The sequence below is a fragment of the Oncorhynchus kisutch genome, linkage group LG30 (genome assembly GCF_002021735.2).
Source record: "Oncorhynchus kisutch isolate 150728-3 linkage group LG30, Okis_V2, whole genome shotgun sequence".
NCBI classification, from domain to species: domain Eukaryota; kingdom Metazoa; phylum Chordata; class Actinopteri; order Salmoniformes; family Salmonidae; genus Oncorhynchus; species Oncorhynchus kisutch.
The window spans coordinates 42,536,832-42,608,266 of record NC_034203.2 but is presented as its reverse complement, the minus strand read 5'-3'; the positions used below and the strand labels follow the sequence as shown (position 1 = coordinate 42,608,266).

At 41.4% G+C, this 71,435-nt stretch overlaps 3 protein-coding genes across 3 annotated transcripts; all 3 read left to right on the top strand.

Moving 5' to 3' along the window:
• The first annotated feature begins 12,832 nt into the window (after positions 1 to 12,832).
• Positions 12,833 to 36,080, top strand: LOC109875278 (serine/threonine-protein kinase OSR1-like). The gene is made up of 17 exons (XM_020467568.2): positions 12,833 to 13,138; positions 14,200 to 14,312; positions 15,120 to 15,228; positions 16,217 to 16,358; positions 17,147 to 17,202; positions 17,546 to 17,655; positions 17,741 to 17,842; positions 18,415 to 18,548; positions 26,723 to 26,771; positions 26,905 to 26,970; positions 29,455 to 29,577; positions 30,110 to 30,139; positions 30,658 to 30,824; positions 31,387 to 31,439; positions 31,869 to 31,937; positions 32,072 to 32,136; positions 32,261 to 36,080. The coding sequence occupies exons 1-17, from the start codon at positions 13,069 to 13,071 to the stop codon at positions 32,333 to 32,335; spliced, it is 1,533 nt and encodes a 510-aa protein (XP_020323157.2). The 5' UTR covers positions 12,833 to 13,068; the 3' UTR covers positions 32,336 to 36,080.
• Positions 36,081 to 42,763: 6,683 nt separating this feature from the next.
• Positions 42,764 to 56,235, top strand: LOC109874796 (solute carrier family 22 member 13-like). Its single transcript, XM_031809875.1, has 10 exons — positions 42,764 to 43,178; positions 43,269 to 43,372; positions 43,551 to 43,705; positions 43,844 to 44,012; positions 44,207 to 44,327; positions 49,434 to 49,528; positions 49,652 to 49,866; positions 52,800 to 52,908; positions 54,542 to 54,748; positions 54,969 to 56,235. Exons 1-10 carry the CDS (start codon positions 42,804 to 42,806, stop codon positions 55,024 to 55,026), a joined length of 1,608 nt encoding a protein of 535 aa, XP_031665735.1. The 5' UTR covers positions 42,764 to 42,803; the 3' UTR covers positions 55,027 to 56,235.
• A 2,876-nt stretch (positions 56,236 to 59,111) lies between these two features.
• Positions 59,112 to 68,558, top strand: LOC116358570 (solute carrier family 22 member 13-like). Its single transcript, XM_031809874.1, has 10 exons — positions 59,112 to 59,537; positions 59,628 to 59,731; positions 59,910 to 60,064; positions 60,208 to 60,376; positions 60,576 to 60,696; positions 61,940 to 62,034; positions 62,158 to 62,372; positions 64,329 to 64,437; positions 66,755 to 66,961; positions 67,182 to 68,558. The coding sequence occupies exons 1-10, from the start codon at positions 59,163 to 59,165 to the stop codon at positions 67,258 to 67,260; spliced, it is 1,629 nt and encodes a 542-aa protein (XP_031665734.1). The 5' UTR covers positions 59,112 to 59,162; the 3' UTR covers positions 67,261 to 68,558.
• Positions 68,559 to 71,435: the final 2,877 nt, after the last annotated feature.

The following is a 71,435-nucleotide window of genomic DNA, read 5'->3' as shown; positions in this document are numbered from 1 at the left end:
CTGGTGGTGCTCCTAACTAAAGGTTAGAGTACTGGTGGTGCTCCTAACTAAAGGTTAGAGTACTGGTGGTGCTCCTAACTAAAGGTTAGAGTACTGGTGGTGCTCCTAACTAAAGGTTAGAGTACTGGTGGTGCTCCTAACTAAAGGTTAGAGTACTGATGGTGCTCCTAACTAAAGGTTCGAGTACTGGTGGTGCTCCTAACTAAAGGTTAGAGTACTGGTGGTGCTCCTAACTAAAGGTTAGAGTACTGGTGGTGCTCCTAACTAAAGGTTAGAGTACTGGTGGTGCTCCTAACTAAAGGTTATAGCACTGGTGGTGCTCCTAACTAAAGGTTAGAGTACTGGTGGTGCTCCTAACTAAAGGTTAGAGTACTGGTGGTGCTCCTAACTAAAGGTTATAGCACTGGTGGTGCTCCTAACTAAAGGTTAGAGTACTGGTGGTGCTCCTAACTAAAGGTTAGAGTACTGGTGGTGCTCCTAACTAAAGGTTAGAGTACTGGTGGTGCTCCTAACTAAAGGTTAGAGTACTGGTGGTGCTCCTAACTAAAGGTTAGAGTACTGGTGGTGCTCCTAACTAAAGGTTAGAGTACTGGTGGTGCTCCTAACTAAAGGTTAGAGTACTGGTGGTGCTCCTAACTAAAGGTTAGAGTACTGGTGGTGCTCCTAACTAAAGGTTAGAGTACTGGTGGTGCTCCTAACTAAAGGTTAGAGTACTGGTGGTGCTCCTAACTAAAGGTTATAGCACTGGTGGTGCTTCTAACTAAAGGTTAGAGTACTGGTGGAGCACCATGCACTGCTACCAATGAAAAAGTTATTTTAGAGCCGGGCCCTGCCCCCAACCCAGTTTCCCCCGACAATAGTGATGGAGAGGCAAGTTGCCGGCTGGATGCCGGGGGAGCTTGTGGCCCTCAGCACTTCCCTTTCAGGCCAGGCTTACCTCTGGGCGGCGCTCAGTCAGCACAGCAGGGCACAGGGATCATTAACATACAGGGATTAGTGTGCTTTTACACAGGGACAGGGCCTCACTTCTGGGAAGAGGGAAGAGGCATCCCCATACAAATGTAGGATCTTAATTTGATCACCCTGTTGCAGGAGTATATTTGAGGTTTAAAAAGGCTTCTGAAGTTTGTCATTTTGATGTAGAAATTCAGACTTGATTTTTCCTTTTTAAAAATTATCAAAAATGTAAATGAATTAAAATCCACATAATAATTCACATTTCCTGTTGCTACAGGGCTATTTTCCTGCTGTAGCAAACTGGCTCAAATTAAGATCCCACATCTGTAGATTTGGAACCCTAGAATTCCCATCTTCTGATGAATGGTCTGTGGGCATCCCTCTCTCCCAAGCTATAGAGGTCGATGGAAAGGCATGCTCAACCCTCTCCCAAGCTATAGAGGTCGATGGAAAGGCATGCTCAACCCTCTCCCAAGCTATAGAGGTCGATGGAAAGGCATGCTCAACCCTCTCCAAAGCCATCACATTATTAGAAAAACTGGGGGAGACAAATCCAACATCCAGGAAGAGAACCAGAGAATGAATGTGTTGCATTGGATTTGAGCTTGCACGTAATTGGTTAGACTCATTTCGAGGCACGACAGGGTTCACAATTGCCCGATGTTTGTTCATCCCTTTAAGCCCTGAGATTAATGTAGTGCTACACAGTAAACTATTGGTACAGCATCAATACAGCTCTCTGACCTGAACAACTGGTCTTTATGCAAACGAGACTAATTGTTTGTGATACAACAAAGTTCTTCGAAGGTGCATGAAAAGGGTTGTCTGACTTCCCTGTGATGTGTATCAATAACAACATACCACCTACCATTAAATGAACGGACTATTCAATAAATGACAAGTGTATATTTGATACACGGTGCCTTCAGAAAGTATTCACACCCCTTGACTTTTCCCACATTTTGTTGTGTTACAAAGTGGGATTAAACTGGATTTAATTGTCATTTTGGTCAGTGATCTACACACAATACTCACTGTCAAAGTGGAAGAAAAATTCAAACATTTGTATAAAAAACACACACATATATATATATTGTAACGCTCAATGAGTGAATGGGTGTGGAGTCAGGTGCAGAGAGCAAAGGATGTGGGAAAAAACACGCTTTCATGTCCAAAATCAAAGGAACAAAATAGTTATACCCAACACAGGTGTAACTATAAAACAAAATAGTTATACCCAACACAGGAGTAACTATAAAACAAAATAGTTATACCCAACACAGGTGTAACTATAAAACAAAATAGTTATACCCAACACAGGTGTAACTATAAAACAAAATAGTTATACCCAACACAGGTGTAACTATAAAACAAAATAGTTATACCCAACACAGGTGTAACTATAAAACAAAATAGTTATACCCAACACAGGTGTAACTATAAAACAAAATAGTTATACCCAACACAGGTGTAACTATAAAACAAAATAGTTATACCCAACACAGGTGTAACTATAAAACAAAATAGTACCCTATTGTGAAATACTAGGACGGCGAGAAAACCCAACAAAACACTAACCACTCTCACAAATACAGAAGCGGGCTAAACGAACTTAAATAACCCCACCCTAACAACCAAACAATGAACAGGTGAAACCAATTAGACAAAACCAAACGAACACAGAACAAAGGATCGGTGGCAGCTAGTAGACCGGCGACGACGACGACCGCCGAGCGCCACCCGAACAAGAAGGGGAGCCACCTTCGGTAATATTCGTGACATATATATATATATAAATAAATAAATAAAACACAAACGTATCTTGATTAGATAATTATTCAATCTCCTGAGTCAATACATGTTAGAATCACCACCCTGATGTCTCTTTTGATGAACATATCAATAATATTTCAAGGACAGCTTTTTTTTCTCTTCGTAACATTGCAAAAAATCTGAAACTTTCTGTCCAAAAATTATATCAGAAAAATGTATCCATGCTTTTGTCACTTCTAGATTAGACTACTGCAATGCTCTACTTTCCATCTACCAGGATAAAGCACTAAATCAACTTCAGTTAGTGATAAACACGGCTGCTAGAATCTTGACTAGAACCAATTTTTTTTAATCATAATTACTCCAGTGCTAGCCTCTCTACATTGGCTTCCTGTTAAGGTTAGGGCTGATTTCAAGGTTTTACTGCTAACCTACAAAGCATAACATGGGCTTGCTCCTACCTATCTCTCTGATTTGGTCCTGCTGTACATACCTACACGTACGCTACGGTCACAAGACGCAGGTCTCCTTACTGTCCCTTGAATTTCTAAGCAAACAGCTGGAGGCAGGGCTTTCTCCTGTAGAGCTCCATTTTTATGGAATGGTCTGCCTATCTATGTGAGAGACACAGACTCGATCTCAACCTTTAAGTCTTCGTTGAAGACTCATCTCTTCAGTAGGTCCTATGATTGAGTGTAGTCTGGCCCAGGGGTGTGAAGGTGAACGGAAAGGTACTGTAGCAACTAACCCCCCTTGTTGTCTCTGCGTGACCTGTTCCCCTCTCTGCATTGGGATTCTCTGCTTCTAAACCTATTACGGTGCTGAGTCACTGGCTTACTGGTGCTCTTCCATGCCGTCCCCAGGAGGGGTGCGTCACTTGAGTGGGTTGAGTCACTGACATGATCTTACTGTATGGGTTGGCGCTACCCTCGGGTTTGTGCAGTGGGGGAGAACTTCGTGGGCTATACTCAGCCTTGTCTCAGGGTGGTAGGTTGGTGGTCTGTTGATATCCCTCTAGTGGTGTGGGGGCTGTGCTTTGACAAAGTGGGTGGGGTTATATCCTGCCTGTTTGGCCCTGTCCGGAGGTATCGTCGGACAGGGCCACAGTGTCTCCCGATCCCTCTTCTCTCAGCCTCCGGTATTTATGCTGCAATAGTTTATGTGTCGGGGGGCTAGGGTCAGTCTGTTATATCTGGAGTACTTCTCCTGTCTTATCCGGTGTCCTGTGTGAATTTAAGTATGCTCCCTCTAATTCTCTCTCTCTTTTTCCTTCTCGCTCTCTTTCTCTCTTCTCTCAGAGGACCTGAGCCCTAAGACCATGCCTCAGGATTACCTGGCCTGATGACACCTTGCTGTCCTCAGTCCACCTGGTCGTGCTGCTGCTCCAGTTTCAACTGTTCTGCCTGCGGCTATGGAACACTGACCTGCTCACTGGACGTGCTTCCTTGTCCCGGACCTGCTGTTTTGGACTCTCTCTCTACCGCACCTGCTGTCTCTAACTCTGAATGATCAGCTATGAAAAGCCAACTGACATTTACTCCTGAGGTACTGACTTGTTGCACCCTCTACAACCACTGTGATTATTATTATCTGACCCTGCTGGTCATCTATGAATGTTTGAACATCTTGGCCATGTTCTGTTATAATCTCCACCCAGAAGAGGACTGGCCACCCCACATAGCCTGGTTCCTCTCTAGGTTTCTTCCTAGATTCCAGCCTTTCTATGGAGTTTTTCCTAGCCACCGTGCTTCTACATCTGCATTGCTTGCTGTTGGGGTTTTAGGCTGGGTTTCTGTACAGCACTTTGTGACATCGGCTGATGTCAAAAGGGCTTTATAAATACATTTGATTGAATGACTAGGCAACTCAGGAAAATTTGATGTCATCTCGGTAAGCAACTCCATATTTGGCCTTGTGATTTAGGTTATTGTCCTGCTGAATGAATTTGTCTCATCACAGTGTCTGTTGGAAATCAGACTGAACCAGGGTTTCCTCTAGGAGTTTGCCTGTGCTTACCTCTATTCCATTTATTTTATCATAAAACAAATCCCAAGTCCTTAACAATGACAAGCATACTGATAACATGATGCAGCTACCACCATGCTTAAAAATATGAAGACTGGTACTCAGTGATGTATTGTGTTGAATTTGCCCCAAACATAACGTTCATTTCTTTGCCACGTTTTTTTGCAGTTTTACTTTAGTGTGACTTATTGCAAACAGGATGCATGTTTTAGAATATTTTTATTCTGTACAGGCTTCCTTCTTTTCACTCTGTCAATTAGGTTAGTATTGTGGAGTAACTACAATGTTGTTGATCCATCCTCAGTTTTCTCCAATCACAGCCATTAAACTCTGTAACTGTTTTAAAGTCACCATTGACCTCATGGTGAAATCCATGAGCGGTTTCTTTCCTCTCTGGCAACTGAGTTAGGAAGGAAACCAGTATCTTTGTAGTGAGTGTGTGTATTGATACACCATCCAAAGTGTAATTAATAACTTCCCCATCTACCAATATGTGCCATTCTTTACAAGGCATTGGAAAACCTCCCTGGTCTCTGTGGTTGAATCTGTGTTTGAAATCCACTACTCGACTTAGGGACCTTACAGATAATTGTATGTGTGGGATACAGAGACTAGTTCAACATCATTATTGCACACAGAGTGAGTCCATGCAACTTATTGTGTGATGTGTTAAGCACAGTTTTACTCCCAAACTTATTTAGGCTTGCCATAACCAAAGGGGTTGAATACTTATACTTTGGAACAAAAATGTCAACAAACATAATTCCACTTTGACATGATGGGGTATTGTGATGTCACGATGGGGTATTGTGATGTCACGATGGGGTATTGTGTGTAGGCCAGTGACACAAAATCTCAATTTAATACATTTTAAATTCCGGCTGTAACACAACAAAATGTGCAAAAAAGTGAAGGGGTATGAATACTTTCTGAAGGCTCTGTAGCATTATTGTTGTACCGTATTGCTTAAGTTTGCCATGTCAAATTGTATTTCGTTAAAAGTCTGTGCTTTTCAAGACCGCCTTATGGCAAGATGAAACGATAACAACCGCATTCATACCATTCATAGTACATCTCTCAACCAATCATCTCCAGACATGGCCTTCTATTAGCTCTCATGTTTATCAGAGTTGGGTTTCATCTCCTCTGGTGTTTCCTCTGTCTACAGTAGGTCATAGTCAGGTTAGGATTTAGGCCGAGGTAGTTAATAAAGGTTAATAAATAAAAGGTGAAATAAAATGTTTTATACTCAGTTAAACTATATCAGCGGAATACGTACAATGCATTAATGAAATACTTATCGACTGCTTATGAATGGGTTACATATGGGTTACGTATGGTTTATGTATGGTTAGGTATTGGTTATGAATGTGTTATGTGTGAGTTACGAATGTGTTATGTATGGGTTATGTATGGTTACGTATTGGTTACGTATTGGTTATGAATGTGTTATGTGTGGGTAATGAATGTGTTATGTGTGGGTAATGAATGTGTTATGTGTGGGTTACATATGGGTTATGAATGTGTTATGTATGGGTTATGTATGGGTTACGTATGGGTTATGTATGGGTTATGTATGGGTTACGTATGGGTTATGTATGGGTTATGTATGGGTTACGTATGGGTTATGTATGGGTTATGTATGGGTTACGTATGGGTTATGTATGGGTTATGTATGGGTTACGTATGGGTTATGTATGGGTTATGAATGTGGTATGTATGGGTTATGTATGGGTTATGGGTTATGTATGGGTTACGTATGGGTTATGTATGGGTTATGTATGGGTTATGTATGGGTTATGTACGGGTTATGTATGGGTTACGTATGGGTTATGTATGGGTTATGTATGGGTTATGTATGGGTTACGTATGGGTTATGAATGTGGTATGTATGGGTTATGTATGGGTTATGGGTTATGTATGGGTTATGGGTTATGTATGGGTTATGAATGTGGTATGTATGGGTTATGTATGGGTTATGAACTCCTTATGTAGCCTAGATACCCTTCAAGTTAAGGGTTACCACATGTTTAACATTGTTCAGAAAGCAGTGCTACAGCAATATACTGTCTGTCTTCTTTGTTATGCATCTAACTGAATCGTTCATATGAAAAACATCCAAGATACTCATCCCACAACCGTGAAGATACCATTTCCTTAAAACATTTGTTATATAGAAAATTAGATCAAATAGGGGAGAGTGGGATAAATTGAGGTGTTTTTGCATTCAGCCTACACCCCGGTATGGGGTAAGTTGAGGGGTTTATGCATTCAGCCTACCCCCCAGATATGTGATAAGTTAAGCAGCCTTGAGGTAAGTGGGTGATGCTGTCTTGTGACAGTGGGCGTTGGTGCTTGTAGGCCAAAGATTCATTCATGGAATGGGGATGTGGTACATTGTATAACTTCAATGTATGCCTACGTTCAGATATAAATCACTCTGTTCATTATCACTTACCCTTCCATTTCTTGATCAGCTGTCTGGGACGGGGATGTCAAGTTCTCTGGGTTTGAGGCTACTAAGCCTATGAAACTGAGATTATTGATATGTTTAGCAAGCTCAGACTCCATGTCTTAGTAAAAAATGGTGCTATCTAGAACCTAAAAGGGTTCTTCGGCTGTCCCAAAAACGAGATCCCTTGATCTCTTTCCCTTTCCACAGAGGGTTTTACATCGAACCCAAAAGGGCTCTACCTGGAACCAAAAAAGGGTTCTCCTTTGGGGACAGCCAAAGAATGCTTTTGGAAGCCTTTTTTTCTAAGAGTGTATCTATAGCCTTTCTTCACACAGGCACATGTTAGTTGTCTTATGAGTCATTGTACCAGTTCAGTGTCATTCAGTCGTTCGGTGTCATTCAGTCGTTCAGTGTCATTCAAGTCGTTCGGTGTCATTCAGTCGTTCAGTGTCATTCAAGTCGTTCGGTGTCATTCAGTCGTTCGGTGTCATTCAGTCGTTCAGTGTCATTCAAGTCGTTCGGTGTCATTCAGTCGTTCGGTGTCATTCAGTCGTTCGGTGTCATTCAGTCGTTCGGTGTCATTCAGTCGTTCGGTGTCATTCAGTCGTACGGTGTCATTCAGTCGTTCGGTGTCATTCGGTCGTTCAGTGTCGTTCAGTCGTTCAGTGTCGTTCAGTCGTTCAGTGTCGTTCAGTCGTACGGTGTCATTCAGTCGTTCGGTGTCATTCAGTCGTTCGGTGTCATTCAGTCGTACGGTGTCATTCAGTCGTTCAGTGTCATTCGGTCGTTCAGTGTCGTTCAGTCGTTCAGTGTCGTTCAGTCGTTCAGTGTCATTCAGTCGTTCAGTGTCATTCGGTCGTTCAGTGTCGTTCAGTCGTTCAGTGTCATTCGGTCGTTCAGTCGTTCAGTCTATTTTTCATCCATTGCTGCTGCTCAAATGGACTTCTTCCCTTCTGTCACTTCCTTGGCTGCTCTGTCACTTCCTTGGCTGCTCTGTCACTTCCTTGGCTGCTCTGTCACTTCCTTGGCTGCTCTGTCACTTCCTTGGCTGCTCTGTCACTTCCTTGGCTGCTCTGTCACTTCATTGGCTGCTCTGTCACTTCCTTGGCTGCTCTGTCACTTCCTTGGCTGCTCTGTCACTTCCTTGGCTGCTCTGTCACTTCCTTGGCTGCTCTGTCACTTCCATGGTTAGACCCATGCTTGTTTTACGTTTGTATTCACAAGGCATGATGATGTCTGCTCTGTAAGAATAAAATGGACTCACTCGAGTTCGAATCAAATAAAATTGTATTGGTCACATACACATGGTTAGCAGATGTTAATGGTCACATGATTAGTAGATGTCATTGGTCACATGGTTAGTAGATGTTATTGGTCACATGGTTAGCAGATGTTATTGTTCACATGGTTAGCAGATGTCATTGGTCACATGGTTAGCAGATGTTAATGGTCACATGGTTAGTAGATGTTATTGGTCACATGGTTAGTAGATGTTATTGGTCACATGGTTAGCAGATGTTATTGGTCACATAGTTAGCAGATGTTAATGGTCACATGGTTAGTAGATGTTATTGGTCACATGGTTAGCAGATGTTATTGGTCACATAGTTAGCAGATGTTAATGGTCACATGGTTAGTAGATGTTATTGGTCACATGGTTAGCAGATGTTATTGCGAGTGTAGTGAAAAGGCTTGTGCTTCTAGTTCCCGACAGTCCAGTAATATCTAACAAGTAATCTAACAATTCCACAACAACAACCTAATACACACAAATCTATGTAAAGGAATGGAATAAGAATATATACATATAAATATATGGATGAGCGATGACAGAGCGGCATAGACAAGATGCAATAGATGGTGTAAAATATAGCATATACAGTACATATGAGATGAGTAATGCAAGATATGTAAACGTTATTAAAGTGGCATTATTAAACTGGCTAGTGATCCATTTATTAAAGTGGCCAATGATTTCAAGTCTGTGTGTAGGCAGCAGCCTTTCTGTTTTACAGTCTGATGGCCTTGAGATAGTACTGTACTGACCTCGCCGTCTGGATGGTAGCAGGGTGAACAGGCAGTGGCTCGGGTGGTTGTTGTCCTTGAGTTCATACGGCTCACAAAAATACTATCCATGTTACTCATAAAACGGACTAAATCTAATCCTCATTGTATGGGGCATTGTGGCCATCGGCTCGACTTACCGAGGCAAACATTTTGACTATAGCAGCCTGCACAGCTAGAAGGATGCACGTTCATGTATAACTATCTCCTTTGGTTTCGATACAAGCATCATGAAACCTATAACCTATAACACCATAAATTCATTTGAATTTGTGATAAAAAAAAAAAAAGGGATTTGCTTACCACTTTTTCCATGTTGTTTCTTCCTTACGGACAGACTGGTGCGCCATAGAAACATGTGACCTCTCGTGGCTTACTACCCACAACCCCCAGGAACGTTGCTGCTCTCCAAGATCCTCTCACTCATAGATCTTGTTTCAAGATCATCCTCATAATATTTTAGGTTTTGAATACTTGGGGAAAACTCAGACTCGAGAGTAATTGGCTCGTCATTTAGGCTTACCCAATGTGTTAAGTGTACTCCTATTTTAAAGCTAGGTGTTCTCTCCTACTTCCTCATAAATTAATTAATTCCTACATGAAACTAACAGGAAAAAACAAGTTTTACACATTAGGACTTTATGCCACCTGTGAAGTTTGTCTGAAAGTCTTGTGCTGATGCCTGGGAATATTCTGTTTAGCCACGTTATCTGTAGTCTTTTCCTTAGAATTAGCATCATGCTTCACCTTGTTGTTGCAGAATTTGGCTTAGCTGTTGTCATGTCAAGTGTTATGCTCTGTTCTGTGTTGAACTGTGATGTAATGCATTTCATAGACTCCTGTTATGACTTCACCCTAACACAAGGCCATTGTGTTCTGGAACTGTTGCTTGTATAAAAAGAACTGTTGCATATTGTTTACACAACAACCTCATTAAACTGGACATGTATATAATCACGTTCCCCAGGGTATTCACTAGTTACCACAGTCACAAAGTCATAATTATGGTTAACCCTCGCCTATATATATTTCTAAAATATATTTTTTTTCCCCAGATTTTAAACCTAACTGCTTTTAAACTCACACTGCTAGCCTTATGCCTAACCCGAACCTTGAATGAAGATCAAAAAGCACATATTTGTTTCCATATATTTCCTATTTTACTTTGTGGCTGTGGTAACTAGTGAAAAAACCCTTCCCTAGAGCCAGATATTGAGTGCGGTGCGCCCTCTTGTGGGGAAACGTTGTAAATTCATGGCCTGGGGCCCACGTTTAGATCCTTAGACCAAAGACCTAACAGTATGAAGACAGAAAGGAAATGCTTCTATCACACGTGTAACTCTAAAAATTAGGGGTTCAACAAGGTTTCTTCTGAGATCCTCAGAGTTCTTTGAAGAACCTTAGGGTTCTTGTCACTGAAAATTGCCCCCAAAAGGTTCTTCCAAGAACCTCATAGGAGGTGGGGTTAATTAAACGAGGAACCTCCTTAGTTGTCAAACATAAAAATAGTAAAGTAAAGTACAGATAACCCTAAAAAACTACTTAAGTAGTACTTTAAAGTATTTTTTACTTTAGTACTTTACACCACTGGTATTATAATGAAACCATCTGTCTTTTCATATTTGGGCAAATCTTTCTAAAAACAGAAAATGGACACAATTCAATGGATATCAATCAACAAAAAGGTAAGAATATGTTGGCTATAAGAACATGTTGAAGACTTGCTGTATTGGGTGCAGATGACTGAACTGCTCTCTTCTGTCTGTGTCTGCAAATATACTGACCAGGAGGCATACATCGGTATGTCAATTAGTAGTGTATGTTATGCAGAGCACATTTGAGAAACCATTTTAAAGGGTTCTTCGAAGAATTTACCTGGGTTCCCCCACAGTTTCGATTTGAAGAAACCCTAAAGGATACTCCATTCTTTGTAGAGTGTAGGCGGTGTCCTGGCGACGTTGGCAAGCTAAACTCATGCGCAGAAATATATCATCAAGTCTAATGGTCATCTCAAGCCGAACTGCGCATGTGTAGGCCGTCAAATTAATGGCACTCCTTCGATATAAAGCAATTTTTTTACGAAAATAAAAAAGTTTCAGTTTGTCACTTTCACGAGGTTGCAGTAATAACATGTTCACCTAATTAAGACATTGTCTCCAATCTAGGTTGTGCCTTTAGATTTCGAGAAAATGAACAACTATGGGGGGAAAATTCACCTCTCTCTCTGACTTCTCAAACCCTGGCCTGGCCTGCTTGAGCTGTTTCGCAAGCGTTCCTGAAAGTTTTGCGATGTTGCGCCTCTGGGCTTAGAAACTCTATGCATATGTAACGGATGTGAAACGGCTAGCTAGTTTGCGGTGTTGCGCTAAATAGCGTTTCAATCGGTGACGTCACTTGCTCTGAGACCTTGAAGTCGTGGTTCCCCTTGCTCTGCAAGGGCCACGGCTTTTGTGGAGCGATGGGTAACGATGCTTCGTGGGTGACTGTTGTTGATGTGTGCAGAGGGTCCCTGGTTCGCGCCCGGGTATGGGCGAGGGGACGGTCTAAAGTTATACTGTTACACATAGACCCATAGAAGAGGCCATTTTCAAGAAATATAAATGTTCTGACTCTGGGTCAAGGCTGTATTTCTGATTGCAGAATCCTGAGGGAACATACTTGCTGAAAATATACTGGCAAAAATGGCCCGTTTGTCTCACACTTTTGCATTTGACCTCAGACTTCGACCACAGACTTAAAAAAAAAAATGGTTTCATTGACTTCTCTTTGACCTGCAATATTGGAGCTCCGAGTTTAACAATTTCACCGTACCCTGGGATTACATCTGCGACCCTGTGCATGTGACTAATACATTAATCTATCAATTCAATTCAAGGGCTTTAGGCCGAGGTAGTTGAACAAATTCACGTTTGTTCTTTGTTATAGAGCCCAAAAGATTGTAGAAGTAGATTATCTCTGCTTTGGATATTTGACTCATTTTGTTGTTTGTTTAGTGTGTTCCAATTTTCCCAGAAGTGGTTAGATTATATGGATTATTCAATTACATTGAACTGATTTCTGATCTGATCTGCTCTTCCTTCTTTTTTGTGTCTACACAAGCTACACAAAAAAACACTAAAACTGGACAGTTTTATCTCCATCTCTTCATTCAAAGACTCAATCATGGACACTCTTACTGATAGTTGTGGCTGCTTTGCATGATGTATTGTTGTCTCTACCTTCTTGCCCTTTGTGCTGTTGTCTATGGCCAATCATGTTTGTACCGTGTTGTGCTGCTACCATGTTGTGTTGCTACCATATTGTGTTGTCATGTGTTGCTGCCATGACATGTTGTTGTGTTAGGTATCTCTTTATGAGGAGTCTCTGTTGTTGTAATGTGTGTTTTAGCCTATATTCAATTTTTTTTTAATTATTATTATTTTTTATCCCAGCTCCCGTCCCCACATGAGGTCTTTTGCCTTTTGGTAGGCCGTCATTGTAAATAAGAATTTGATTTGTTCTTAACTGACTTGCCTAGTTAAATAAATGTTAAATACAAATAAATACATAGGTATTGTTGAAGTGCCACACTCAAGATGGCGGATTTTTCATTCCAATGTTGGCTACGCAAGGACGTGAGGAGCCTCGCAAGTGTCAAAGTTGTGTTGACAGTAGTAGTAGCAGCAGCAGCAGCAGGAACTGTCAGGGCGAGGTAGCTAACATCACGAGCCGAATGGAGTAATTATCGAGTTATATTTCAAGAAAACCAAACCCCCACCACATTCCTTATAACACCGTAAACCTCCAACGAAGCCATGGCAGAGGACTCGAGTGCTCAAACTTGGTCCATCAACAAGGACGACTATGTACTCAACGAGGTGATTGGTGAGTATGTCGCTAGGTTAGCTAGCGTGCTAACCTCTTAGCTAGCTTTAACGCAAGACAGCTATTTAGCTAACCTTAACTTACAGCTGGTTAACTAACGTTAAACCTAGCTACAGCTAACCAACCTTATTTTTGACAGCTAACTAGGCTATTATATATAACTAACTTAAGCATCTGTTTCTCTTTTCGTTCATAGGTTGCTAGCTAGCTAATTAGCTACCTTGTTAGCTCCTTTTTTCCCCACCAGATGCTAACTTAAATCACTAGCCTAGTAGCTAACGTCGTTAGCTACAGTAGCTAGCTATGTCGGGCAGCATAGTTGAAGTATGGAGGTGGGTGGTGCCTTCGCTGAAAGAAGACATGATGGGGCTTAGTGAGTCACTCATACCTTTGTGGTAGCAAGGAGTTGCTATTATTCAGGCTTTTCTTTTTGTGATATGGACCGCGTTATGTTTGTTATTCTTCCCGTACAATGCATAAGACATGTAGCTAGCTAACGTTATATGCATAATATAGTTTAGTAGTTGACGTTTGAGACCTCACACTTACTACATTTAGTCCTTTTTTAAGACTCTCTCTGTATCTCACTAGCTAATCACTTTTGATACAAATGGCAAAAAGACACATGTCAAACAACCTTCCTGCAATATTTGTTTGTAGTAAATCTGAAGAATAGTTCATTTTTGTTGTAGTTTTCTGGTATCTTGCCAAGTACCTAAACTCCTCCAGGAATGATCTGCAGACTAGTGGTTTTTCAATGAACCTCCAACTATTTCAGATCATTGTCTCAATACTTAAAAAAAAAAAAGTACATTCTTAAACCCTTAACGTGTACGCATGTCTTTGTTTGCTGAAATTCATACTTTTTAATACATTTTTTTATCATCTTATTTTGTCTTCCTCTTGGTTTGTCCCTGCAAGTGGTGCCCTGGCTTCCCTTTTGGATGTGTGCTACAATGTAATTCTTACCCCCTTTGTTTCATCTTCAGGGAGTGGTGCCACTGGCTTCCCTCTTGGATGTGTGTTACATTGTAATTCTTCCCCTTTCGTTTCCTCTTCAGGGAGTGGTGCCACGGCCGTGGTGCAGGCGGCCTACTGTGAGCCCAGGAAGGAGAGGGTGGCCATTAAACGCATCAACCTGGAGAAGTGTCAGACCAGCATGGACGAGCTCCTGGTAACCCAACCAGAGAGAGCACAATTTATTTCAGGAGTTGACAATATAGCAATCAATACGGTCTAATCAATACTAGCTAATCATTTGACATGGCCTATTATGGTCTCTGGTATAGCTTAGCTGTAATGTGGGCCTGTGAAAGATGAGAGTACAGCAGCAGGAACACGCACATCCACGTACACAAACGCACGTACGCAAATGCACGTACACACACACAGGCTGTCAGTGTAAATCAGATGAGCTCAGGCCAGCAGCTGGACAGACACCAACACAGCATTTTTCAGCCCTTTTTGCATAACAGCCATTAGCCCCCGGATCTACTCTGCCCTGTCTTGGCAACTCAATCAAGTTTGTCTTGGGGATTATGCCAATAGTGACATAGCATAACTAGAACGGAAAAAGGCACAGTGATTTGACTTCAGCCATCATGGCACATTGACTTGAATATGTTTGTCCAAGTATTTCTATGGTAGTGACAACCTAGGTCACTCCTCACTCAGTCTTCCCTATTGGGGGGCCTGCTCTGTCATGTGAGCAGTCAGGTTCACAACAAGCAGAACAGCTGTGGAGATGTAGCCTTCCTCTAGAGACTGATATTCAATCAGCAAATCAACCCCTTAAACTCTTGTGTAAATCGGACTAGGATTGGTTAAGCATAAGCAATATGGAGAAATTTCCACTTGGCCTGTACAGAATAGAAATATGTTACTGCGTTGTTGGAGTCAAGACTCAAACTCTTTACTCTACAATGTGCTGAGCCATTGAAGCTCATTCATTCTGTTTCTTTCTCTCTCTCTCTCCTTGCAGAAAGAGATCCAGGCCATGTCCCAGTGCCACCACCCCAACATTGTGTCCTACTATACGTCTTTCGTAGTGAAGGACGAGCTGTGGCTGGTGATGCGACTCCTCAGTGGTGGTGGGTATTGCTTTAGGGACGGTACCAGGCAAGGAATTAGTGGAGCATAAATACCACTTATGTAGCTCTTTACTTGGTGGCGGCACGCCTTGCATAAAGTGTTGATTAGAGGAAACGCTGCAGTCTGCTTAGCAATACTATAACAGAGGCGGTTGTTGGTTGTCTTCCATCCCTACTGTAATCACCTGATTCAACAAATCATCGAGCAGGGCTAGAGCAAAACCCTGCTCTCCAGGAGCTGGTTGGCCACCCCTGCGCCTGCCCACATCGAAACACACTTCAGCCCTACCAGACTCTATAAGCCCCAGCTGTTAGTCCTCCAGCAGTTAATACAGGGCTGAAGCAAAACCCTGCACGTCTAGTAGCTCTCTAGGAGGATGGTTAGCTTGGTTCATCTCCATCCCAGCTTCCTGACTACCAGGCACTATAGGTCCCTGTCTGGAGGAAGCAGGGCCCTGAGCAGCAGCTTCTCTCCAGCTGTGGCTTTGGCTCTCAGCCTGCTGCGGTACTCTCTATCCTCCTGGCATGCATTAACAATGTCAAGAGATCGAGGGATAGGGCTCTAAGCTGTCACAGACATTTCATTACAAGCCAAGGTAAAACATAGCAGTAATAAAGTTCAGAGCCCTAGTTCAAACACCGCTCTATCGCTGCACCGAACTGAAACATGTCACTAACTAATAGTAGCCTGGTCTTCAGCTATTCAAGAGATACTTCAGCTAACTAATAGTAGCCTGGTCTTCAGCTATTCAAGATCTACTTCAGCTAACTAATAGTAGCTTGGTCTTCAGCTATTCAAGATCTACTTCAGCTAACTAATAGTAGCTTGGTCTTCAGCTATTCAAGAGATACTTCAGCTAACTAATAGTAGCCTGGTCTTCAGCTATTCAAGATCTACTTCAGCTAACTAATAGTAGCCTGGTCTTCAGCTATTCAAGATCTACTTCAGCTAACTAATAGTAGCCTGGTCCTTTTGTCACTCTGTCAGGCTCAGTACTGGACATCATTAAACACATCATATCTCGTGGGGAACATAAGTCTGGGGTTCTGGATGAGTCGTCCATAGCCACCATCCTCAAAGAGGTTCTAGAAGGACTGGAGTACCTGCATAAGAACGGGCAGATCCACAGGTCAGGACACATTTTATTTTGTTTACCTTCAACTTAAATTCAACTTGTACTTTAGCATTGATTTTGACTTTTATTTTTTTCTTCTTCCACTGACCACAGTCAAATTATAGGTGTGCATGTTGGAGTTGTCAGATTCAAAAATTGGCACACTTCCTTATTTTTACTCTCTCATTCATTCATTGTCATTAATTTATGAACCAAACTACTAACTCCTTTTTTTTTTTTTTTTTTAGATCTACTCTGGCGAAGCCACATTGTTCGGCTTCGTTGGGCTTTCACATTGTCCCATATTGATCAATATTTTATAGAGGGCTTTATGCATTGTTAAAGAGGTTTGTTTTATGTCACAGTTTCTCTCCCCAGGAAGCACTACAGTGTTGTACATCTAAACAACAAGCCACAGACACACAGAATATTGACTCCTCTTCACTAATATGCGCTGCTCAGCATGTTTGGCTCAGATTTACAACCGTTAAGTCCTGATAAGTAAAAAAGGGGGGGATTGAGTTGTTGAAACAGTAAGCACTTAACTACAGGGCACTTATTGTGAGCTATTAAAAAGAGCTAACTGTTCACAGCTAAAACAAGCCACATACACACTGGATAATGAGTCCTCTTTGGTCGTGTGACCAACATGCCTGTGTTTGTAGCAGTAGCCCTCTATTAGAGAGAACCTTTTATATACACTAAGCTACTACTTGTCATTCCCTGGCATTTGCATGTAGTTAGGTTTCATATACAGGTTACTCCAGGTAAATACTGGTTTGTCTGGTTTCTTCCATTCACAGGGATCTAAAGGCCGGAAATATTCTTCTCGGTGACGATGGCTCAGTGCAAATCGCAGGTATAGTCACATGTCCTAAAACCTTAACTGCCTTTTTCTTATAGATTTATGCTGTTAAAGTATTAAGTGGTGTGTGTGTGTGTGTGTTTCTTTTACCACTGCAAATTCTATAAAATTTGTGCTGGGGTTTCCCCGAACTCATTCCTCTGGACCCCAAGAGGTGCATGTTTTAGTTTAGTTTCCCTCTAGCACTACACCGCTGATTCAACTACTAATCATCAAGCTTCGATTAGCTTTGTAGTGTTAGGGCAAAAAAACAAAACATGGACCCCTTGAGGTCCCGAGGACGGAGTTTCTCTCTCACCGCTCTTCACCCCCCCCCCCCCCCCTCTGTCTCTCCCAGACTTTGGTGTGAGTGCCTTCTTAGCGGCTGGAGGAGACATGACCAGGACCAAGGTCAGGAAGACGTTTGTTGGGACACCATGTTGGATGGCCCCAGAGGTCATGGAGCAGGTGGGGGGGGGCTATCCTCTTTCTCTCACTTTGTCTCTCTCTATGTCTCTAAGATATCTTACCATTATCCTTCATGTCTCCTCAGGTCAGAGGTTATGACTACAAAGCAGATATCTGGAGTTTTGGGATCACAGCCATTGAGCTGGCTACAGGAGCTGCACCATATCACAAATATCCACCCATGAAGGTGATTTTCTACTTGGAGAGATAGAAGGAGTGTGATCTTTATCCTCTGACTTCCTGTCAACCAGTTGCTAAGCAGACTATCCTGGCTAAATAAATAGGCGTTGTACGTTTTGAGGCTGCTAGTAACCTGATGTTGTGTTGTAGGTGCTGAGGCTGATAGTAACCTGATGTTGTGTTGTAGGTGCTGAGGCTGGTAGTAACCTGATGTTGTGTTGTAGGTGCTGAGGCTGATAGTAACCTGATGTTGTGTTGTAGGTTCTGAGGCTGATAGTAACCTGATGTTGTGTTGTAGGTGCTGAGGCTGATAGTAACCTGATGTTGTGTTGTTGGTGCTGAGGCTGATAGTAACCTGATGTTGTGTTGTTGGTGCTGAGGCTGATAGTAACCTGATGTTGTGTTGTTGGTGCTGAGGCTGATAGTAACCTGATGTTGTGTTGTTGGTGCTGAGGCTGATAGTAACCTGATATTGTGTTGTAGGTGCTGAGGCTGGTTACCATCAAGCTGTTGGTGTGTATGGATGTTTGGGTACTGTTGCTAATAGTAACCTGATGTTGTGTGTCTGTATATCTGTAGGTGCTGATGCTGACCCTGCAGAATGACCCTCCCTGCTTGGAGACGGGTATCCAGGACAAGGAGATGGTGAAGAAGTATGGCAAGTCCTTCAGGAAGATGATCTCACTCTGTCTACAGAAAGAGCCTGAGAAAAGGTGACTATCCCAAACACTCAACAATACAATGTATCCCATTTAACAGATGCTTTTATCCAAAGTGACTTAAAGAACATGTGGAACAAGAACATACCTGTGTACTACGTCATGAACATTTTTTAAATGGTGATTTCCATGCCTGGCAAAATGGAGGCAACATGATCAAATCCTAGAAAAAGTTTAGGAAAAGTCATAAATGTATTTAATAATTTATGTTAATGTCATTTATTTATACCCCCCCCCCAAAAAAAATCCACGTAATAGCTAGGGTTGGAATGACACTTCTTCACCTGCATGTATGCTAAAGGAGTGGTCTGTTTCTCAAGGAGAGACAGTCCGACATTACAGCGTGATGTAGGCCTAGCCTATAAACTATGGTAGAGAAGACTGACTAGATAGCCAATTCAAAACATATCTTGTACCCTCCTAGGTAACTGTTTAGCTATTATTAAGCGTAGAGGCGGCAGGTAGCCTAGTGGTTAGAGCGTAGAGGCGGCAGGTAGCCTAGTGGTTAGAGCGTAGAGGCGGCAGGTAGCCTAGTGGTTAGAGTGTAGAGGCGGCAGGTAGCCTAGTGGTTAGAGTGTAGAGGCGGCAGGTAGCCTAGTGGTTAGAGTGTAGAGGTGGCAGGGTAGACTAGTGGTTAGAGTGTAGAGGCGGCGGGTAGCCTAGTGGTTAGAGCGTAGAGGCGGCAGGTAGCCTAGTGGTTAGAGCGTAGAGGCGGCAGGTAGCCTAGTGGTTAGAGCGTAGAGGCGGCAGGTAGCCTAGTGGTTAGAGCGTAGAGGCGGCAGGTAGCCTAGTGGTTAGAGCGTAGAGGCGGCAGGTAGCCTAGTGGTTAGAGCGTAGAGGCGGCAGGTAGCCTAGTGGTTAGAGCGTAGAGGCGGCAGGTAGCCTAGTGGTTAGAGCGTAGAGGCGGCAGGTAGCCTAGTGGTTAGAGCGTAGAGGCGGCAGGGTAGCCTAGTGGTTAGAGCGTAGAGGCGGCAGGGTAGCCTAGTGGTTAGAGCGTAGAGGCGGCAGGGTAGCCTAGTGGTTAGAGCGTAGAGGCGGCAGGGTAGCCTAGTGGTTAGAGCGTAGAGGCGGCAGGGTAGCCTAGTGGTTAGAGCGTAGAGGCGGCAGGGTAGCCTAGTGGTTAGAGCGTAGAGGCGGCAGGGTAGCCTAGTGGTTAGAGCGTAGAGGCGGCAGGGTAGCCTAGTGGTTAGAGCGTAGAGGCGGCAGGGTAGCCTAGTGGTTAGAGCGTAGAGGCGGCAGGGTAGCCTAGTGGTTAGAGCGTAGAGGCGGCAGGGTAGCCTAGTGGTTAGAGCGTAGAGGCGGCAGGGTAGCCTAGTGGTTAGAGCGTAGAGGCGGCAGGGTAGCCTAGTGGTTAGAGCGTAGAGGCGGCAGGGTAGCCTAGTGGTTAGAGCGTAGAGGCGGCAGGGTAGCCTAGTGGTTAGAGCGTAGAGGCGGCAGGGTAGCCTAGTGGTTAGAGCGTAGAGGCGGCAGGGTAGCCTAGTGGTTAGAGCGTAGAGGCGGCAGGGTAGCCTAGTGGTTAGAGCGTAGAGGCGGCAGGGTAGCCTAGTGGTTAGAGCGTAGAGGCGGCAGGGTAGCCTAGTGGTTAGAGCGTAGAGGCGGCGGGTAGCCTAGTGGTTAGAGCGTAGAGGCGGCGGGTAGCCTAGTGGTTAGAGCGTAGAGGCGGCAGGGTAGCCTAGTGGTTAGAGCGTAGAGGCGGCAGGGTAGCCTAGTGGTTAGAGCGTAGAGGCGGCAGGGTAGCCTAGTGGTTAGAGCGTAGAGGCGGCAGGGTAGCCTAGTGGTTAGAGCGTAGAGGCGGCAGGGTAGCCTAGTGGTTAGAGCGTAGAGGCGGCAGGGTAGCCTAGTGGTTAGAGCGTAGAGGCGGCAGGGTAGCCTAGTGGTTAGAGCGTAGAGGCGGCAGGGTAGCCTAGTGGTTAGAGCGTAGAGGCGGCAGGGTAGCCTAGTGGTTAGAGCGTAGAGGCGGCAGGGTAGCCTAGTGGTTAGAGCGTAGAGGCGGCAGGGTAGCCTAGTGGTTAGAGCGTAGAGGCGGCAGGGTAGCCTAGTGGTTAGAGCGTAGAGGCGGCAGGGTAGCCTAGTGGTTAGAGCGTAGAGGCGGCAGGGTAGCCTAGTGGTTAGAGCGTAGAGGCGGCAGGGTAGCCTAGTGGTTAGAGCGTAGAGGCGGCAGGGTAGCCTAGTGGTTAGAGCGTAGAGGCGGCAGGGTAGCCTAGTGGTTAGAGCGTAGAGGCGGCAGGGTAGCCTAGTGGTTAGAGCGTAGGGGCGGCAGGGTAGCCTAGTGGTTAGAGCGTAGGGGCGGCAGGGTAGCCTAGTGGTTAGAGCGTAGGGGCGGCAGGGTAGCCTAGTGGTTAGAGCGTAGGGGCGGCAGGGTAGCCTAGTGGTTAGAGCGTAGGGGCGGCAGGGTAGCCTAGTGGTTAGAGCGTAGGGGCGGCAGGGTAGCCTAGTGGTTAGAGCGTAGGGGCGGCAGGGTAGCCTAGTGGTTAGAGCGTCGGGGCGGCAGGGTAGCCTAGTGGTTAGAGCGTCGGGTCAGTAACTGAAAGGTTTCTAGATCGAATCCCCGAGCTGACAATCTGTCGTTCTGCCCCTGAACAAGGCAGTTAACCCACTGTTCCTAGGCCATTAGTGTCAATAAGAATTTGTTCTTAACTGACTAGTTTAAATAAAGGTTAAATAAAAATTGCAAATAGGCCTATACAAAGTTGATTAACTTTTTAAAAACAATTGATAATGATTCATTTCAACTATTTTTGACAGAACTAATGATTCACTTCAACATTGTATTAGTTGGGATTTGGTTCATTTACGGTGAATTGAAACAATATTACAGCCTTTGGGATTATGTGGCTTGAACTAGTTTTGTAGATACAGTACTGTCAGTTGATTTGATAGAATGTAGATACGGTACTGCCAGTTGATTTGATAGAATGTAGATACGGTACTGTCAGTTGATTTGATAGAATGTAGATACGGTACTGCCAGTTGATTTGATAGAATGTAGATACGGTACTGCCAGTTGATTTGATAGAATGTAGATACGGTACTGTCAGTTGATTTGATAGAATGTAGATACGGTACTGCCAGTTGATTTGATAGAATGTAGATACGGTACTGCCAGTTGATTTGATAGAATGTAGATACGGTACTGCCAGTTGATTTGATAGAATGTAGATACGGTACTGTCAGTTGATTTGATAGAATGTAGATACGGTACTGCCAGTTGATTTGATAGAATGTAGATACGGTACTGCCAGTTGATTTGATAGAATGTAGATACGGTACTGTCAGTTGATTTGATAGAATGTAGATACGGTACTGCCAGTTGATTTGATAGAATGTAGATACGGTACTGTCAGTTGATTTGATAGAATGTAGATACCGTACTGCCAGTTGATTTGATAGAATGTAGATACCGTACTGTCAGTTGATTTGATAGAATGTAGATACGGTACTGCCAGTTGATTTGATAGAATGTAGATACCGTACTGCCAGTTGATTTGATAGAATGTAGATACGGTACTGCCAGTTGATTTGATAGAATGTAGATACGGTACTGTCAGTTGATTTGATAGAATGTAGATACCGTACTGCCAGTTGATTTGATAGAATGTAGATACCGTACTGCCAGTTGATTTGATAGAATGTAGATACAGTACTGTCAGTTGATTTGATAGAATGTAGATACGGTACTGCCAGTTGATTTGATAGAATGTAGATACGGTACTGTCAGTTGATTTGATAGAATGTAGATACGGTACTGTCAGTTGATTTGATAGAATGTAGATACGGTACTGCCAGTTGATTTGATAGAATGTAGATACGGTACTGTCAGTTGATTTGATAGAATGTAGATACGGTACTGTCAGTTGATTTGATAGAATGTAGATACCGTACTGCCAGTTGATTTGATAGAATGTAGATACGGTACTGCCAGTTGATTTGATAGAATGTAGATACGGTACTGCCAGTTGATTTGATAGAATGTAGATACGGTACTGTCAGTTGATTTGATAGAATGTAGATACGGTACTGTCAGTTGATTTGATAGAATGTAGATACGGTACTGCCAGTTGATTTGATAGAATGTAGATACGGTACTGCCAGTTGATTTGATAGAATGTAGATACCGTACTGCCAGTTGATTTGATAGAATGTAGATACCGTACTGCCAGTTGATTTGATAGAATGTAGATACGGTACTGCCAGTTGATTTGATAGAATGTAGATACCGTACTGCCAGTTGATTTGATAGAATGTAGATACCGTACTGCCAGTTGATTTGATAGAATGTAGATACGGTACTGCCAGTTGATTTGATAGAATGTAGATACCGTACTGCCAGTTGATTTGATAGAATGTAGATACGGTACTGCCAGTTGATTTGATAGAATGTAGATACCGTACTGCCAGTTGATTTGATAGAATGTAGATACGGTACTGCCAGTTGATTTGATAGAATGTAGATACGGTACTGCCAGTTGATTTGATAGAATGTAGATACGGTACTGCCAGTTGATTTGATAGAATGTAGATACGGTACTGCCAGTTGATTTGATAGAATGTAGATACGGTACTGCCAGTTGATTTGATAGAATGTAGATACGGTACTGCCAGTTGATTTGATAGAATGTAGATACGGTACTGCCAGTTGATTTGATAGAATGTAGATACCGTACTGCCAGTTGATTTGATAGAATGTAGATACGGTACTGCCAGTTGATTTGATAGAATGTAGATACGGTACTGCCAGTTGATTTGATAGAATGTAGATACCGTACTGCCAGTTGATTTGATAGAATGTAGATACCGTACTGCCAGTTGATTTGATAGAATGTAGATACCGTACTGCCAGTTGATTTGATAGAATGTAGATACCGTACTGTCAGTTGATTTGATAGAATGTAGATACGGTACTGCCAGTTGATTTGTTAGAATGTAGATACCGTACTGCCAGTTGATTTGATAGAATGTAGATACGGTACTGCCAGTTGATTTGATAGAATGTAGATACGGTACTGTCAGTTGATTTGATAGAATGTAGATACGGTACTGCCAGTTGATTTGTTAGAATGTAGATACCGTACTGCCAGTTGATTTGATAGAATGTAGATACGGTACTGCCAGTTGATTTGATAGAATGTAGATACGGTACTGTCAGTTGATTTGATAGAATGTAGATACGGTACTGTCAGTTGATTTGATAGAATGTAGATACGGTACTGCCAGTTGATTTGTTAGAATGTAGATACCGTACTGCCAGTTGATTTGATAGAATGTAGATACGGTACTGCCAGTTGATTTGATAGAATGTAGATACGGTACTGCCAGTTGATTTGATAGAATGTAGATACGGTACTGCCAGTTGATTTGATAGAATGTAGATACGGTACTGCCAGTTGATTTGATAGAATGTAGATACCGTACTGCCAGTTGATTTGATAGAATGTAGATACGGTACTGCCAGTTGATTTGATAGAATGTAGATACCGTACTGCCAGTTGATTTGATAGAATGTAGATACCGTACTGCCAGTTGATTTGATAGAATGTAGATACGGTACTGCCAGTTGATTTGATAGAATGTAGATACCGTACTGCCAGTTGATTTGATAGAATGTAGATACGGTACTGCCAGTTGATTTGATAGAATGTAGATACCGTACTGCCAGTTGATTTGATAGAATGTAGATACAGTACTGCCAGTTGATTTGATAGAATGTAGATACGGTACTGCCAGTTGATTTGATAGAATGTAGATACGGTACTGCCAGTTGATTTGATAGAATGTAGATACGGTACTGCCAGTTGATTTGATAGAATGTAGATACGGTACTGCCAGTTGATTTGATAGAATGTAGATACCGTACTGTCAGTTGATTTGATAGAATGTAGATACGGTACTGCCAGTTGATTTGATAGAATGTAGATACGGTACTGCCAGTTGATTTGATAGAATGTAGATACGGTACTGCCAGTTGATTTGATAGAATGTAGATACGGTACTGCCAGTTGATTTGATAGAATGTAGATACGGTACTGCCAGTTGATTTGGGCTAGTCAGCCTGCAAAGTAAACACTTTCAAGGTAGCTAAGATAAATATTTCCTGAAGAAAATGTGTGGGTTTGCTTCAGCTGAATAAAAAATATTTGTAGCCCGCCATAGCCACTTGATCTTTGATATATTGAATGAGCCAATTATTTCAAAAGGTATAAAAGGTATTTGATTGTAATGTTGAAATGTTTTACATCAAGAGTGGTCAACCATCCTCTGGGAGAGCTAATGAAATGTTTTACATCAAGAGTGGTCAACCATCCTCTGGGAGAGCTAATGAAATGTTTTATATCAAGAGTGGTCAACCATCCTCTGCGAGAGCTAATGAAATGTTTTACATCAAGAGTGGTCAACCATCCTCTGGGAGAGCTAATGAAATGTTTTACATCAAGAGTGGTCAAGCATCCTCTGGGAGAGCTAATGAAATGTTTTACATCAAGAGTGGTCAAGCATCCTCTGGGAGAGCTAATGGAATTTTACATCAAGAGTGGTCAACCATCCTCTGGGAGAGCTAATGAAATGTTTTACATCAAGAGTGGTCAACCATCCTCTGGGAGAGCTAATGAAATGTTTTACATCAAGAGTGGTCAACCATCCTCTGGGAGAGCTAATGAAATGTTTTACATCAAGAGTGGTCAACCATCCTCTGGGAGAGCTAATGAAATGTTTTACATCAAGAGTGGTCAACCATCCTCTGGGAGAGCTAATGAAATGTTTTACATCAAGAGTGGTCAACCATCCTCTGGGAGAGCTAATGAAATGTTTTACATCAAGAGTGGTCAACCATCCTCTGGGAGAGCTAATGGAATTTTACATCAAGAGTGGTCAACCATCCTCTGGGAGAGCTAATGAAATGTTTTACATCAAGAGTGGTCAACCATCCTCTGGGAGAGCTAATGGAATTTTACATCAAGAGTGGTCAACCATCCTCTGGGAGAGCTAATGGAATTTTACATCAAGAGTGGTCAACCATCCTCTGGGAGAGCTAATGAAATGTTTTACATCAAGAGTGGTCAACCATCCTCCGGGAGAGCTAATGGGTGCAGGCTTGTATTCCAGTCCCCAGCAATGATCTGCTCAACTGCACCTTTATCAACTGTCTCTGATGTGTTTGAGCCAGGTTTGATCAAAAGCCTGCACATCCAGTATCTCTCCAGACTGGGGGTTGACCATGTGTTTTTAATACAGTTGTCTAACAGATATTCTACTTTTTTATTTATTTTTTTTATTTACCTTTATTTAACTAGGCAAGTCAGTTAAGAACAAATTCAAATTAGGGACGGCAGGGTAGCCTAGTTGATTTGGACTAGTAACCGGAAGGTTGCAAGGTACAAATCTGTCGTTCGTTCTGCCCCTGAACAGGCAGTTAACCCACTGTTCCTAGGCCGTCATTGAAAATAATAATTAGTTTCTTAACTGACTTGCCTAGTTAAATAAAGGTTAAAAAAAAAAAAAAATTCAATGACGGCTCTGGGACTTTGTTGGGGTTATTAAGTCTCTTGCTCAACAACATGTTATGGATGATACATGTTATCAGAGAGAAGCCTCCCAGTGTCGATACCACATTACACACATTATTTATATGTACGTAGAGATGCCGTCAATTGTTGGTAATGGAAATTTAGTTCAAAGTAATGGAGAAGTCATGACATTGCACAGCCAGTTTATACATTTTTTTTTGTATGTAACCCCAGTGGGAATTAAACCCACAAAACCCGACGTTGCTGGCTCAAGTCTAACCAACTGAGCCCACAAAGGACCACTGACTTGGGAAGGGTATAGTACAGGGGGTATTCCTGGAGAGCTTTCCCAGTTCAGACTTCTAACCAATGTGTTTACTAATCAGATGTGTTAACAACAGGTTTGCTGGCTCCTGCTATTAGTAAACTAATTCCATCGTGACACCATTTCTCCCAAGTTACCATTTGTCCTTTGTGTGGTGCACCAGAAAGACGATACTCCTATTAGTCATCCAGTCTTATTCTGGGTCTCAACCATTCTCAATCCCATTTTCTAGTTGAGTGGGTTCTCTTACCTCATCTGATGTCCTTCCTGTCCTGCAGTGCTAAAGCACATTGTGTGCTGTTCATGTCCTGCAGTAGTGAAGCACGTTGTGTGTTGTCTTTCAGACCAACTGCTGCTGAGCTGCTGAAACACAAATTCTTCACGAAAGCAAAGGTAAAGGCCACATATATCTATAGGGGACAGGAACATTTACAAGATGCATGCTGTTAACAGAGGGGGGGGGGGATAATACAAACCATGTTGTCGTCCATGTGCTTTTTAATCTCTGTCTGCCTCTGTCTCGCAGAATAATGAATACTTGGAAGAGAAGCTGCTTCAGAAGGGTCCATCGATAGGAGACCGATCCAAACGGGTACGACAACAACCCCTTGATGTGTATAGTGGACTCCACATGACGCTCAGATCTGCTGTACTCAATTGCTGTTCTATATTAACGTTGTGTAATTTTTGCATCCCCCTGTACAGCCCCCCCCCCCCCCCCCCCGTTATGTCACTAGTGGAGGTAGTGGTATGCATAGAGGAATTTGTACATACAGTACCAGTCACACCTACCCAACCCTACCCAAGGTTTTTATTTTATTTTTACTATTGTCTACATTGTAGAATAATAGTTTTGACATCAAAACTATGAGATAACACATGTGGAATCATGTTGTCATCAAGGCAAAAAGACTGGCTACTTTGAAGAATCTAAAATATATTTTTATATATTTGTTGGTAATACTTTTTTTTTTTGGTTACAACATGATTCCATACGTGTTAATTCATAGTTTTGATGTCTTCACTATTATTCTACAATGTAGAAAATAGTAAAAAAATATTTAAAAAAATAAGATAAACCCTGTAATGAGTAGGTGTGTGTCAACTTTTGACGGGCACTGAAGCTTCAGTGTGAAACATCAAGCTCTGTTGCCATATGCACTACATAGACGTTATCAAACACTACATAGACGCTATCATACACTACATAGACGCTATCATACACTACATAGACGCTATCATACACTACATAGACGCTATCATACACTACATAGACGCTATCATACACTACATAGACGCTATCATACACTACATAGACGCTATCATACACTACATAGTGTCTATCATACACTACATAGACGCTATCAAACACTACATAGTGTCTATCATACACTACATAGACGCTATCATACACTACATAGACGCTATCATACACTACATAGACGCTATCATACACTACATAGACGCTATCAAACACTACATAGTGTCTATCATACACTACATAGACGCTATCATACACTACATAGACGCTATCATACACTACATAGACGCTATCATACACTACATAGACGCTATCATACACTACATAGACGCTATCATACACTACATAGACGCTATCATACACTACATAGACGCTATCATACACTACATAGACGCTATCATACACTACATAGACGCTATCATACACTACATAGACGCTATCATACACTACATAGACGCTATCATACACTACATAGACGCTATCATACACTACATAGACGCTATCATACACTACATAGACGCTATCATACACTACATAGACGCTATCATACACTACATAGACGCTATCATACACTACATAGACGCTATCAAACACTACATAGACGCTATCAAACACTACATAGACGCTATCATACACAGACGCTATCATACACAGACGCTATCATACACTACATAGTGTCTATCATACACTACATAGTGTCTATCATACACTACATAGTGTCTATCATACACTACATAGTGTCTATCATACACTACATAGTGTCTATCATACACTACATAGTGTCTATCATACACTACATAGACGCTATCATGCACTACATAGATGCTACAGGGGGAAATATATTAGTTATTCAAGTTTCCAGGGATTAATATTAGTGTGAGCTAAAAGGTTTATGTTTTAGATGGATTTAAAAAAATATTTTACCTTTTATTTAACTAGACAAGTCAGTTTACAATGACAGCCTAGGAACAGTGGGTTGTTCAGTAGCAGAACAACAGAGTTTTTACCTTGTCAGCTCGGGGATTCGATCCAGCAACCTTTCGGTTACTGACCCAACGCTCTAACCACTAGACTACCTGCCGCCCCTTGTGTAATGGAGTGTTTGTTTCACTGTATGATCCTAACAAGAAAGACAGTTTGTCAGCTGAGTACTTAGCCATTTATAATATCCTTGTAGCCTATAATGTATCTAAAAAAAAGCATTAGTCTCTGTGTGCAGGAGCTTAACCCGACAACCAGTCTGTGTCCAATCTGCTCAGTGCTTGTGCTGCGGGCTGGGCAGGCCTGTGTAGTTTCAGAATAAGGAAGTGTGTGCTGTAACGTAGAGCACATCTTGTTTCAGCAACACTAGCTAACACACGGGACCTGAAACGTGGGCAGTCATGCAGACGGTGAGCATTACATCACAAACTAAGACTAGGGTTTGCGTTAGTAGTCTCGGCTTTTATATTTTATTTCACCTTTATTTAACCAGGTAGGCTAGTTGAACAAGTTTCTAATTTACAACCGCAACCTGGCCAAGATAAAGCAAAGCAGTGCGACACAAACAACAACAACAACAAGAGTTACACATTGGAATAAACAAACACAGTCAATAATATAGTACATTTTTTTCCCCTCCTATGTATAGTGTGTGCAAATGAGGCTTACTGTATAGGAGGAGGGAAATGGTCCACAATGGGTTTGTTTGGTTTGCCTGTTTTTATGTGGTGAGGTCGAGGGAATGGTCACCTGTTTTTGTTTAGTTTTTTTTCCTCAAAATGCCATGCTGAAGACTTAGTGTGTTACTGTGCGTGTGTGGTGACATTAATGCAGGTGCGTCGCGTGCCTGGTTCCAGTGGTCGTCTCCATAAGACCGAGGACGGGGAGTGGGAGTGGAGTGATGATGAGTTGGACATGGAGAGTGAAGAGGGCCAGGCTGCTGTGGCAGCTCTACGGGTGAGACTACCTTACCCCTCGCTAGCCTGACCTGGCTTTAAATACTAGCCCAAATACTTACAGGGATGTTTACCCCCGGACACTGATTGTTCAGCCTAGTCCTGGGCTACAAAGTTTCCTCAATGGAGATTCTTTATCTGAAGTAGTTTTTTTTTAGTCTAGGACTAGGGTTAATCTGTGTCCGGGGAACCGCCCCTTAGGGTTTTCTCTAGCCTGCCCGGAGTGGGTTGTGCTTTTGATACTATTCTATTGGTGTCATTGTTCCTTGGCAAGCTCAATCAAGCCCAGGTAAAGTATTTCAAAATGATTTGAACTCGTATTTGAACCCAGGTCTCCAAGCTGTAGCCTTACTATAGCCCTGTAGTGGTTCAATACCACCTGGGACTCAATCAACTAAATCAATCAATCAGATGTTCAATCAAACCTGTTACTGTGTGGTGGGGGGATATATATTATATATATATATATATATATATATAATGAATTGTGTGTTCTTCTGATGTCTGTTAATCTTTGTCGTATTCCATTCTAGTCTCCCAGAGTGAAAGATGGCTGCATCGAGGTAAGCCCTGGTGTTGGTATGAAATCAGAACACCTCAAACTTGTTTTCTATCTTCTTTGCTGAAACAATAGGGGCTTTTAGTTGTGCATGAAATTTGCTTGAAATTTGAATTAGAAGAATTATTGCCAAATGCCTTTTTATCAAAGTCTCTCTTTTATCTGCCCCCCCCCCCCCCCAAAAAAAAAAAACATGTGTATGTTAAATGTAGTTGATGATGTAACACTTTACTGAAGGCATACAGGTATAATGCACTATGGCGTGTTCATAATGCATTATAAGACTTGTCATAAGTATCTACAGCCACGTTCACACTGCACTGAGCTGACAGTCTCCTTACTCCTTGGGTTAAGTGAATGCAGTGTGAAAAGGCCTTTTTCCATTTTAAATCATTTAGCTGATGCTCTTATCCAGAGCATTCATCTTAAGGTAACTAGGTAAGATGACCACATTCGCATTTAAATGGTTATTGAATCTCTTCCTGATACAGTAGGAGTTTATCTTTCTCTGGTTCTCCTCAGATTTTCCCTCCAGAGGATGGTTCGCCCAGTCTGCTCCGTCCAGGAGGGGCAGGGCAGGACAAGGACAAGCCAGACGAGGCCACCCTGATCCAGGGGGACGTTCCAGCCCAGGACCCCGCTGCCGCCTCCACCACCAAAGTCCCCATCAGCCTGGTGTTGAGGTTGAGGTATGTATCATTTGGTGCAGGGGTCTTCAACCCCTGGTCTATGGACTGATGCTGGTCCATGAGGATGTTACTGACCAGTTCCTCCGATGCTTCACTGATATGACAGTGATTCAGTCCGGTCCCCAAGTGCTAGTTTTAATTTGTGGTCCTCCAGGGTGTCTGTCCCTGGAACACATTGGAGGGAGGGCCGTAGCTTGTCTGTCCCTGGAACACATTGGAGGGAGGGCCGTAGCTTGTCTGTCCCTGGAACACATTGGAGGGAGGGCCGTAGCTTGTCTGTCCCTGGAACACATTGGAGGGAGGGCCGTAGCTTGTCTGTCCCTGGAACACATTGGAGGGAGGGCCGTAGCTTGTCTGTCCCTGGAACACATTGGAGGGAGGGCCGTAGCTTGTCTGTCCCTGGAACACATTGGAGGGAGGGCCGTAGCTTGTCTGTCCCTGGAATGCATTGTTTTTAGAAAAACGGACCTAGTGGATGTTTCCCATGCTTTTTCTATTATAACACGCAGTTATGTCTCATACCTTAACGTTCTAATAACCAATTCTAACTTTCCTCTCCCAGAAACTTGAAGAAAGAACTGAATGACATCCGTTTTGAGTTTATGCCTGGAAGAGGTAGGTGTTTTGTGTTTGTTTTAAAAAAAAATTTTTTTTAAACATCACCAGGTTGTATTCTGATCTTATGTTGAACCAGAGTCAAGAGGGGGACGTTGTCTTTTTTTTATTATACGCTTGTGTCAACAATCCTCTCTCTTGCTTTCTCTCGATTCAATTCTAGGCGCTTTATTGGCATGGGAAACATATGTTTACATTGCCAAAGCAAGTGAGATGGATAATAAAGCCAAAGTTAAATAAACAAAAAATGAACTGTAAACATTACTCTGTCTCTCTCTCTCTGTCTCTCTGTCTCTCTCTCTCTGTCTCTCTGTCTCTCTCTCTGTCTCTCTCTCTCTGTCTCTCTCTCTCTGTCTCTCTCTCTGTCTCTGTCTCTCTCTCTCTCTCTCTCTCTCTCTGTCTCTCTCTCTCTCTCTCTGTCTCTCTCAGACTCAGCTGATGGAGTTTCTCAGGAGTTAGTTTCAGCAGGACTGGTGGATGGAAAAGACTTAGTGGTCGGTGAGTGAGAAACTTAGGATAAGTCATACAAAGGCCACCATTGTTCAGAGTTTCGGGCAGAGATGGCTGAAATGATGGCGTTTTCTCAATGACTCCTCAGTAACTCCTGCTTTCATCTTCTGCGTTCTTTCCAGTTGCTGCCAATTTGCAGAAGATTGTTGATGATCCTCTAAACAATAAAAATGTCACTTTCAAACTGGTAAGTTTGCTAAACCCTCCATTGTCCTATTGAAATAACTCTATACCCTGTGCAACAGCCTATGAGGACGGATGCACTGAGAATAAAATAATGTTTTTTTTCCGTTCTCCTTTTCTCCTCTCAGGCATCTGGCATAGATGAGTCCGAGATCCCTGATGATGTCAAGCTGATGGGTTTCGCTCAGCTCAGCATCAGTTAACTCAAACGGTCTTTCATCAAAGAACAACAACAACAACAGTATTGTGGAGCAGCGTAGTTCTAATTTCCAAGACGCCACTACTGCCAAGGAGAAGAGGCTACGTTTGTCAACCTGTAGGGTTCTTTTCTTTACTGAACTCTGCTGTGTTAGTTAAAATGGACGGGCTATGAGAACGGGACCAGCGCAACAGTAAAACAACAACAAGTTAGAACAGGAAATCACATTATGAAAGAGTTTTATAGCAGGACCGATCCACAACGTGTATCTGGGAGGGAGGACGACGACGTCGCAATCAACGATGTCATCATCGACTTATAATTATTATTTTTTAAATGAATAAACAAACAAACAAACCATTTTCTTAGTTAGTGTTGTACAATCCAAAAGCATTATATAATACAATGTAACTGCTGCCAGTTCTGGAAGTGGTAACAACAACATAAATGCCTTTTTATCGACCGTGCCACTGAACCAACTGAGTGTTGTGTGTGTAGAGGCCTCCACTATTGGATGACATACTGTATACTGCCTCTCAAATGGACACCTATTACCTACATCGTGCACTATTTATGGGCCTCGGTCAAAAGTAGTGCACTATGTAGGGAACCGGGGGGGGGGCATTTGGGACGTGGACATGGTATTAGGCAGTGTAAAGGGGGGGGGGGGGGTCTTAGTAAGGATCTATTACAGTGTGGATCTATGTAGTAGAGGGATTGAATGGCTTGAGTTCACTTGATAATATGATTGATATTAAACTGTATGGGCCCTTAGTCACACACAGTTTAAACCCCTTATTACACCATGACTAGCCAGTTTTCTCATGGCATTTCTCTTCGTGTATATCATAACATAGGTTGACGTAAGCTTTCTTAGCTGTCTCATACGCTTTCTTGAGTGTATCTGTTGGTTATAACCTCTCATAGGGGTATCATAAGTTGACATCAGCTGTTATAACCTCTCATTGCTGTATCATTAGTTCAGGTTACCCCAGACAGACAGACCTCGTTGCTCTAACGTGGAAGGGGGTCTGTTCAGAAGGGAGAAATGTTACAGGACATAGTGAAAAGTTCAGATGTAAAAAAAAAAAAAAAAAAAATTGTATAGTGTAGAACAGATAGGATTGCCTGTCATATAGATTCAGGAGTCGGTGTCTGCTCTATTCATTACATTTCTACATGCAAACCTTCTGGACCGTGAATCCAGTGTTTTAATACGTGAAGGTAAAACAATACCTTACTGAGACCTTGATAATTATGGTCTTGGGAGTGACTATGCAACTTTGTCTCTGTAATGTCCAGTACCAGCGGTTCACTATGGCCACTCGACCGCTGTTCCCTCGCTAGCTAGCTGCCATCACTATGGCAACTGGACCGCTGTTCCCTCGCTAGCTAGCTGTCATCACTATGGCAACTGGACCGCTGTTCCCTCGCTAGCTAGTTGTCATCACTATGGCAACTGGACCGCTGTTCCCTCGCTAGCTAGCTGTCATCACTATGGCCACTCGACCGCTGTTCCCTCCCTAGCTAGCTGCCATCACTATGGCAACTGGACCGCTGTTCCCTCGCTAGCTAGCTGCCATCACTATGACCGCTGTTCTCTCGCTAGCTAGCTGTCATCACTATGGCAACTGGACCGCTATTCTCTCGCTAGCTAGCTGTCATCACTATGGCCACTGGACCGCTGTTCTCTCACTAGCTAGCTGTCATCATTATGTCTCTTCTATCAATAGCTAACTATCTGTCATTATGTCTCTTATCTCACTAGCTAGCTGTCATCAAGGCCACTGGACCTCTGTACTCTCACTAGCTAGCTAGCCGTCATTATGTCTCTATAGACATTAATGTCTGTTCCGTCATCGTAAATGGACAAAATAATTTGTGTCGTCCAATCCATCCACTCACCTGAAAGTCACCGACTGTAACCACTCCCACTTTACATTGTATGTTGGTTGGTTGGCAGTGTTGGACAAGCTACTATGAAAATATAGTTTACCAATTACTTTACGCTGGAAGAAGTTAAGCTATACTAAAGTTACCCTTAAAGAAAACACAGCTTAACAAAAGTTACTTAGGAGAAAGTAGTTTACTACAAACTTTGTGAAAAACATCTGAATCTAAAATGGCAAACCTACAAATTTAAACAAAAAAGTTTAAGAATTAGGCAGGTCTGATTCTGAAAAAGAAAGCATATTCATGCCTACTTAACACATTTAACTTGTTGCAAAAAAAATATATATAATAGTGTGTAGTTCCAGTATTTAGCTACAACGCTACTGAAAACACTACCAAGATTTGAATTTAATTAAACTACCGGCAAGCTACTGCAAAATGTAATTAAATGACTGGTTGAACTAAAATTTGAAAATGTAGTTCACAACTCCTTAACATGGTTGGTTGGTGTGTGTGATGTGCATTTGCTGGTTCAGGTACTGTTTGTAATTTGGTCTATTTAGCAGATGATGTATTTCAAAAAGGTACGTACATTTTTATAATGGGAACTGATGATGGATGCCACACCATGCACTGTCAGTCACACGCCCTCCCAAAGGTATGTTTGTGAGTAGGAGGCAAAGCAAAACACTGACTGTTTCTGGAGTACATTTCTAAGACGGAAGAAAGGCTCTTATTGTATATATGATTACGTCAGAAAAATAACTGGTATACTTGATCAGCTCACCCAGTCTATAAGTTAAAATAATTAAACTACAGCGAGTTGTTTTTTTTTGTTTTTTTCCTTTTGTATCGAGTTTTCCCACTGTTGGCCTTCTGTTAGATATTGATCACTAATTCCAAGTTATGTTGCTAATCATGCCACATCTGATTTGCTAAATTGGCACCTTTTAAAAAAATATATTATTATTAACATAGCTGCGTATTTTATTTCAAAAGGCTTGTGATCTGGCTGACATTCTATGATTTTGTTGTCATGGTGATATTTTAATATGCAATTTGTATTTTTCGAATCACTGAAACCGTTCCAATTTAGAATTGGTTTCCTGTAGTAAGTCTCACAAACTGGAAGGATGTTCCTCAACAAATGTAAATGTAGGTCTAGCTAACAAACACAGCAAAATGACAACTGACACTTTTCCCACGAGTGTGTGATATGCTGCTTTCAGACTGAGCAATAATGTTTAAGAAAGTTAGCCTGGGTGCCAGTTTCTTTGTGCCATCATCCCAAATCCCTGTCACTCATTGTCATGGAAAACAATGCAATTGGCAAGAGAATAAACAGATTTGCGACACCCAGGCTAGAAGAAAGTGTGAGCTGATAGCAAAATGTCTCTTTCCCCTCTGTATTGTGATACCAATTGGAAAGCCACTGTTGTCAGGTAGATATCTGTCACAAGGCAAACTCTTTTGAATGATGAGTATTTATTATAACACTCACTTGGAAATTAATGAACTTTATGATTTTTTTTTTTGTATTTTTTGGGGGGGGGGGGGGGGAGTTGGTTTTACTTGAAACCAATGCATATATTTTCAATGTTGTGTATCGTCACAAAACGTGCACGTGATCAAAATCAAGTGTGTTGATTATTTGACAAATGTTATTTGTGAAACCTTTTTAGAAATTAAATTCCAAAACTTGATGTCATTAATTAAAAGCCCTTTGCAGAATCAATGTTGTAAATGTGTGGTTAAAAGAAAATTGCCATCACACACAAACATGAAAAAATAAAAAATCTTGTCAACTATTATTTCTAAAAACTGGTGACTAGGCAAATAAAATCACATTATTTGAATCAAGTCCCAAGAGTTTTTATTTAATTTTTTAAAATATAAATGCATTGCCAAGAACCTGCATAAAACAATGCGACTCTGGGTCAAGGCACAACGGTAGCCTGCGTCCCTCTGTTGCTAACCTAACGCTTCCTTCCCTGCGCTTTCCTTTGCGCTATAAACACGTGACCGCCTGCTTGACAACATATAAACCGGTTTGCGCAAAGGATCCAATTAATTGGCAACATTTCAAACTGTGGATAAATTTGTACCAGAATCTCAATCCGTTACACTTTTTTTTTCTTGATCATGTGACCTGACCTGAAACTAGTTACACACTGTAACTGGTTTTCAGTCTGGTCACAAGGGCAGGAAGATCTACTGGCCCTTGCAAGCATAGCCAGATAATAGTTTCAGTTACATTGATGCTACAGAGGTTTTGTAAAGTTTCAGCCAGTAGTTTTGAAAGTAGTCTAGCTAAACCACGATTGTGTAGAATGGCATCCATTTTGTATCATGTGTTACAAATTTGTACAGTGCCTTGCGAAAGTATTCACATGAATACTTTCATGAACTTGCATGAATGAAATATTTGAAGGGTTAAATGTAAGGATTTGTGTGTCTTTCTTGACCAGGAGAAGACTACAGATGGTGTACTAGGCAGGTCAGGAGGGGAAAGGATCATTTGATGGTATGAGTCAAACTGTTGGAGAAGAGACTTAGTACACTAGTTAATGACTTGTTCCTCAAACAGAATGATAGACAATGACAATTATATTTCTAACAAACAAAAAGGAATGAGAATTTAAAAAATAAGAAGTGAGATTTGAAACCATAAGATGTTATTATGCTTTTAATTCATTGTTGGTGTTCTTATGTGTTCGTATCTATTTCCCTGTAGGAATGTGGTCATCTTGAACAATGCAAGCGATCTGAAAGTGGTTGAACTCCCACAGTATCATCCAAACTTCAAACCGTGTGGAGGCTTTTAATATCACAACTTTGGCAGCGATTATAGCCTCGAGTCTTCTTGGGTATGACACTACATGCTTGGCACACCTGTATTTGGGGAGTTTCTCCCAGTCTTTTCTGCAGAACCTCAAGTTGGATGGGGAGCGTCGCTGAACCCGATGTTCAAGTCCGGGCTCAAGGACATTCGGGTTCAAGTCTGGGCTCTGGCTGGGCCACTCAAGGACATTGAGAGACTTGTCCCTAAGACACTCCTGCATTGTCTTGGCGGTGTGCCTAATGTCATTGTCCTGTTGGAAGGTGAACCTTCTCCCCAGTCTGAGGTCTTCAGTGCTCTGGAGCAGGTTTTCATCAAGGATCTCTCTGTACATTGCTCTGTTCTTCTTTCCCTCGATCCTTACTAGTCTCCTAGTCCCTGCCGCTGAAAAACTGCCACAGCATGATGCTGCCACTACCATGCGTCACCGTAGGGATTGTGTCAGGTTTCTTCCAGACGTGACACTTGGCATTCAGGACAAAGAGTTCCATATTGGTTTCATCAGACCAGAGAATCTTGTTTCTCATGGTCAGAGTCCTTTAGGTGCCTTTTGGCAAACTCTAAGTGGGCTATCGTGCCTTAATGAGGAGTGGCTTCCATCTGGCCACTTTACCATAAAGGCCTGATTGGTGGAGTGCTGCAGAGATGGTTGTCCTTGTGGAAGGTTCTCCCATCTCCACAGAGGAACTCTGGAGAACAGTTAGAGTGACCACCAGGTTCTTGTTCACCTCCCTGACCAACGCCCTTCTCCCCCACTTGCTCAGTTTGGCTGGGCGGCCAGCTCTAGGAAGTCTAGGAGTCTTGGTTGTTCTAAACTTCTTCTATTTAAGAATGATGGAGGCCACTGTGTTCTTCGGGACCTTCAATGCTACAGAAATATTTTGGTACCATTTCCCAGTTCTGTGCCTCGACACAATCCTGTCTCGGAGCTCTACGGACAATTCCTTTTGACCTCATGGCTTGGTTTTTGCTCTGACATGCAATGTCGACTGTGGGAATTTACAGAACCAGTCAAGAGTTTGGACAGACCTACTCAATGTTTTTTTTTTTTTTTTACTGTTTTCTACATTGTAGAATAGTTGTTAAGACATCAAAACTATGAAATAACACATGGAATCATGTAGTAACCAAAAAAGTGTTAGACGGGTCTATCTGTGTTCAATACAGGAATGAAAACAAACCAGCGCTACTTTTCATGTCTTGCGCAACTCTCAACAGTGTTACCCAGTTCCTAGTTGGCCTACTTCTTCATTGCACAAAGGAATAACCTCAACCAAATTCCAAAGACTGGTGACATCCAGTGGAAGCGGTAGGAACTGAAAACCAGTTCCTGAACAGATAGAGACCTAAAAAAAAAAAAAATCTGAACGGTTAGTCCTCGGGGTTTTGCCTGGTACATAAATTCTGTTATACTCACAGAGATGATTCGGACAGTGTTTTGGACGAGTGTTTTCTATCCAAATCTATGAATAATATGCATATCTTATATTCTTGGCATGAGTAGCAGGAAGTTGAAATTGGGCACGCTATTTCTCCAAAAGTGAAAATTCTGCCCCCTAGCCCCAAGAGGTACGCCACCAACGAAACTAGATCATCAAATTTTAAAATGTTCAGGAGAGAATTCCAAGACCACGGAGTTAAGTAACTAAACTATTTCTACCATGACCTGTTCTAATTTTTGGAACTGTCAGAAGCAAAGGAGAATGGGACCGTAATTGATATTTATTTACCGACCTGACTAAAAAGAACAGAGATAAAATGGCATTTTACCCAATATGGCCTTATAAATCAGTGTATATCCGTGTTTAAGCTTTACGCAAGGTCAATGACGACCAGCCAACAGCGCTATAGAGATCACAATGATATGTTAGACGTTTTTGATTTGTAATGAACCTGAGGGCTGCATGATACACTGAATCGGGTGCTCTCAGGATAGTGGTTGAGGCCTGTATATATATATAACATCACTAAAATCTAAAACCGCCAGCTCCTTCCTGGCCACAAAAGAAAAACAAGCCTTATGCTGGTAATAAAAACCTATTTTCAGCTTGAGCTTCCTTATCAAGTTCTCTACATGCACGGTGAAGCTCAGTTTATCATCAACCCACACACCCGAATATATGTACACTTTAACTTGCTCTATAGTATGTCCAGCCAATGTAGCAATGGCATGATTAGTAACATACCTGGCATTTGAAAATACCATGCCTTTTGTTTTACCCGAATTTAGTACCAGCTTTAAATCATACAGATTATGTTGTATGATGTTAAATGCTCTTTGGGCATTTTCAAAAGTGAAAGATAAACTACAACCACTTGAATAAAGAACAGTATCATCTGCATAAAAATGAACACCCGCTTATTCAATAAGATCCCCAATGTTGTTGATATACAAAATGAACAACAGTGGGCCCAAAATAGAACCTTGCGGAACACCTGAGCACACCTCTATGGACTCTACAACCATCCGCCATTACACATTGTGTACGATTTGATAGGTCATTTATAAATAAATCTAGAGCATGACCAGTAATTCCACAACATTTGAACCTTTGCACTAACACAGCATGGTCCATGGTGTCAAAAGTCTTTGACAAATCAATAGACATTTGTGTTATTCCATAGTTTTGATGTCTTCACTATTATTCTACAATGTAGAAAATATTTAAAAATAAAGGAAAAACCATTGAATGAGTAGGTGTCCAAACTGTAATTGCTGCAAAAGTTGGCTCTGCGAAGTATTGACTTTGAGGGGTGAATGGTTATGCACGCTCAAGTTGTCTGTATTTTTTGTCTTATTTCTTGTTTGTTTACCCAATAAAAAATGTTTTGCATCTTCAAAGTAGTAGGCATGTTGTGTAAATCAAATGATACAACCCCCCCAAAAAATCTATTTTAATTTCAGGTTGCAAGGCAACAAAATAGGAAAAATGCCAAAGGGGGTGAATTATTTCGCAAGCCACTGGACTTGATTGGGAATACAGAGATGCATCTGTTGGTCACATATACTGGGTTTTTTTTGGGGGGGGAGGCCTTTTGTATGTTTTTCTTTACTTATCCCATGAACAGGGCCCAAAGGCTGCAAAGTGTTTATTGAAGTAAGTCAATAAAATATTACGTTAAATGTATGTTATGTACTGGTCTATTCAGCACCCACCTGTTAAGTTTTACAATGTCTTGAAATGTGGAAAGGACACCTAGGGTTGAATTCAAATCTGTGTTGTTTATCAATAGCATAGTGTAAAAGTTAACTTCAAATCAGACCATACAAATCAAATCATATTTTATTTGTCACATACACCGAATACAACAGGTGCAGACTTTACCGTGAAATGCTTACTTACAAGCCCTTAACCAACAATGCAGTTTAAAAAAAATAGAGTTCAGAAAATATTAACCTAAAATTTTACTAAAGTAAAACATTTAAAAGTAACACAATAAAATAACAATATATATATATATAAATATATATATACCATTTTTTTTTTTTTTTACCTTTATGTAACTAGTAAGTCAGTTAAGAACAAATTCTTATTTTACAATGACCGGCCAAAACCGGACGATGCTGGGGCAATTGTGCGCCCCCCTATGGGACTCCCAATCACTGCCGGATGTGATGCAGTCTGGATGTATACAGGGTGTATACAGGGGGTATCGATACCGAGTCAATGTGCAGTGGTACAGGTTAGTCGAGGTAATTTGTATATATAGGTAGCGGTAAAGTGGCCGCATATAAAGGTGGGGGGTTATAAATGCAAATAATCCAGGTTTGATTAATTGTTCAGCAGTCTTATGGCTTGGATGTAAAACCTGTTAATTAAGGAGCCTTTTGGACCTAGACCTGGTGCTCAGTACCGCTTCCTGTGAGGTAGCAGAGAGAACAGTCTATGACTTTGGTGACTGGAGTCTTTGACAATTTCTTGGGCCTTCCTCTGACATCGCCTAGTATAGAGGTCCTGGATGGCAGGATGCTTGACCCCAGTGATGTACAATACGCACTACCCTCTGTAGTGCCTTGCGGTCGGTGGCCGAGCAGTTGCCATACCAGGCTGTGATGCAACCCGTCAGGATGCTCTCGATGGTGCAGCTGTAGAAGATTTTGAGGATCTGAGGACCCATGCCACATCTCTTCAGTCACCTGATGGGGAATAGGTTTTGTCGTGCCCCCTCCTGTCTCAGCCTCCAGTATTTATGCTGCAGTAGTTTATGTGTCGGGGGGCTAGGGTCAGTTTGTTATATCTGGAGTACTTCTCCTGTCCTATTCGGTGTCCTGTGTGAATCTAAGTGTGCGTTCTCTAATTCTCTCCTTCTCTCTTTCTTTCTCTCTCTCTCGGAGGACCTGAGCCCTAGGACCATGCCCCAGGAATACCTGACATGATGACTCCTTGCTGTCCCCAGTCCACCTGGCCGTGCTGCTGCTCCAGTTTCAACTGACCTGAGCCCTAGGACCATGCCCCAGGACTACCTGACATGATGACTCCTTGCTGTCCCCAGTCCACCTGACCGTGCTGCTGCTCCAGTTTCAACTGTTCTGCCTTATTATTATTCGACCATGCTGGTCATTTATGAACATTTGAACATCTTGGCCATGTTCTGTTATAATCTCCACCCGGCACAGCCAGAAGAGGACTGGCCACCCCACATAGCCTGGTTCCTCTCTAGGTTTCTTCCTAGGTTTTGGCCTTTCTAGGGAGTTTTACCTAGCCACCGTGCTTCTACACCTGCATTTCTTGCTGTTTGGGGTTTTAGGCTGGGTTTCTGGTACAGCACTTTGAGATATCAGCTGATGTACGAAGGGCTATATAAATACATTTGATTTGATTTGATTCACGACTGTCTTGGTGTGCTTGTACCATGTTAGTTTGTTGGTGTTGAGGACGCCAAGGAACTTGAAGCTCTCATCCTGTTCCACTACAGCCACGTCGATGAGAATGGGGGCGTGCTCGGTCCTCCTTTTCCTGTAGTCAACAATCATCTCCTTTGTCTTGATCACATTGAGGGAGAGGTTGTTGTCCTTGCACCACACGGTCAGGACTCTGACCTCCTCTCTATAGGCTGTCTCGTCGTTGTCGGAGATCAGGCCTACCATTGTTGTGTCATCAGCAAACTTAATGATGGTGTTGGAGTCATGCCTGGCCGTGTAGTCATGAGTGAACAGGGAGTACAGGAGGGGACTGAGCACGCACTCCTGAGGGGCCCCCGTGTTGAGGATCAGCGTAGCAGATGTGTTGTTACCTACCCTTACTATCTGGGGGCGGCCCGTCAGGAAGTCCAGGATCCAGTTGCAGAGGGAGCTGTTTCGTCCCAGGGTCCTTAGCTTAGAGATTAGCTTTGAGGGCACTATAGTGTTGAACGCTGAGCTCAGTGGTGATAAGTTAATACCTTAATGTCTTAATTTGGCAAACTTTAAATCTCATCATAACAAAGAAATGTCACAACCTCCTGTGGTAAATTGTATAATGTTGATTTGCTTGCGTCATTTTGACACTCCCAAGCGGGATTACAGTGTAACTAAAATATTTGGGGGCACAACGTTTAGATATAAAAAAAAGAAAGTGCAGAATGGTTATATTCCTTCTAACGGTTCTTCTTAAAAATCCTGTTTCTACACGTGCTGAATCATGCTTGCTGACTGTGGGATAGTAGAGTTAAACATTAATTTATCTTGCATAAAGGCTTCTCTGACAAAGCCCCTTCTTTCTGAAGCTCCTCAAGCAGATCATTTCTTTGATTCTTGAACATGGCTGATTTTGGCGAGATCCTGAGGTCCATTGGAGACTTTGGATTATTCCAGAAGCTCATACTATTGGGACTATGCTTCCCGAATCTTGTCCTGCCTTTCCACCTGGCCAGTTTGATTTTCATCCAGTCAGACCCTGAGCGCCACTGTAACACTGACTGGATACTTAGAGCTGGTTCCAATCTGAGCAGTGAGGAACAGCTGAATCTGACCGTGCCCCGGCAGGAGGATGGAACCTTCAGTAGGTGCCTGATGTTTACCCCTGTAGACTGGGACATTGACATCATCAGGGAGCATGGACTCAATCAGACCACTGACTGCCAGAATGGATGGGTGTACAACAATATAGTGTATGAAGCCACCATAGTCACTGATGTAAGTAGGAATAGATGAGTGTTTTTTACCAAACATATATTGTCATGTCATTAATGAGCTTGTATGTTATCTGATTTTATTTTGTTGCAGTTTGATCTTGTCTGTGGCAAAGCTAACGTTGTCGGACTTGCACAAACTGTGTTCATGGCTGGCATTCTTCTTGGTTCACTCTTGTTTGGACCTTTTGCTGAATCGTAAGCACACTTGAAGTTGTGAATAACATGTCCTATACTTCATGGTTTCTTTCTTTCTCTTTGTAAAAAAACACCACAAAACATAAACAAGTAAATCAAGAGGAACATTCATCAAACCTTCAAAAGGAGGTTTCAAACAGTTTTAACCAACACAGTTTTCTCACCTTTTCTCTTCCAGATTTGGTCGCCAACGAGCAACTCAGATACCCATGGTTATTATGCTAATTTTTACTGTAACAACAGGCTTGTCTCCAAACTTTTATTTGTATATGGCATCCCAGTTTTTAGTAGGGATCGCATTTGGCGGATTTCGAATCAACTGCATTGTATTAGGTAAAGTGATGTCCATTTCAAATAGACAATGCTCTATAATAAAATGTAAAACAGAACATCAGTCAACTCAGTCAATGATTTGTCAGTCAGCCGGTCATATTAAGTTGGTTAACATTACTACATGTTCCTTCCACACAGCTACTGAATGGGTCGCAGTGACAAAACGTTCTTATGCGTCTTGTTTGAGTCCAACGTTCAGTGGAGTTGGCCAGTGCATCCTTGCTGGCATGATCTTCTTCATCCGAGACTGGAGACTTGCCCAGTTTGTCATGGCTGTACCAATAGCAGTGGTCGCAGTGTACATATGGTGTGTCCACGTGTCGTCTTGGACCAATATTAAAACTATTGAAACTGATGAAGACCTTAGGGGCATTACAAAGCCAATTGGAAGCACCACAAATTGATACAATTCTTGCGAGCATTACAGCACTCAAACTGAATATGAATGATTATCAATACTAATTATAATTGTAAAATTGTCTGCCTGTTCTGAGTTTCCAGGTTTATTCCTGAATCAGCCAGGTGGCTATTGGATCAGGGGAAAAAAGAGGAAGCTAAGAAGTTGATACTCAGGGTAGCAGCCATCAACAAACGCACAGTTCCAGATACCATTCTAGAGAAGGTAAAGTGCATGATTTAGGAATTTGTTTAAAGGCCAGGGAGCTGGCCAGCCATTGTTTGCCAGTGCTGTGAAAAGATAGTGTAAAATCCTGAATTTGAAGACTTTATCTGCACATGTTAGCTGGCTAGCTAGCCAGACAGTTGTAGAGGAAATAAAACATACATTTTTCAATTTAGCTGCCAATATGCCAACATTCCATTTGGATAATGCAGTGAATCCACAGCCATTCACTGGCTGAAATCAATTGCAGCAAGTACTGATATTTTATCATAACTTAAGGGAACATTTTGACATTCGCCATATGGTTAGTGAGAAAGTCCATATTGCAAACGTACGGTCCCTTACCAGACGTCCGAAAACGTATGTAAAATTCACAGACGGCGCCGGGCCGTGCGGCAGGGCCGGATCTACCGGGAAGTCATCAAACGAACTCTCTCGGACATTCGGTTTCCGTTTTATAAAAGAATCAAATTTTGGTCATTTTTCCGCTGTCCCGATAAATCCCACAAGAGGGTGAATGGAATCATATTGCAAATGTACAAAACATCACGAATCACGACATGGCCTTATCTCCAAAACGGAAAAGACTTCGAAGACGAAAGTTGGTGAGCGTAGGTTTGGCATAATGGGCAGTTGGCCCTGAACAAGATGGCGTCTAGGCCTCAACGGTTTTTGAGTTCTGGACATTTTTCTGGGATTAAATGTCCAAAATGAAAATAGGGCAATAACTTTTCCGCTTCACGTCAAAGTCAAGGAGCCTCCGGTGTCAATAAAAAAAGAACCAGCCATTCATCTATCGTCATTTAAGAGAAATCATACAATGTCAAATAGGTGATGTTCAAAAATAGTTTTTTTTTTTTTTTACGGTTACAGATCCAGTTGCAGGGTGTTCATACGAATCTTTTTAAAGTGTGCTGCGGAGCTCTGCGAGATTTCTGTGATTTTCTGAAATAACACACACTCACTAAACCCTCCGTAAATAACTCAGTTCTTAACGTAAAGACTTAAAACTCAGGATTCTGTAAAGGCATACCCCAATGAGGATATGTGTTTACCTATAGCTTCCTGTGCCAACCAGAAGTGCCATAATTGGGGGTGTTTCGAAGGGTTAAAAAAGTCAGATCTTTCCAAAACTTCATATGTGTGATTAGGCAACCCCCAAGAACTGTAAATCAGTCATTTTTCCCATAAAATTTCAAAGAAAACCTAAATCACACACACAGCTTGGAAGGAGGGACACATTGGGGTGCGTAGAGACATACACTGCCTGCATTAGTTAACCTTGTTGGAACTTTTAAAGAACCGTCAGACCTGGAGTTCCGAAACTTTAGAAACCTGTTCTAGACCTCAGGTCGATAGTGCGTGGTGAGTTACGTGGCTCTAGAAGGTTCTCGGACCGAGAAACAGCCTCGTACATTTGCAATAACTTCAATTCATTTTTGCATCACGAAAATGATGATATTTAGAAATGTCCCAGAGTCGCAAGACTAGATGCATTACGACCGCCTTTGCCCATATAGACGGACCCCAACGTTTCTGTCCGATTGCTCATTCAAGGACCCCGTAGCAAGGCATGGAAAAAAGTGGATTTTCAGCACCAATTAGGGTCTTGCTCGGGCACCAATTGACCTATCGAGCCGAAACTTGGGATTCGGGGTCGCCTCAACTAGGCCTACACATAACATCATAACTGGACCCGCAGCTAGAACGTAACTACGTGTTTTACGTTTTTATTATGGTTTGAACAGAAGGCGTTGTGAATTTTGGGCCAGCTCTGAAGTATGGGATAGTTGGCTACTGAATGAGTTGGAAAAAGTGGGTTTGGTGTCCGTTTGTATCAGTTTGGAGTCAGAATGATATGTAATTGACTGATGGACGGTGACTTGCTGGTGACTCTTGTCCATTTGCAATATGTTTAAACAGTGAGGTACCATCACCAAAGTGACATTCTGAAATCAACCCTAACGAGCGATGGAGAGGAACCAGAATCACTGCCCAGCCATCCCGAGTTCATTGGGCCAGTCAATTTCGCATTCCTGCAGGATTTTTATAGCATGACAAAGTTGTGATGGTAAATGCCCATTGAAACATATTGCAGTATTGCATATTGCAAATGGACAATTTTGCATTCCTGCAGGATTTTTGAGCATGCCAAATTCGTGATGGTAAATTCCCATTGAAACATATTGCAAATGCACGTGCATTTGCAATATGATTCTATAGTGAAAAAAACATCACCAAATGGACATGATGAAATCAACACAACGAGTGATGGAAAGGAACAACTATCACTGCCCGGCCATCCCGAGTTCATCAGGCCAGTCAATTTTGCATTTCTGCAGTATTTTTGAGCATGTCAAATTTCTTATGGCATTTGGCCCCAAAAAGAGTGACTTTTGACTTCCTATGAAATCATATTGCAAATGGACAAGAGCCGAGAAGAGATCAACATCCGACGAGCTTCTCCTTTACGTCTCTATGGATTAAAATGAGTAAAATAAAAAGTAAAAAATTATGATGATAATAAAATATGACTAAAGTATGTTGATACAGTTCTTATATGTGTGTAATTGACACAAATTCTAAAGAATTTTGAAAAACGGTCCAGAAAGCACCTTTTTAACTTCTTGCGTCGAGCAAACCCGTATCCGGGAGCGTAATCATAGCCTCAAGCTCATTACCATAATGCAACGTTAACTATTCATGAAAATCGCAAATGAAATGAAAGAAATATATTGAATCACAAGCTTAGCCTTTTGTTAACAACACTGTCATCTCAGATTTTCAAAATATGCTTTTCAACCATAGCTACACAAGCATTTGTGTAAGAGTATTGATAGCTAGCATAGCATTAAGCCTAGCATTCAGTTTTTCCAAAAAGATTATTTGTGTAGGAGAAATCACTCCGTTTTTGTTCATCACGTTTGGCTAAGAAAAAAAAACGAAAATTCAGTCATTACAACGGCAAACTTTTTTCCAAATTAACTCCATAATATCGACAGAAACATGGCTAAACGTTGTTTAGAATCAATCCTCAAGGTGTTTTTCACATATCTATTCGATGATAAATCATTCGTGGCAGTTGGGTTTCTCCTCGGAAGCAAATGGAAAAATACACGCAGCTGGAGATTACGCAATAATTGCGACGGAGGACACCAAGCGAGCACCTGGTAGATGTAGTGTAAAATGGTCAATCTTCCAATGATATGCCTACAAATACTTCACAATGCTGCAGACACCTTGGGGAAACGACAGAAAGTGTAAGCTCATTCCTGGCGCATTCACAGCCATATAAGGAGACATTGGAACACAGCGCCTTCAAAATCTGGGGGATTTCCTGTTTGAAATGTCATCTTGGTTTCGCCTGTAGCATCAGTTCTGTGGCACTCACAGATAATATCTTTGCAGTTTTGGAAACGTCAGAGTGTTTTCTTTCCAAAGCTGTCAATTATATGCAAAGTCGAGCATCTTTTCGTGACAAAATATCTTGTTTAAAACGGGAACGTTTTTTTATCCAAAAATTAAAAGAGCGCCCCCTATATCGAAGAAGTTAAGGGTGTGTGAAGTTTTTTCTAAAATTTTACTATTTTTGACTTTTCACTTTTGACTTCCTATGAAATAAATTGAAAATGGAGAAAACATAAGCCTTATGCACAAGTTTTTAAAAAATGATGATAATAAAATATGACTAAAGTATGTTGATACAGTTCTTATACATGTGTAATTGACACAAAAAAAACAAAGAATTTTGAAAAACGGTCCAGAAAGCAATATTTTAAGGGTGTGTGAAGAATGAAGAAAAAAATCCCATTGTAGGATTTTTAATGAATTTATTTGCAAATTATGGTGGAAAAATATTTTTTTACTCATTTTGTCTGTCACAGTTGAAGTGTACCTATGATGCAAATTACAGGCCTCTCTCATTTTTTTTAAGTGGGAGAACTTGCACAATTGGTGGCTGACTAAATACTTTTTTGACCAACTGTATATATATATATATATATATTTTATAGGCTATTTATACAGACAATTGGCATATAACTTGTATAAACTGTATTTGTAATTATCTGGCAATATTTTAGGTTGACAATAAGTAGATTACACCATTTCTGATATCACATGCCTTACTTGTCTGCTTTCGCTGCATAACATGTAGAAGTTGTCCCTTTTCAGGTTTAGAAGAAGTGACCGCTAAATGATAACTCCCGTTCGCATAAGCTGGTTAGCATAGCTAGCATTCAGAAATCAGTAGTGGTAGTCAAAGTCGTTTTAAACTGTAATGCTGTCACGACTTCTACCGAAGGTCACTCCTCTCCCTGTTCGGGTGGCGCTCGGCGTCACCGGTTTACTAGCCGCTACCGATCCCTTTTCCCTTTCTGGTTGTTTTGTCTGTGTTCCTTCCTTTTCACACCTGGTTTCATTTGTGTTTATTTCTATGTGTATATAATGCACCTGTTGCCTGCCATAGTTCGTGCGGGATTAAGCTTGTGTGTATTTGTGCTCGATTATCTTTGATGTTTATTGTTTTCACTATTACGCACGTGTACGTAAGTGTCGGAACAGAGTTTGTTCCTCCGTGCGTTTTGCAAAGGTTTCTGATTATTCGAGAGCCTAGTTTTTGGATCTTCTTCTGTGCCATTTTTGTATCGGTGGACTATATATACTAAACACGCTTCTCAAAAATCCCTGCTCTCCTGCGCCTGACTCCTACACCTCTCACCGAGACGCACCCTATCACAAATGCAGTTGTTTGGTAATGATGACATGAACGTGTTGGGGTTGACATGCGTACAAGAATTATACTCAGATTTTTATCTCAACATAGTGTGAAATTTACATGTAAACAATAGCCTAAATGTAGGCACATTTTGCTGGTGGTCAATGAGGCAACTCGGGATGACAATTCCATTGTTTTGCTCGAGTTGACCTCTTAACCTTATCTATGACTGCTGTTTTCAACCCATTCTAGAACTTTGAAGGTTTATGACATAGACCCTCTAGTAATTTAATAGGATCTCTATGGCAAAGTGTGACACTTGAATCTTTGGAAGCAGAGATTCAAGTGTCTATAATTATTCATTTCTGTAAAAGATAACTCTATTCCAGATAGCTGAGGAGAAAGTTGTTCAGAAGGGAGGCATACTCATTCTCATCAGATCTCCTGTACTTATGAAATACTTCTTAACTATTACTCTTGCATGGTAAGTTCTTTAATAACGCTCAATAACTTAATATCTCATATTGGTCAACTTTCAGCCCATACTAAGTCTCATCATGACAAACAAATGTGATGTCTGTTTTTGTGTGTCTCTCTGAAATCCCAGGTTCTCGTTAAACCTCTCCTACTACTGTCTGTCCTTGAACGTTGGAAACTTTGGCCTGGACATCTTCTTTACACAGCTCATGTTCGGACTCACAGAGATACCAGGTCATATACTCTGCATCTTTATACTGGAATATTTGGGGAGGAAGATATCCTTAATGTCCACCCTTCTGACTGGCGGATTCACATGCTTCCTAATCCTGGCTGTTCCACAAGGTAAAGTTCCAACTGGAATAGATTTACATTGTGTTATGATTTAGTAGATGCTCTTATCCAGAGCGAGTTGTAATGCCCTCATCATAGTATTTATCAGAAAAGATAAGTATTTTTCTTTGTATTTTTAACTTCTTGGTGACAGGGGGACAGTATTGAATAGCTTGGATGAATAAGGTGCCCAGAGTAAACTGCCTGCTACTCTTTTCCAGATGCTAATATATGCATATTATTAGTAGTATTGGATAGAAAACACTCTGAAGTTTCTAAAACTGTTTGAATGATGTCTGTGAGTATAACAGAACTCATATGGCAGGCGAAAACCTTTTGAAAAATCCAACCAGGAATTGGGAAATCTAAGGTTTGTAGTTTTTCAATTCTTTGCCATTCCAATATACAGTGTAAATGGGGTCATATTGCACTTCCTAAGGCTTCCACGAGATGTCAACAGTCTTTAGAACTTTGTTTGAGGCTTCTACTGTGAGGTGGGGGTGAATGAGAGGGGGTTGAGCCAGGTGTCTGGCAGAGTGCCACAGCCTGGTGAAGCGCGGTCACTAGAGAGTTAGCTCTTGTTCCATAGCTTTTCTACAGACATAGGAATTCTCCAGATGGAACATTATTGAAAATGTATGATAACAACATCCTAAAGATTGATTCTATACTTAGTTTGACAAGTTTCTACGGGCTGTAACTGAACTTTTTGAACTTTTCGTCTGACGTTTGACTGGACCTTAACTCATTAGGAAATTGGGGCACCACGGGAAAGGTTTAACGAGTTATCTCTCGACTTAAACTCTTAAGATATACAGATATCTCTGACATCAATAACAGTCACTTATTAATCATTATTTCGCCATCAGTCTCATTCTGAACAGTCACTTATTAATCATCATTACCCCATATCAGTCTCGTTCTGAACAGTCACTTATTAATTATTATTACCTCGTCAGTCTCATTCTGAACAGTCAATTATTAATTATTATTACCTCGTCAGTCTCATTCTGAACAGTCAATTATTAATCATTATTACCTCATCATTCTCATTCTGAACGTCGCAAGAACCCTAGCCCTTATTGATGAAACATCAATACACAAATTGGCTTAATGATTTATTTAACTAAATAATAACACAGAATACATATACATGAGATAAAAGTCCCTAGTGGACTGACCCGATATGATGGCTTGTTACACAATGGAAAGGGGGTGGGGAAAGAAAGCGAGGGAGAGACAAAGAGAGTCAACTTATCATACATACATTTGGAAACTACGCTCACAGTAACCATAATACTTAGCACCCTAACCACCGCTCATTCGGATTAGAAATGTAATATATATTTACACGTAGCTGTCTTTCTCTGTCGTCTCTATTGAAACAAATCGATCCATCTACGGGTAGTGGCTCGATGTAAGGCTCTGGTTGTACACCAGAGATCACAATGTCCTTCTTAGTTTTCTCTGGTCTTGGAGTGTTTGTTCGGTAAATTCTTCAGAAGTACCAACGGTTGTGTCAGAGGTATTCTTCCTTCCCACCTCGTGTCTTTAGGACACTTTTCACATGCACAGATGCAGACTGTGAATGTTTCTGGTCTCCTAGATGAGGTTATCTTCTTCTGTAGAGATTTAGAGTGAGTTTCACCATTTCAAACGTCTGGACTACCGTCCCATGTTTCTGGTCTGTAGAGTTTAAATCATTTCGTAACATTCAGCTCACGCTGTACGTCAGGCTGGTCTGTAGAGTTCAGAAACATTTTCAGCCATGTAGCCACCACTCCACGCTGTATGGTCTCAGTACATCGTTTCTAACCATTTCAAGGTGTGGACCTTGGCCTCACATCTTTTAGGTCTATGTGTTATTTCTTACAGAGTCATTTTAAGCACTCTGACCAAAGGGGGCGTTCCATCATGCTGACATGAACTCTGAGCTCACTTGGGCGTGGCTACTCACTGGTCACAAGTTTATGTGAAAAACAATGATCTAATTTAGAAGGCTAAAATCACATTGCTATCTTCACAAAAGTATTCTTATATTTAATAATGTATTTTACACCACATTTAGATGTAAACTTGATACAAAGGACGCATACACTTTCCGAGTTACAGTTAATTTGTCATACCATTCTTAATGACATCACAAAATAATAATCCACATAACAGGATTATTCTTTAGATCTCCATAGACCATTCTTAATATTCTTACCTTATGAATATTGTTCCAAAGGTCATTCTTTGGCCGTTAGAGTTTTTGGCAGTGAAGATCTTCTGTAAACAAAGGGATTTATATCCCAATACTGCAGGGCGAGAAAGAGAAAGTTTTTATGACCTGCTGTTAAGTCATTAAACCGGAGTCTGGCTATCTGTCAGCCATGTGCCAAGCTGATCTGGCACTTTTAATCCTCATCAAGGAGAGAGTCATGACACTACATTGTAGAATAATAGTGAAGATATCAAAACTATAAAATAACACGTATGGAATCAAGTAGTAACCCCAAAAATGGTTAAACAAATCAAAATACATTTTAGATTTTAGATTCTACACAGTAGCCACCCTTTGCCTTGATGACAGATTTGCACACTCCATGTGACACTACAGCTGACTACCTCATGAAGCTAGTTGAGAGAATGCCAAGAGTGTTCAAAGCTGTAATCAAAGCAAAGGGTGGCAACTTTAAAGATTCTCAAATATAAAATATATTTTCATTAGTATAACACTTTTTACTACATGATTCCAAATGTGTTATTTAATAGTTTTTATGTCTTCACTATTACAATATTCTACTAAGTAGAAAATAGTAAAAAATAAAGAAAATCCTGGAATGAGTAGGTGTGTCCAAACTTTTGACTGGTACTGTAGAAATAAAATCTACCGAGGCAGTGGACTGATCATACAGAGATGAGAAAACATGTTGATGTTTAGTATGTTAACTCTATTTTAGACAACGCCGTTGCTATTACTGCTCTTGCTGCTGCGGGGAGGTTTTTCATGAACAATGCTGGATCCATATGCAACGTCTATGTTCAGGAGCTGTTTCCCACCTCTGTTAGGTATATTTCCATATACATGTATACAGACCCCTTCAATTTTTTTGTGAAGGGGTCAGCCTTACTCTAAACTTGATTTTTTTTTAAATGTAATCTTCAATATACACACAATACTCAAAAATGACAAAGCAAAAAATTAAATATACATATATTCCGTAATTACATGAGTATTCAGACCCTTTGCTCTAAGAGTCAAAATTGAACTTAGGTGCATCCTGTCTCCATTGATCATCCTTGAGATGTTTCTACATCTGGACTGGAGTCCACCTGGGGCAAATTCAATTGATTGGACATGATTTGGAAAGGCACAAACCTGTCTATATATGGTCGACAGTGCAAAAACCAAGCCATGAGGTTGGAAGAATTGTACGCAGAGCTCCGAGACAGGATTGTGTTGAGGCAGAGATCTGCGGAAGGGTACCAAAAAAATGTATGCAACATTGAATGTCCCCATGAACACAGTGGCTTTCATCATTCTTAAATGAAAGAAGTTTGGAACCACCAACACTCTTCCTAGAGCTGGCAGCTCGGCCAAACTGAGCAACAGGGGGAGAAGGGCCTTGGTCAGGGAAGTGACCAATAAGCCGTTGGTCACTCTGACAGAGCTCCAGAGTTCCTCTGTGGAGATGGGAGAACCTTCCAGAAGGATAACCATCTCTGCAGCAGTCTACCAATCAGGTGTTTATGGTATTGTGGCCAGATGGAAGACACTCCTCAGTAAAAGGCACATGGCAGCCCACTTGGAGTTTGCCAAAAGAAACATAAAGGACTCTCAGACCATGAGAAACAAGAGTCAATGATCTGTTGAAACCAAGATTGACCTCTTTGGCCTGAATGCAAAACATGGTATCTGGAGGAAACCAGGCAACGCTCATCATCTGGCTGTGGGGATGTTTTTCAGCTGCAGGTACTGGGAAACTAGTAAGGATCGAGGGAAAAATGAACAGAGCAAAGTACAGAGAGATCCTTGATGAAAACCTGCTCCAGAGCGATCAGGACCTCATACTGGGGCAACGGTTCACTTTCCACCAGGACAATGACCCTAAGCACACAGCCAAGACAACGCAGGAGTGGCTTCGTTACAAGTCTCTGAATGTCCTTGAGTGGCCCAGCCAGAGCCCGGACTTGAACCCTATCAAACATCTCTGGAGAGACCTGAAAAAAGTGGTGCAGCATCTTTCCCCGTCCTACATGACAGAGCTTGAGAGGATTTGCAGAGAAGAATGAGAGACTCTCCCCAAATACTAGCTTTTACTATCATAGCCAAGAAGACTCAACGCTGTAATCTCTGCCAAAGTACTGAGTAAAGGGTCTGAATACTTATGTAAATGTGATATTTTCTATTTATTTATTTTTTGTAAAATCTTGTTTTCCCTTTTTCATTATGGGGTATTGTGTGTAGATTGATGAGGGGAAAAACTGTTTAATAAATTCTGTAACATAACAACATGTGGAAAAAGTTAAGGTGTCTGAATACTTTCCGAATGCATACAGATGTATATGTGTGTGTGTATTTTTGTGTATAAATATATTTATCTTATATATACATGTACATATAAGGCCCATGAATATATCTTATTTTACATGGTTTAATAACCCTTAATGTATCACATCCTTTGCTCCTTCATTCATTCAGACAAACGGCCACAGGCTTGGGCTCAATAGCGATCAGAATTGCTGGAATACTGTCACCAATGCTCAACATATTGGCCACATACCATTGGTCTATCCCCACTATCGTGTTCAGCAGCCTGTCATTGGTTGGTGGGGCTCTGGTCTTTCTGCTTCCTGAGACCAGGAGGACAGAACTACCTGACTCTACAGATGAGGCCGAGGGGAAGAGGTAGGTGGTACCAGAGGATATGTGAGGAAAGATGCACATACATAAGACTTGGCTGATCATTTTTGCATTTGTAGTAATGTTGTGGAACTATAAGAGGGCATTCGTTCATATATGAGGCAGATGGAGAATCTAAATAAGTTACAAAGAAGTTGTTTAAGGATGTATAACTTTTTGTTGTCTTTTGAAGCTTGGTGTCATTGATATCTCCTTTTTCCTGTAGAAATGTGACTATCGCCATGAAGATAGACAAAGGCTGCAAAGTGGATGATTACGACTGAAAAATCTACCAAACTATAAAGTCATGTTTATGTAAGTCTTTTTTCTGGGTAAATTTATTTTCAAGGCTTAGTTAGTAAGACAGTTGGCTGGTGCATGGTTGTTGTAACACCAAGGTTTTGAATTTGATTCCTGGATGGGCCACATAACTTGCTGTTTTTAACTTTGGCTTATAGAATTTAAAAAAATGATTTTACTCTTTTTGTAACTCTTTTTACTATCTAAATTGATCAAAAACATACAATAAAAGTGTCTACTAAATGAACCTATTATTATTATATTTGAATTTAAATACATTTGCAGTGTATCAAGGAATCTAATGATATATCCACCTTTACTCACATTTGTATACAAAAACAGACTATCACCAACAAATCTAAAACCGCCAGCTCCTTCCTGGCCACAAAAGAAAAACAAGCCTTATGCTGGTAATAAAAACCTATTTTCAGCTTGAGCTTCCTTATCAAGTTCTCTACATGCACGGTGAAGCTCAGTTTATCATCAACCCACACACCCGAATATATGTACAATTTAACTTGCTCTATAGTATGTCCAGCCAATTTAGCAATGGCATGATTAGTAACATGCCTGGCATTTGAAAATACCATGCCTTTTGTTTTACCCAAATTTAGTACCAGCTTTAAATCATACAGATTATCTTGTATGATGTTAAATGCTCTTTGGGCATTTTCAAAAGTGAAAGATAAACTACAACCACTTGAATAAAGAACAGTATCATCTGCATAAAAATGAACACCCGCTTATTCAATAAGATCCCCAATGTTGTTGATATACAAAATGAACAACAGTGGGCCCAAAATAGAACCTTGCGGAACACCTGAGCACACCTCTATGGACTCTACAACCATCCGCCATTACACATTGTGTACGATTTGATAGGTCATTTATAAACCAATCTAGAGCATGACCAGTAATTCCACAACATTTGAACCTTTGCACTAACACAGCATGGTCCATGGTGTCAAAAGTCTTTGACAAATCAATAGACATTTGTGTTATTCCATAGTTTTGATGTCTTCACTATTATTCTACAATGTAGAAAATATAAAAAAATAAAGGAAAAACCATTGAATGAGTAGGTGTCCAAACTGTAATTGCTGCAAAAGTTGGCTCTGCGAAGTATTGACTTTGAGGGGTGAATGGTTATGCACGCTCAAGTTGTCTGTATTTTTTGTCTTATTTCTTGTTTGTTTACCCAATAAAAAATGTTTTGCATCTTCAAAGTAGTAGGCATGTTGTGTAAATCAAATGATACAACCCCCCCAAAAATCTATTTTAATTTCAGGTTGCAAGGCAACAAAATAGGAAAAATGCCAAAGGGGGTGAACTATTTCGCAAGCCACTGGACTTGATTGGGAATACAGAGATGCATCTGTTGGTCACATATACTGTTTTTTTTTTTTGGGGGGGGGGCCTTTTGTATGTTTTTCTTTACTTATCCCATGAACAGGGCCCAAAGGCTGCAAAGTGTTTATTGAAGTAAGTCAATAAAATATTACGTTAAATGTATGTTATGTACTGGTCTATTCAGCACCCACCTGTTAAGTTTTACAATGTCTTGAAATGTGGAAAGGACACCTAGGGTTGAATTCAAATCTGTGTTGTTTATCAATAGCATAGTGTAAAAGTTAACTTCAAATCAGACCATACAAATCAAATCATATTTTATTTGTCACATACACCGAATACAACAGGTGCAGACTTTACCGTGAAATGCTTACTTACAAGCCCTTAACCAACAATGCAGTTTAAAAAAAATTGAGTTCAGAAAATATTAACCTAAAATTTTACTAAAGTAAAACATTTAAAAGTAACACAATAAAATAACTATATATATATATATATATATACAATTTTTAATTTTTGTACCTTTATGTAACTAGTAAGTCAGTTAAGAACAAATTCTTATTTTACAATGACCGGCCAAAACCGGACGATGCTGGGGCAATTGTGCGCCCCCCTATGGGACTCCCAATCACTGCCGGATGTGATGCAGTCTGGATGTATACAGGGTGTATACAGGGGGTATCGATACCGAGTCAATGTGCAGTGGTACAGGTTAGTCGAGGTAATTTGTACATATAGGTAGCGGTAAAGTGACCGCATATAAAGGTGGGGGGTTATAAATGCAAATATTCCAGGTTTGATTAATTGTTCAGCAGTCTTATGGCTTGGATGTAAAAGCTGTTAATTAAGGAGCCTTTTGGACCTAGACCTGGTGCTCGGTACCGCTTCCTGTGAGGTAGCAGAGAGAACAGTCTATGACTTTGGTGACTGGAGTCTGACAATTTCTTGGGCCTTCCTCTGACATCGCCTAGTATAGAGGTCCTGGATGGCAGGATGCTTGACCCCAGTGATGTACAATACGCACTACCCTCTGTAGTGCCTTGCGGTCGGTGGCCGAGCAGTTGCCATACCAGGCTGTGATGCAACCTGTCAGGATGCTCTCGATGGTGCAGCTGTAGAAGATTTTGAGGATCTGAGGACCCATGCCACATCTCTTCAGTCAACTGATGGGGAATAGGTTTTGTCGTGCCCCCTCCTGTCTCAGCCTCCATTATTTATGCTGCAGTAGTTTATGTGTCGGGGGGCTAGGGTCAGTTTGTTATATCTGGAGTACTTCTCCTGTCCTATTCGGTGTCCTGTGTGAATCTAAGTGTGCGTTCTCTAATTCTCTCCTTCTCTCTTTCTTTCTCTCTCTCTCGGAGGACCTGAGCCCTAGGACCATGCCCCAGGAATACCTGACATGATGACTCCTTGCTGTCCCCAGTCCACCTGGCCGTGCTGCTGCTCCAGTTTCAACTGACCTGAGCCCTAGGACCATGCCCCAGGACTACCTGACATGATGACTCCTTGCTGTCCCCAGTCCACCTGACCGTGCTGCTGCTCCAGTTTCAACTGTTCTGCCTTATTATTATTCGACCATGTTGGTCATTTATGAACATTTGAACATCTTGGCCATGTTCTGTTATAATCTCCACCCGGCACAGCCAGAAGAGGACTGGCCACCCCACATAGCCTGGTTCCTCTCTAGGTTTCTTCCTAGGTTTTGGCCTTTCTAGGGAGTTTTTCCTAGCCACCGTGCTTCTACACCTGCATTGCTTGCTGTTTGGGGTTTTAGGCTGGGTTTCTGGTACAGCACTTTGAGATATCAGCTGATGTACGAAGGGCTATATAAATAAATTTGATTTGATTTGATTCACGACTGTCTTGGTGTGCTTGTACCATGTTAGTTTGTTGGTGTTGAGGACGCCAAGGAACTTGAAGCTCTCATCCTGTTCCACTACAGCCACGTCGATGAGAATGGGGGCGTGCTCGGTCCTCCTTTTCCTGTAGTCAACAATCATCTCCTTTGTCTTGATCACATTGAGGGAGAGGTTGTTGTCCTTGCACCACACGGTCAGGACTCTGACCTCCTCTCTATAGGCTGTCTCGTCGTTGTCGGAGATCAGGCCTACCATTGTTGTGTCATCAGCAAACTTAATGATGGTGTTGGAGTCATGCCTGGCCGTGTAGTCATGAGTGAACAGGGAGTACAGGAGGGGACTGAGCACACACTCCTGAGGGGCCCCCGTGTTGAGGATCAGCGTAGCAGATGCGTTGTTACCTACCCTTATTATCTGGGGGCGGCCCATCAGGAAGTCCAGGATCCAGTTGCAGAGGGAGCTGTTTCGTCCCAGGGTCCTTAGCTTAGAGATTAGCTTTGAGGGCACTATAGTGTTGAACGCTGAGCTCAGTGGTGATAAGTTAATACCTTAATGTCTTAATTTGGCAAACTTTAAATCTCATAATAACAAAGAAATGTCACAACCTCCTGTGGTAAATTGTATAATGTTGATTTGCTTGCGTCATTTTGACACTCCCAAGCGGGATTACAGTGTAACTAAAATATTTGGGGGCACAACGTTTAGATATAAAAAAAAAGAAAGTGCAGAATGGTTATATTCCTTCTAACTGGTCTTCTTAAAAATCCTGTTTCTACACGTGCTGAATCATGCTTGCTGAATGACTGTGGGATAGTAGAGTTAAACATTAATTTATCTTGCATAAAGGCTTCTCTGACAAAGCACCTTCTTTCTGAAGCTCCTCAAGCAGATCATTTCTTTGATTCTTGAACATGGCTGATTTTGGCGAGATCCTGAGGTCCATTGGAGACTTTGGATTATTCCAGAAGCTCATACTATTGGGACTATGCTTCCCGAATCTTGTCCTGCCTTTCCACCTGGCCAGTTTGATTTTCATCCAGTCAGACCCTGAGCGCCACTGTAACACTGACTGGATACTTAGAGCTGGTTCCAATCTGAGCAGTGAGGAACAGCTGAATCTGACCGTGCCCCGGCAGGAGGATGGAACCTTCAGTAGGTGCCTGATGTTTACCCCTGTAGACTGGGACATTGACATCATCAGGGAGCATGGACTCAATCAGACCACTGACTGCCAGAATGGATGGGTGTACAACAATATAGTGTATGAAGCCACCATAGTCACTGATGTAAGTAGGAATAGATGAGTGTTTTTTACTAAACATATATTGTCATGTCATTAATGAGCTTGTATGTTATCTGATTTTATTTTGTTGCAGTTTGATCTTGTCTGTGGCAAAGCTAACGTTGTCGGACTTGCACAAACTGTGTTCATGGCTGGCATTCTTCTTGGTTCACTCTTGTTTGGACCTTTTGCTGAATCGTAAGCACACTTGAAGTTGTGAATAACATGTCCTATACTTCTTGGTTTCTTTCTTTCTCTTTGTAAAAAAACACCACAAAACATAAACAAGTAAATCAAGAGGAACATTCATCAAACCTTCAAAAGGAGGTTTCTAACAGTTTTAACCAACACAGTTTTCTCACCTTTTCTCTTCCAGATTTGGTCGCCAACGAGCAACTCAGATACCCATGGTTATTATGCTAATTTTTACTGTAACAACAGGCTTGTCTCCAAACTTTTATTTGTATATGGCATCCCAGTTTTTAGTAGGGATCGCATTTGGTGGATTTCGAATCAACTGCATTGTATTAGGTAAAGTGATGTCCATTTCAAATAGACTATGCTCTATAATAAAATGTAAAACAGAACATGAGATAACAGAACTCAGTCAATGATTTGTCAGTCAGCCGGTCATATTAAGTTGTTTAACATTACTACATGTTCCTTCCACACAGCAACTGAATGGGTCGGAGTGACAAAACGTTCTTATGCGTCTTGTTTGAGTCAGACGTTCAGTGGAGTTGGCCAGTGCATCCTTGCTGGCATGATCTTCTTCATCCGAGACTGGAGACTTGCCCAGTTTGTCATGGCTGTACCAATAGCAGTGGTCGCAGTGTACATATGGTGTGTCCACGTGTCGTCTTGGACCAATATTAAAACTATTGAAACTGATGAAGACCTTAGGGGCATTACAAAGCCAATCGGAAGCACCACAAATTGATACAATTCTTGCGAGCATTACAGCACAGCACCCAAACTGAATATGATTGATTATCAATATTAATTATAATTGTAAAAATGTCTGCCTGTTCTGTGTTTCCAGGTTTATTCCTGAATCAGCCAGGTGGTTATTGGATCAGGGGAAAACAGAGGAAGCTAAGAAGTTGATACTCAGGGTAGCAGCCATCAACAAACGCACAGTTCCAGATACCATTCTAGAGAAGGTAAAGTGCATGATTTAGGAATTTGTTTAAAGGCCAGGGAGCTGGCCAGCCATTGTTTGCCAGTGCTGTGAAAAGATAGTGTAAAATCCTGAATTTGAAGACTTTATCTGCACATGTTAGCTGGCTAGCTAGCCAGACAGGTGTAGAGGAAATAAAACATACATTTTTCACTTTAGCTGCCAATATGCCAACATTCCATTTGGATAATTTAGCTGCCAATATGCCAACATTCCATTTGGATAATTTAGCTGCCAATATGCCAACATTCCATTTGGATAATTTAGCTGCCAATATGCCAACATTCCATTCAGACAATTTAGCTGCCAATATGCCAACATTCCATTTGGATAATTTAGCTGCCAATATGCCAACATTCCATTTGGATAATTTAGCTGCCAATATGCCAACATTCCATTCAGACAATTTAGCTGCCAATATGCCAACATTCCATTCAGACAATTTAGCTGCTAATATGCCAACATTCCATTCAGACAATTTAGCTGCCAATATGCCAACATTCCATTCGGATAATGCAATGAATCCACAGCCAACAAGTACTGATAATTGATCATATAATAGCACTTTCTTTCCAAGAAAACAAAAATGTAGACATTTATGGTCTGTTTATATATACATATATATATATATATATTTTAAAGGCTATTTTTTTTACAGACAATTGGCATAAAATTTGTGTAAACTGTATTTGTAATTATATGGCAATATTTTAGGTTGACAATAGATTACACAATTTCTGATATCACATGCCTTACTTGTCGGCTTTCGCTGCATATCATGTAGAAGTTGTCCCTTTTCAGGTTTAGAAGAAGTGACTGCTAAATGCTAACCAGCATAAGCTGGTTAGCATAGCTAGCATTCAGAAATCAGTGGTGGTAGTCCAAGTCGTTTTAAACTGTAATGCTGTTGTTTGGTAATGATGACATGAACGTGTTGGGGTTGACACGCGTACAAGAAACAATAGCCTAAATGTAGGCACATTTTGCTGGTGGTCAATGAGGCAACTCGGGATAACAATTCCATTGTTTTGCTCAAGTTTGATTGACCTCTTAAGCTCATCTATGACTGCTGTTTTCAACCCATTCTGGAACTTTGAAGGTTTATGACATAGGCCCTCTAGTAATTTAATAGGATCTCTATGGCAAAGTGTGACACTTGAATCTTTGGAAGCAGAGATTCAAGTGTCTATAATTATTCATTTCTGTAAAAGATAACTCTATTCCAGATAGCTGAGAAGAAAGTTGTTCAGAAGGGAGGCATACTCATTCTCATCAGATCTCCTGTACTTAGGAAATACTTCTTAACTATTACTCTTGCATGGTAAGTTATTTAATAACTCTCAATAACTTAATATCTCATATTGGTCAACTTTCAGCCCATAATAAATCTCATCATGACAAACAAATGTGATTTCTGTTTTTGTGTGTCTCTCTGAAATCCCAGGTTTTCGTTAAACCTCTCCTACTACTGTCTGTCCTTTAACGTTGGAAATTTTGGCCTGGACATCTTCTTGACACAGCTCATGTTCGGACTCACAGAGATACCAGGTCATATACTCTGCATCTTTATACTGGAATATTTGGGGAGGAAGATATCCTTAATGTCCACCCTTCTGACTGGCGGATTCACATGCTTCCTAATCCTGGCTGTTCCACAAGGTAAAGTTCCAACTGGAATAGATTTACATTGTTTTGTCATTTAGTAGATGCTCTTATCCAGAGCGAGTTGTAATTCCCTCATCATAGTATTTATCAGAAAAGTCAGTGCTTGAGGGAAAAGAAAAGTATTTTTCTTTGTATTTTTAACTCATTAGGAAATTGGGGCACCACGGGAAAGGTTTAACGAGTTATCTCTCGACTTAAACTATTCAGATATTCAGATATCTCTGACATCAATAACAGTCACTTATTAATCATTATTACCTCATCAGTCTCATTCTGAACAGTCACTTATTAATCATTATTACCTCATCAGTCTCATTCTGAACAGTCACTTATTAATCATCATTACCCCATATCAGTCTCGTTCTGGACAGTCACTTATTAATTATTATTACCTTGTCAGTCTCATTCTGAACAGTCACTTATTAATCATCATTACCCCATACCAGTCTCATTCTGAACAGTCACTTATTAATCATTATTACCTCATCAGTCTCATTCTGAACAGTCACTTATTAATCATTATTACCTCATCAGTCTCATTCTGAACAGTCACTTATTAATCATCATTACCCCATATCAGTCTCGTTCTGAACAGTCACTTATTAATTATTATTACCTCGTCAGTCTCATTCTGAACAGTCAATTATTAATCATTATTACCTCATCAGTCTCATTCTGAACGTCGCAAGAACCCTAGCCCTTATTGATGAAACATCAATACACAAATTGGCTTAATTATTTATTTAACTAAATAATAACACAGAATACATATACATGAGATAAAAGTCCCTAGTGGACTGACCCGATATGATGGCTTGTTACACAATGGAAAGGGGGTGGGGAAAGAAAGAGAGGGAGAGACAAGGAGAGTCAACTTATCATATATACATTTGGAAACTACGCTCACAGTAACCATAATACTTAGCATCCTAACCACCGCTCATTCAGATTAGAAATGTAATATATATTTAAACGTAGCTGTCTTTCTCTGTTGTCTCTATTGAAACCAAACGATCCATCTACGGGTAGTGGCTCGATATAAGGCTCTGGTTGTATACCAGAGATCACAATGTCCTTCTTAGTTGTAGAGTTTCTCTGGTCTTGGAGTGTTTGTTCGGTAAATTCTTCAGAAGTACCAACAGTTGTTTCAGAGGGATTCTTCCTTCCCACCTCGTGTCTTTAGGACACTTTTCACATGCACAGCTGCAGACTGTGAATGTTTATGGTCTCCTAGATGAGGTTATCTTCTTCTGTAGAGATTTAGAGTGAGTTTCACAATTTCAAACGTCTGGACTACCGTCCCATGTTTCTGGTCTGTAGAGTTTAAATCATTTTGTAATATTCAGCTCACGCTGTACGTCAGGCTCGTCTGTAGAGTTCAAAACCATTTTCAGCCATGTAGCCACCACTCCACGCTGTATGGAGTCAGTACATCGTTTCTAACCATTTCAAGGTGTGGACCTTGGCCTCACATCTTTTAGGTCTATGTGCTATTTCATTTATAGTCATTTTAAGCACTCTGACCAAAAGGGGCGTTCCATTATGCTGACATGAACTCTGAGCTCACTTGGGCGTGGCTACTGACTGGTCACAAGTTTATGTGAAAAACAATGATCTAATTTAGAAGGCTAATATCACATTGCTATCTTCACAAAAGTATTCTTATATTTAATCATGTATTTTATACCACATTTAGGTGTAAACTTGATACACAGAACGCATAAACACTTTTTACTACATGATTCCAAATGTGTTATTTAATAGTTTTTATGTCTTCACTATTACAATATTCTACTAAGTAGAAAATAGTAAAAAATAAAGAAAATCCTGGAATGAGTAGGTGTGTCCAAACTTTTGACTGGTACTGTAGAAATAAAATCTACCGAGGCAGTGGACTGATCATACAGAGATGAGAACATGTTGATGTTTAGTATGTTAACTCTATTTTAGACAACGCCGTTGCTATTACTGCTCTTGCTGCTGCGGGGAGGTTTTTCATGAACAATGCTGGATCCATATGCAACGTCTATGTTCAGGAGCTGTTTCCCACCTCTGTTAGGTAAGACCTATATATTTCCATATACATGTATACAGACCCCTTCACTTTTTTTGTGAGGGGTCAGCCTTACTCTAAACTTGATTTTTTTTTAATCAATCATCAATCTATACACAATTCTCAATAATGACTAAGCAAAAAATGTAATATATATATACCGTACTTACATAAGTATTCAGACCCTTTGCTTTGAGACTCAAAACTGAACTTAGGTGCATCCTGTCTCCATTGATCATCCTTGAGATGTTTCTACATCTGGATTGGAGTCCACCTGGGGTAAATTCAATTGATTGGACATGATTTGGAAAGGCACAAACCTGTCTATATATGGTCGACAGTGCAAAAACCAAGCCATGAGGTTGAAAGAATTGTACGCAGAGCTCCGAGACAGGATTGTGTTGAGGCACAGATCTGGGGAAGGGTACCCCAAAAATGTATGCAGCATTGAAGGTCCCCATGAACACAGTGGATTCCATCATTCTTAAATGGAAGAAGTTTGGAACCACCAACACTCTTCCTAGAGCTGGCATCCTGGCTAAACTGAGCAACAGGGGGAGAAGGGCCTTGGTCAGGGAGGTGACCAATAACCCGTTGGTCACTCTGACAGAGCTCCAGAGTACCTCTGTGGAGATGGGAGAACCTTCCAGAAGGATAACCATCTCTGCAGCAGTCTACCAATCAGGTGTTTAGGGTATTGTGGCCAGATGGAAGACACTCCTCAGTAAAAGGCACATGGCAGCCCACTTGGAGTTTGCCAAAAGAAACATAAAGGACTCTCAGACCATGAGAAACAAGATTCAATGATCTGTTGAAACCAAGATTGACCTCTTTGGTCTGAATGCCAAACATCATATCTGGAGGAAACCAGGCACCTCTCATCATCTTGCCAATACCATTCCTACGGGGAAGCATGGTGGTGGCAGCATCATGCTGTGGGGATGTTTTTCAGAGGCAGGTACTGGGAGACTAGTAAGGATCGAGGGAAAGATGAACAGAGCAAAGTTGTTACTGTAATTTTATTATGCTAATGTGTTTTCAGTAATTGAAACCCCTTAATCTATTTTATGAGAATTTGTAAGATTCTTGTTTGCATAAAATAGACGGAGACCAGTCTTTTCAATAATAGGTAACAGAATTTATTCTCGGAGCGCGCTGCCACTTCACCACGAGCAACAGTTTATATACAAAACATGACGTAATTTCATTGCTTAACAGAAACCCCTCCTCTCGACAGGGACAAAGTGAGGTGAAAAGTTCATTCTAACTTACTAACACACTCCCAGGTAACTTTTGACCCCTCAACATTATCGATCACCACTTGGCTGACAGTTCTAATTAACAGAAAACCTAGGAATGCGCTCACTGTCTTATCTAAAAAAAAACAGAGCTAAGTTTCGTCGGTTCAACCATAGGTTAACGACCTTATCTGTTTACACAGTCCACTTCTTTCTTCCTAGTTGGAATGGAGTTCATTAACTTTAATTACTCCTTGTCTGTGTCACACAATCACATCTTATGAACTCATATTGTTAATCAGATATAATAAAACAGAGTATAAGTTTACTTAGCCACAGTTCCATTTAAAATGATTTGTTCAGTCATTTAATCATAATTTTACCAACAAAAGTACAGAGAGATCCTTGATGAAAACCTGCTCCAGAGCGATCAGGACCTCATACTGGGGCAACGGTTCACTTTCCACCAGGACAATGACCCTAAGCACACAGCCAAGACAACGCAGGAGTGGCTTCGTTACAAGTCTCTGAATGTCCTTGAGTGGCCCAGCCAGAGCCCGGACTTGAACCCTATCAAACATCTCTGGAGAGACCTGAAAAAAGTGGTGCAGCATCTTTCCCCGTCCTACATGACAGAGCTTGAGAGGATTTGCAGAGAAGAATGAGAGACTCTCCCCAAATACTAGCTTTTACTATCATAGCCAAGAAGACTCAACGCTGTAATCTCTGCCAAAGTACTGAGTAAAGGGTCTGAATACTTATGTAAATGTGATATTTTCTATTTATTTATTTTTTGTAAAATCTTGTTTTCCCTTTTTCATTATGGGGTATTGTGTGTAGATTGATGAGGGGAAAAACTGTTTAATAAATTCTAGAAGAAGGCTGTAACGTAACAACATGTGGAAAAAGTTAAGGTGTCTGAATACTTTCCGAATGCATACAGATGTATATGTGTGTGTGTATTTTTGTGTATAAATATATTTATCTTATATATACATGTACATATAAGGCCCATGAATATATCTTATTTTACATGGTTTAATAACCCTTAATGTATCACATCCTTTGCTCCTTCATTCATTCAGACAAACGGCCACAGGCTTGGGCTCAATAGCGATCAGAATTGCTGGAATACTGTCACCAATGCTCAACATTTTGGCCACATACCATTGGTCTATCCCCACTATCGTGTTCAGCAGCCTGTCATTGGTTGGTGGGGCTCTGGTCTTTCTGCTTCCTGAGACCAGGAGGACAGAACTACCTGACTCTACAGATGAGGCCGAGGGGAAGAGGTGGGTGGTACCTGAGGATATGTGAGGAAAGATGCACATACATAAGACTTGGCTGATCGTTTTTGCATTTGTAGTAATGTTGTGGAACTATAAGAGGGCATTCGTTCATATATGAGGCAGTTGGAGAATCTAAATAAGTTACAAAGAAGTTGTTTAAGGATGTATAACTTTTTGTTGTCTTTTGAAGCTTGGTGTCATTGATATCTCCTTTTTCCTGTAGAAATGTGACTATCGCCATGAAGATAGACAAAGGCTGCAAAGTGGATGATTACGACTCTGAAAAATCTACCAAACTATAAAGTCATGTTTATGTAAGTCTTTTTTCTGGGTAAATTTATTTTCAAGGCTTAGTTAGTAAGACAGTTGGCTGGTGCATGGTTGTTGTAACACCAAGGTTTTGAATTTGATTCCTGGATGGGCCACATAACATGCTGTTTTTAACTTTGGCTTATAGAATTTTAAAAAATGACTTCACTCTTTTTGTAACTCTTTTCACTAGCTAAATGGATCAGAAACATACGATAAAAGTGTCTACTAAATGAACCTATTATTATTATATTTGAATTTAAATACATTTGCAGTGTATCAAGGAATCTAATGATATATCCACCTTTACTCACATTTGTATACAAAAACAGACTATCACCTATGTTACCCAATGAATCTGTAAATATTGTTGTGAAACCACAGAGTCAGCCTACTGCTAACTTTACTTGTCGCAGTGTCCAGGAGTCCTATAGGTCTGGCTAAATAATATATATCCTGATTGAATGTGTGCATTTATGTGAGAAGTAAAAGTCTGCAGATCAGGTGTTGAATGCATGTTCCCCAGGAGATAGCTAACTCTGGATCCAGGGCCAGCTCCTGATTGACATCTTGGTCGGCCAGCCCAAGTAGTTTAGTTGTTTTCACAATGGTTGGTGACAAAAAAGAAACATATTCAAAATAAATGTAAAAAATTGGAGCGGGGACAAAACGAAGGATTTAACCAACCAAACACGGGAAGTCCCGTCAGACCCAAGAGGCCACATTCAAGCCTCACTGAAGTGTCTGCCATTCACTGATTGCCCAGAGCTGGTCATCTTATCATCAAGCGTTGGTATTTCAATCAGCTGTGTAATGCCAAGGCAACCAATCAAAATGTGTACCCCTTTTGGTCCCCAGAACCAGGATTGAGAAACACTACAATAATCTTCATCAATCCCATTTATCCCATATAACAAAATTGTTTCAGATAAAATCAAATCAAATCAAATTTATTTATATAGCCCTTTGTACATCAGCTGATATCTCAAAGTGCTGTACAGAAACCCAGCCTAAAACCCCAAACAGCAAGCAATGCAGGTGTAGAAGCACGGTGGCTAGGAAAAACTCCCTAGAAAGGCCAGAACCTAGGAAGAAACCTAGAGCTTTTTTTAATTTGCTACATGTCACTTGAAATTGCCGTACTGTCTACTTGTCGGGTTGCCAAGATTGTTTACAAGAAATAGCTTCTTCTTTCTTTTTTATTTATAAACCGGTAACTTTGTCATGTCATTTCTTACATTCAGCAGCTACCCAGATCATTAACTTAAAATTAAAACTAAAAATTATTATATTCAGAGGTCCAAGTCATCCTTGCTGTTCCACAATAATGTGTTTTTTTCTTACTGAATAAAACCCCAAGGGCGTTCCTACTGTACAATAAGCCAATCACATGGAGGTGACTTCATGTCCCACCTTATTCATCTACACTTCTAAGAAGGCACCTGCCAAGAGATAAGTGAGGTTTATAGTATCTGTAAAGAATCATCAGTCGACTGGTAACATCATGCCATTTCTCAGCCGTACTGTAGAAAACCCAATCACAGTCAACCTCTCTGGCCCCAGGACACTCTCACAAAACTCTGTGACTTCTAACCCCATGTAGAAGGTGCTCCTCCCCCGCTGGTACCTAGCACACAGAGGGGTTGTAAAGGCACTAGCCAAACCCAGTGGTTTCTTGTTGCCAGGGGACCTTACCACAAGTGGATCACAGGCAGGTCATCTAGGGTCTCTGATCCTCCTCCCAGTCTTCAGCAAGCAATGGCAGAGTGAGGAGTTCTCTCAGAAACCTCTGCCCTGCATGCCAACAACTGGGCCACAACCAGTGGACCTTTCTCTTACAGCCCTGGACACTCACAACAGATGCAAGTTTTAGTGTTACTGACTTATGAAAGTGGACTCTGGACAGGCACCTTATGTATAGTTATACCTTACGCATGTTCAGGAACTCACATTAAAATTCTCAACGCCACTTGTCCATGGGGCGGAGATTGGGGACATTGCCCTGTGTAGGGTGCCGTCTTTCGGATGGGACGTTAAACGGGTGTCCTGACTCTCTGTGATCACTAAAGATCCCATGGCACTTATTGTTAGAGTAGGGTTGTTAACCCCGGTGTGCTGGCTAAATTCCCAATCTGGCCCTCATACCATCACAGTCACCTAATTATCCCCAACTTAAAATTGGCTCATCCCCCTCCTCTCCCCTGTAACTATTCCCCAGGTTTTTTGCTGTAAATGAAGCTAAGTCAACTTAGCTGGTAAAATAACGGTAAAATAAAAATAGAACACACTAGGCCGACAGTATCTAAGTCACGGATTTGAACTATATGAATTATTTTCCTTTGCGTGGGAAGGATTATCTCACTCTTGTAAAGAACTTCACAGCAAAACATTCAGATTGGGGGTTTGTTACGTTGTATAACTAGGGATCTAACGGTGCAGAATGGTTATATTCCTTGTTCTTCTTAAAAAGTAAAGTTTCCACACATGCTGAATCATGTCTGCTGAAAGACTGTGGGACAGAAGAGTTAAACATGAATTTATCTTGCATAAAGGTGCTTCTCTGTGACAAAGCACCTTCTTTCTGGAGATACTCAAGCAGTAATTGCTTGATTTTGGAGAGATCCTGAGGACCATTTTAGTTTGATCTTGTCTGTGACAATGTTAAGGTGGTTAAATGTTTCACAAACAGTGTATATTGCTGGTATTCTTGTTCAGGTCTTTTGCTGAATCGTAAGTACACCTGAAGATCCCTTTTAGTCAGTCACTCGGTGTAACATACTATGATGAGTCAAACAATCATATTCACCTAAAGACAACTGAAATCACACCCAGCGGGCCAATGGATGCCGAGCCGGCCCTCGGAAGCCCCGCCTTCCTGGCTATAATACCGTGGGCTCACATTTATTTCCTCAATTGTTCGCTCTTCAGTTCACCTGAAGGAAGAACGTGTCACGCAATTTACAACCCTTTCAAGCACACAAAGACCATGAGATTCGACTCCGATGTAGGTGTCTCTTAGTGGGGAGTGACTACTCGTCCCCCTAGATGTTGAGAGTGTTGGGTCTTTAAATAATTTTTAGGTGTTAACTAAACGCCTACCACTTCTACTCTACTTGTGTAGCCAGTGCTTCCTTGCTTGAGTAGTTCAAAAAGGCTAACCAGCGAAGTTGGAACCTCCGACCGTGCCCTAGGCCATGTGGTTTCACCACAAAAATATAAGTTACTCACGAGTTCTGTCCTGTTTGCCTGGGGTGGAAACACTTTCGGGAGGCTTTGGCTCGGACCAGTTTGCGTCACCATTGTCTCCGTCTGGATTCGAATTCCATTGAGGAAAGGTATTTTCCTCCTGTCCCTGCAGCGGTGAAGCGTAACTTACCCGTTTAAAGATTTCTACAATTAGCTAAATGCAACCTGGGATTCCCCTCATTCAGCCCGGTTGGTGCTACTGGGTTATGGCAAGTTCATGAATGTAAAGGGTATGGAGGAAGCAGGGCTCATTTGCACCCCACCGATAGATGAAAAGCTAGCGAGTTACTTAGATCCAGAGGCTAACAAGGGGGCAGATCCTAGCACTGTGCTTCCGAATAATCAGCGACACTACCCGGCTGATCAGCTGAACAAAGTGTACCAGGCTGAGTATGTGGTGGACCGGTCATTGAATGTGGTCACAATACGACAAACGTATAATTTTGATTTACTGCAGTAGCTGAATGAGACCGTGGAGTCGACAAAACCAGTTTAAGAGCTTCTCGATAAAGTCCGTGCTACGGTTGATTTTGTGGTGGGTCTGTCCCGCTGTACTATCCTGGCTGTGCTGAAAAATATGGGGGCAACGGTTGACGTTGTCCCGTATTCATGAGAGGGACAGGCAGATGTATTTGAATGAGCCAGTTTCGCCAAATAACATTGTTTGGCTCGGCTATCGAGTCCTTACAGACCCGTTTCAAGGAGAAACAGAAATAGAATGCAGCTCTACACTTTCACCTTCACGGGGGAGGCTCGGCAGTTCCCGAGGCACGAAGGACAAGGGTCCAGGCCAGAGGTGGGTTGCCTTGGGCCAGGAAGTGGCTTTGAGTTTTTAACTGTTGTCATGACGCTGGCCTGGGGGTAGGCTTATGACAGTCATAAATACATCTCCCCCTTTTTTCCTCTCTCTACCCTACTGATG

Coding starts and splice junctions, on each gene's coding strand:
- LOC109875278 (XM_020467568.2), top strand. CDS start 13,069: ATGGCAGAGGACTCGAGTGCTCAAACTTGGTCCATCAACAAGGACGAC. Junction 17,843..18,414: donor ACAAATATCCACCCATGAAG/GTGATTTTCTAC, acceptor GTATATCTGTAG/GTGCTGATGCTGACCCTGCA. Junction 26,772..26,904: donor AATTCTTCACGAAAGCAAAG/GTAAAGGCCACA, acceptor TCTGTCTCGCAG/AATAATGAATACTTGGAAGA.
- LOC109874796 (XM_031809875.1), top strand. CDS start 42,804: ATGGCTGATTTTGGCGAGATCCTGAGGTCCATTGGAGACTTTGGATTA. Junction 49,867..52,799: donor AATCCTGGCTGTTCCACAAG/GTAAAGTTCCAA, acceptor ACTCTATTTTAG/ACAACGCCGTTGCTATTACT. Junction 52,909..54,541: donor CTGTTTCCCACCTCTGTTAG/GTATATTTCCAT, acceptor TCATTCATTCAG/ACAAACGGCCACAGGCTTGG.
- LOC116358570 (XM_031809874.1), top strand. CDS start 59,163: ATGGCTGATTTTGGCGAGATCCTGAGGTCCATTGGAGACTTTGGATTA. Junction 60,065..60,207: donor AATCAACTGCATTGTATTAG/GTAAAGTGATGT, acceptor CCTTCCACACAG/CAACTGAATGGGTCGGAGTG. Junction 62,035..62,157: donor TTAACTATTACTCTTGCATG/GTAAGTTATTTA, acceptor CTGAAATCCCAG/GTTTTCGTTAAACCTCTCCT.